The sequence below is a fragment of the Castanea sativa genome, chromosome 10, assembly GCF_040712315.1.
Source record: "Castanea sativa cultivar Marrone di Chiusa Pesio chromosome 10, ASM4071231v1".
NCBI lineage: Eukaryota > Viridiplantae > Streptophyta > Magnoliopsida > Fagales > Fagaceae > Castanea > Castanea sativa.
The window spans coordinates 13278395-13350483 of record NC_134022.1 but is presented as its reverse complement, the minus strand read 5'-3'; the positions used below and the strand labels follow the sequence as shown (position 1 = coordinate 13350483).

Here is a 72089-nt window from a genome sequence, read left to right as displayed (position 1 = left end):
AATTATAATGGATGTTTATCCTCAAATACTTATTAAATTCGATGCCACCATATGGGAACAACAATATATACTCGTACATTATTTTTTTCTATTCTTCATTTATTTATAAATATCTTATAACTTCTCCATTATTTCAAGGAAATAACTGTGATATTCACTTTATGATTCATAAAACTAAGACTTCATAAAATAAAATGATGAAATTAAAAAAGATGTTGAAATTTGAAATACATTTATAAACTAGGAATCTCTATTTGATTGATATTTCATACATGGCACAAGATTTATTTATACAATTCAATGATTTTTTTTTTTCCTGGAAAAAAACTACCTCATTAACGATATTAAACACAAGATAGCATTACAAAAATTGTAATTAAAGAATTACAAGCAAAAGAGATCGTAATAACAAACTTCTATATAATATCCAAAAGTTAAAGCTATAACAAAATGTATTTTCAAATGACGAAAATTTTTGTCACTAAAAGCCCAGTATTTCATCACCTAGGACTTTTAGCGACAAAATCTACTTTTTAGCAACGAAATTCGTTTCGTCACTAATACCCATCGCTAAAAGTATTAGCAACGAAAAATTTCGTCACTAAAGGTCCGATTAGTTTTTTTTTTTTTTTTTTTAACTTTTAGCAACGAAAATATTTCGTCGCTAAATGTTTTCCTCGCTAAAACTATTTTTTAAGAAAATTCGGCTACATTTAGCGACGAAATATTTCGTCGCTAAAACTATTTCCAAAAAAATTCGGCTACATTTAGTGACAAAAAACCTTTTTTTTTTTTTTGCTATATTTAATAACAGAAAAATTCGTCGCTAAAACTACTTTTTTTGTTTTCATTTTTTTTCCTGTATTTGATATTAACCTGTAACTTGTCATTATATTATTAAAATATCACATTTAAATAACACATTTATTTCAACAACACATTTATAAGAAAATGATCCATACATTCCAAAAGTAAAAATAAAACAAGTATTCAATTCAATCCATCCATACAAATTGTTTGCAACACATACTCAAATGCCTTCAAGTAGTGCCAAAAGAAAAATGCCCTAAAAGCCACCAGTAATAAGTCTACACAAATATAAAAACAATACTACATTAAAATCGTAAAGTAAAAATATTAACTATGTTCTAAGAAACATTTCTACCAATGCATTAAGACTAGTCACACGAATTAATTAAAATCACACCTCCTAACATATAAGTTGTAGAAACAAATATACATTTTCAAGTGTAATGTAATACAATTAGTTTCTAATAATGCATTAAAAGTAGTCACACCATGTAATGCTAGTCAATTGCTAAGATAAAATACTAATCAATAAGTCTTTTAACTTGAGGATGAACTACCCCTATAGGTAAGAGTGTCACCATAACCCTTGCTCCTCAAAAAGTTAAGGATATTCTTTTTCACCTCTTCTTGCTTAGCTTTCGCCTCTACTTGCTTAGCTTACAAGTATTGAAAACAATCATAATAATATCCATCACATATAACTCAACAATATACATTCACAATTCCAAAAAATAAGAAACACTCTCCATATGAATTTAAACCACCTTATAAAACCATGCAAGCCATCCGCTTGCTCCAACTCAACAACCCACCACAAACCAATTATCAACATTACAATATAGAATTTTACAAGAATTTAATAATAAGTTAATTACTATGCTCAAGCCAGCACACACCTCTGCCAAAGAAATCCAAAGTGACCACAAACAAACAATATTTAACCTGCCAAAAACATCAAAATAATAATCTAATTTCTTGTATGTCAATCTATAGAGCCATTTCAGGGAATCTTGGAATCTTACATTAATTTCTTATATGTTGGCCGCATCTATAGTCTTTAGTAATTCTATTAGTAGGTCCTTTTTTGAAGTAATTCTATCAGCTTACTAAACAATACCAATACATAGCTATTATCCTAAAGTTATCATATCTATATCTAAGTTACAGTCAGTTTATGAATCTTTGTTTCTTTTTACATCCATGGACAAATCATTTGCACAAATCAAGCAAGCTTTCAATAATTAAAAACTATGTAAACAAGTTAAGCAATGCATGAAGCACTAACCTTAGTGCTGAAAGGACCAACTGGATAGTTAATATCAAGAATTAGATTTCCCTACACAAACCAAAACCAAAGAGAAAACCATTCAAATAATCAGAAAATCTCACTCTCTCGCAGGGAAAAAAAAATGTAATAAAATCATCAAAGATGCTTGCTTTGGAAACATACAATGAACTGCAGAAAGAAGAGATATACCTAAAGGGTCTTGCCAAGGATTTCATCACCAAAGTTTTTTTTTCATTTTTAGTGACGAATTATAAATTTCGTCCCTAAATGTAAGTTTTCAGTGACGAAAAATTTTTCCTCACTAAAATTCGTCGCTAAAAATACATTTTTTTGTAATGATTGCGCTCATGTTGAGTTATATCAGTACAGCATTTCAATCCACTTAGTCCATTTGGTCCATTTTAATTAGTCTAATTTGATCCATTTTAGTCCACTTGGTCCAATTCTATCTATTTAGTCTATTCAGACACTTCAGTCTATTTGGTCAATTATGCTCTCTCTCTCTCTCTCTCCTTTAGGTTAAAGAATTTTTATGTTTTTTAATATCTCTATTTTGGGTTTGGTTGTTTTTAGGTTGTGTTTTTTGAGTTCCCCATCACAGGTCTTCTCTCTTTCTCTTATAGTTTTAGTTTAATTTTTATTTGAGTTAATCCTTAATTTGGAGGTGAGAATTTGAGCTTATATCAAAACACAATCTACATGGTTATATATTTGAATGTGCTTGTCAATTATTTGAGTAATATCAAAACACAACCTACTGCTTATAGGAGCCCCAATCTCAAAACATATATCTTGTATTTCATAGTAACTTAACTTGTTAGGGTCAACTTCTAACAATCTATGTACAATCCCACCCACATATTGCCGGTCTAGGTTCCACATAAAACATCCCCCAACATTAACCACAAAATTAAATGTGAAATCATCCATCTGCAAATAAAATAATGAGATTGTTTACATACTGAAAAACAGATGAAGACAACAAGACCAATAGACATATACGTAAAGTGTATTTTAATCATGGTTTTAAAAATTGGACCGGTTGGTCCAACTGGTTCAATCGGGAACTGGGCACTAATCGGTCCGGTTATAACTAAAACCGAAAATCATCTAAAAATTGAAAATAACCGAGAACTTGTCGGTTCAATTGTAAAAACCGAAAACTGGTATGGTTGAACTAATTATTGTCCGGTTTGCTTAAAACACCAAAATGCAACAATTGAGACTAGATAGTAAAGACCTAAAAAACAAAGCAATCAACTATGACCATCCTTTGCCATTGAAAAAGAAAAAGAATAGAGAAAAAAAAAAAAAATAGTTGAGGAGAGGGATTCTTTAATGGAGGCACAATCTGACTATCTAAGCACACACAAGCATGTCGACCAAGACAACTTAGACAAGTTTAAAAGAAAAGAGAAGAAGCAGATCTAAGTTGAGAGAGAAGAGAGAAATAAACTTTAATAAAAGAAGTGGGGATGACGCAGAGGCATCTGGCGAAAATAACAAGGAGAGAAACAAGTGGGGTAAGTGAGGTATTAAATGGTTAATTATTAGAGCTTTTTCAATGTTGTCTTGTAGACTGTAGTGGGTGTATTAGTGTCGTTTATTTGGGGGTGTGTTTTTTGCTTTTGGGCTTTTGGCAACCTTTGGGCTATTAGCCTATTTCATGAACTTTAATACAGAGGAAAAGAGCTAAGTAAGAGCATCTCCAATAGGTACTCTAAAACCAATTTTGAAGAACAAACACACCAAAAATTCACTCCAACAGTCTCTCTAAAAGGAAAACTTTTCCAAAAAGATTTTTGAAGTTGCTACAGTAGTTCTCTTGATCTAGATAACACTATAGTAACTCCAAATGAATTTTTCTACTTAAAAAATTCATACAACTCAATAAAAAACAATTCTTTCTCTCCTCTCTCACCACAGCTACAAACATTCACAATGACTACAAAAAAAAAACAATCATTTCTCTCAAACATCTCTAAACTCAAGCATAATCAAAATACAAACTCGAAAACACAATCTTAAAATTAATCAAATCATAACAATAAAAGCAAAAAAAAAAAAAAAGGCACAAGCCATCTAACCCATCTGGGCTGCGTTGGAGACAAGCGGCAGCAAAGCGGAAGGTGTGACTTGTCACAGTGAACGCCGATTATCCACCGGCTTGTGTCCTTCGATCAACGGTGGATCAAGCAAGATCTCTCGCTTTTTCTTTCTCTCTCTACATCTTTCTCCGTTTCTTATCACAAAGAGAGCTGGAGAATGTTCTAGAATCAAGTAGAAAAAGAATTTTTTAAAAAAAGTGGAGAGAGAGAGAGAGAGAGAGAGAGAGAGAGAGAGAGAGAGAGGTTCTAGAATCAAGTAGAAAAAGAAAAGGAAGTAGAATAATAATAATAATAATAATCATAATCATAATATTGGTGAGTAAAAAATAATAGAGGTAGGAGTGGGTTTACGTATGTGGTGGAGAAAAAACAAGAGAAAAAAAATGTATGGATGAAAGAAAGGAAAAATAATATAAAGAATAAGAAATGACAATTGAGAAATGCTACCACAATATTATCACAATAAATCTTAGGTAACAGATTGTCATTAGCTTATATTGGTGAGTAAAAAATAATTTCAATGGTGGATTTAAATTAGAACTATTAACAACTTTCCACATAAGATTTTGTTAAAATTTTGATGAAACTATTGCAAAAAAAGCTGTTGAAGTAATATTTCTTATTGAAAAATATAATTGTTGAGAATGAATAGAGGAAGAATAAATAAAGATTAAAAAAGAATAAAAAATGAATTAGGAAATAATATTTAAATGAGATGGAGAAAGGATAGAGAATCTATTGGAAAATGTATTTGAAAAAATAGGTAAGTAAAAGGTGAATATCACTGTTCACTTTACAAATAGTACAAAAATTTAGACAAGCTGTTGGAGATGCTCTAACATGTTACTTGCCAATCGTCAATTTTGATCATAATAATAATAATAATAATAATAATAATAAATGTAGCCAAAGCATAATATATAAAAAAAAAATGCACAATAATAATCCATATAAATTTAATAATAAATAATATTACAATTTTCTTTTTTCTTTTTTCTTTTTTGAAGGAATTACTAATTTATTATGTATTGTTAATTTCCTACTAAATATTTTTTAATACTATATAAGTTGTGGATTTGTTATTTTAATTTTCTAAATATAAGATGTGATAATCAAACTCACATTTTTTTAATAAAAAAATATGTATTTAAAACTAGATATTCTTAGTTTTAAACTTATTACATGTTCTATTATTTATATTTTATAATTATTAATTAATTAATTATGATGTCACCAATTCAACCATCGGTCCAACCACGATCTAACCATTAAACCGGGAACCACTACCTTTTTCGCTTGTTTAACTAGTTCAGTTTTTAAAACCATGATTTTAATAGTATTTGTTTTGTTTTTGGGAGACAACACAAGGATAAGGGACCACATATAGCACATGCAAATGCATTTTCCCAACAAATTCCTAGGGACCGCACAAAACCATAGTACACAAACGACCATAATCATAAACAATACACTTGATTTTGTCAGGTATACACATTTAGAAACAACCATAATAGTATTTTCTAAACTTCCTGATCGATTCTACATATAAATAACCAAATGCACAAATTTAACCATGTAACATTCACAAATTTTGCGGGGAAAAAAAAACCTAAGAACCTGTATGTGGGTTGAGAGAGATGTTCTTCAATAGTCTTGTTTTTCTTTACCAAAACTATAAGCCCTAGCTTCGATATTCACTAAATTTGAAAACTTCAAGCCTAACGACATCAATCAGCGAATATTTGAGAGAGAAGAACATGAATGGTCATTCTCGCAAAAAGATTTTCAAAGAGCATGTTTTGATTCGTGTTATGTTATGTTTTGGAGTTAAAACGTGTTTTTCTAACGATAGAGGATGAGGTGGATTACGGAATACAGGCGGACCTCACCCAAAGTGGGTTAAGTGACACTTTTCAAATCATAGGTAAGCAAAGTAATTTTGGGTCAAACCATAGGTGGATTTAGTGTAATCACCCCTAATTTTTTATTACCATGATAATTTCCTTAGGAGAATGAGAAGTTCAAAATTTTAAAATAAATATTGGGAAACAAACAAACACACATACAAGGGAGAGGAAAAGGGTTCTAAAACTGCAAACTTTTAGTTGTACTACAAAATTAGGAAAATATAATGCATAATAATAATAGTTCTAATGATATGGACTACTGTAAAAAAGAATAATATCAATAAAAACACCAAAAATAATATTATTATATATTTGTAAAAATAGAGAGATAGAAATTAATTTTAAAAATTGTTTATCTACAACAAAATTTTAAAAATAAATTATACAATTATACAGCATTTCAAAATAATTATATATTCTTACCCAAGATAATGACCATTCATTATTGTGAAAATAAGTTTAAGCTTCACTTCCAAAACTTTCACATCTTCCAAAGTACAAGAATTTCATACCCTCTACAAAAACCACATCAGACACAAATTAGCTAAATTTCAAATAACAGAACACCAAAACCATTGCCAACCAACCAATAAATCAAATACTCTATATATATGACATCACCCAATTTACTCCAAAAGGAACCAAAAAACATGGTCCCGCACCACAAGCAAAATCACAGTGAAGAAATCAATCATCTACGAGTTCTTCTAGTACCACAAACATATTCACAATTTTTGTCATAATTCTTTTGCATAACAAGTTATGATTAATTGTCTATCACCTTCATATAAATTTATCATTCTTTCTCCTCCACTTATAATTTGCAACATGAAGAGTTATGGTAAAAGTTGTGCATTTATATATGGTAGTAGATTTTTTTATAATCCACCAACTCATCATTCCACCCGCACAAACATCACCAATTTACTAATGTGATTCTTCTCTACTCTCTCTAAGATTATCACTCATAGAAATCTTCCCCCATGTTGCTATCCACACAACACAAATAAAGCCATCCACTTTTCCTCCCTATAGGAAAGACATTTGCATTAGGGCTCGCAACACACCATAATATGACCAAACATCAAACACCATAGTACCCTCATTCCATGGAATATTTGGGTACAGTTTCCAAGCATTGATGCAACAAACTCTAATACTCGATCATTTAAACTATCTGATAAGCCGAACATCCCAATGTTTCCCCCTCCCTTTTAACACTAAACTCCAAGAATGAAGATATAATAAAAGTGTTTAGGTTAGCTGCCAAAGAGTACAAGATTGAATACAACTCCTTGAGAGGATGATCCCCACACGACACCACTTATAATGTAAAAATCAAACAAATTCTCCATTCCCACTTTGAAACACACATGGCTGACAAATTTATGCTATCCTGCTCTAATTCTCTTCCATAAAACTACACTCATGAGTTCTTCACATTGGCTTTGTTGTCCAACCTCCCCAATCCACCTCATAGATATGGCACAAGCTAATCCAAATAAACTTGCATAACAATTAACATGAATAGATAATGACATGAGGGAATATATATATATATATACACATATATATATATATACATATATATATATATGGGCTTTTTATGTATCTGGAGTGAGATGACAATACTCCATAATCCACCATTTCTGTATCTAATGTTCTACACCTCAACAACTTGAACTCCGACAAGATATTTCAAAATTCAAGAATGCATAAAAGTTGCTACTTTCAACTATACCCTTAGCCTTTTTACTTTTGTAAGATTAAATCCTTCAGCATAAAAAAATGCAAATATCAGAGTATGACAATTAAATTACAGAACACAACATCCTTACACAACTTTTCAAAACTTTCCAATCAATTAACTTCTCAATCAATTAACTTCTTATGTACTTGTTTACATGTTCATGACACCATTCATCTAATCATCCATGTATCTCCTTTTTGTGTGTATGTATTGCAAACCATAACATATACTCACCAAACATACAAAAATGAAATCCTAACAAATAGAAATAACAAAACCAACTAAAAAAATTGCCAATCAACAAGAGCTTACCAGATTTTAGTTCTGATCAACAGCCCTTTAAGCCACTTAGAGAAGGATGCTCAGGACAAAAAATGTACATGTCAACTTTCCCAGGTAAGTTGATAGTTTCTTCACACATATTAAAATGTTGGGTCAAGTTAAGAAGTGTTTAGAGCATTTATTAATAGATTATTTTAAGAAAGTTTTAACATCATTTTCACATGACCATCCATGTATCTACTTTTTTATTTTCCTATAGAAAATTTTAAAAAATACTTTCTAAACTAATGTCCTTAGGACATTCGTCAACTTTTCCCTAAAATGTTAATGAATAATATTAAGGACATGCCCCTTCATTCCCACACCGAAATTCACACCTTGCTTATGTGCTAACTCATAATTAGTTTAAGTTAACACAATATACCATAGTACCTGTGATGGAACTCAAGTGAAAGTAATGAAATCTAATCACAAGTTGACACATAAGCAAGATGTGGGAAGGGGTGTATTAGTAGGCAAATGCTTAGCATTACTCCACTCGCTCTCTCTCTCTCTCTCTCTCTCTCTCTCTCTCGCTCTCTCTCTCTCATTTTATCATGCTTGTGGTTTATGGAAAGCATCAAAAATGGTGAGGAATGTACTATGTTTTCAGAGTTTCAACAAATTTCCTACAAGTTCTTTCTCTTAATATCCTTCTCTTCAAGACCAAGATCCTTGTAATTCAACTAGTTGGTATCTCTTAGTATTTCTAACGGAGACATCCAAAGTTTGAAACCCTCTCCCCTAACTATTGGGAAAAAAAAAGAAAAAAAAAGGACTAATCTAACACCAAAATCTCACAACATCTTGCATATATATATATATATATATATATATATATATATATATATATATATATATATATATATATATTATAAAAATAAAAATAAAAAGACTAATTTGATACCATGAATCTCACAAGATCTTATTTGGAAAGGTTTTCTTAGCATGATATATATATATATATATATATATATATATATATATATATATAAAAGGTTTCATTTGCATACATATATATACACACACATATATTATAAAAAAATAATTAAAAAAAAAAACTAATTTGACACCATGAATCTCACACGATCTTATTTGGAAAGGTTTTCTTAGCATGATATATATAAAGAAAATTACACCATCTTGTACCTTTTTATTGGGTAAATAATTTTAAAATCAAACAATTGGATTACATATTTTCTATATTCTTAACATGCATGCCAAATTTCAAATTAATTGAACATTATTTACTATTTGGTTCATAAACCAATCTTTCATGCATAATATTAAACTACAAAAACTTGCACTTTAAATATTTCATTGATGACCAAATTATTGATATTTAATTGTCTTGAAATTTTGCAAGTAAAGATAATATAAGAAGATAATGTAATCCAGCAGTGAGTTTGTCAAAATTCGCATCCAATAAAGAAAAATATTAAGTGGTGTAATATTTCTTAAAATTACAAAAAGTGTAACTTAACCCAACTCATATATGTAGACAAAATTTGGCTACAAACTTGATTGTAGCTACAACTCTTACTAAAAAATTTAAAACTTGTTGGATTGCATGTTTTTTATGTTTTTAAAACTCATGTCAAATTTAGTACCAATTGAATGTTAATTACTATTCAATTCATAAATTAACTTTTTATGCATAATTTTAGATTACAAAAAAAAAAATTAAACATTGTTGACGCTCATTTTTGAAAGCCGGACAGTAGGAAAAAGCCCAACAATATGGGCAAGAAGAGAGTTAATGGATTGATAGGAAAGAACCATTAACGGCAGAAATAATGGATCATAGGCCCATAAAATGAATAAATGGGTCTTGAGAAAAGCAAATGGGCCTAGAGGAGCCCAAAAGAGGAAGTAGTAAACACATGAGCATTAGGTAATGAAGAAAAGTGAGAATGAGCCATAGCAGGCCCGAAGTAATGAAGTAAGAAAGAAAGGGGTGGATGGAAAGCCCATGAGCCCCAAGGATGAAGGATAAAGTAATTGGGCCAAGGAAGTTCAAAAGAGTTCGCAAAGTGCCCATGGGAATGCAGAATTAGGAAATGAGCCGAGGATGCCCAAGGAAAGCAAATGGGCCAAGGATGCCCAAGGAGAAAGAAATGGGACAAAAGAGCCCATAAGCAATGCAATGGGCTAAGAAAGCCCAAAAGTAGAATGAATGACCTTACGAAGTCATTGAATGAAGGATTAGTAGGCCCAAACAAGCCCAGCGGACACGAGTCAAATAACACCGTGGTAAGAATAGCAAAGTGGTACGACAGGAATTGCAACAAGGCTACGGGTGGAGCAAGGAATGGAAAAAGGGAAAAACCCAAGCAAGGCCCAGACTTTGAAAAGAAGCAGGCCAATAAAGAAGGAAAGTCCATAGGACAGTTGACGCCATAAGAGGTCAAGGATGGGCGGCAAAGTGCACATGCAAGCCCCAAACCATGGCAAACGCATAAGCAGCAGACAAGTTTTGGACGTACACAGGAAGTGGAGCACGTGCAAGACCCAAACACTACCAGCCTGTACCCAGCCAATACAAGAATGGTGGGTCATGGGTCAAAGGTAAGAGAGGGTATGGTCTGGCGGTGGGGAGAAGGGGAAGTCTATTCTGGGGTTCTCGCTTAAGCTCTTTTGGGGGAAATGTCCTACTGAGATGACATATCACTCAAAAGAGGGAGGATAAGTTGGAACCACTAGGTACATGCCATGAGGGATAAGAAGAGAAAACATCCACACCGTGGCAGATTAGAATGTCACGGTGAACAAACAAACAAAATAGTCTTCTTTGTCTGGTAATGGGAAGTGGCACAGCCAACACTAGTAAGTGGTGGTGGTTGGGCAGCTGACAAACCAGTGGTGGTCGACAAGGACACCCAAACCAGACAAAGGTTGTTAAGGGGAAAAATGGTAAAAAACAGTCACGATAGGCTGTATATAAAGGGTCTTTACCATGCACAGTAGAGAGGTCAGTAATAGTAGCAATCACCACAAGAGTGATCACCATCACATCGCATAAGAAAACCCAAAAGAAAGAAAGAAAACAAAAGGAAAAATTGAAATAATGAAACAGAGGAAAAGAAAACAAAGAGTTAAAGAAAGAGTGAGAGGGAGTAGAATGGCAGGCATGCACCAATAGGTTTTCTTTCCTTCTCTCCCTCTCAAAGCCTACCCTCTGCTAAAGAAAAAGAATCTGTTTGGGTACAAGCCATTCAGGTCTGTTCCTTCAAAGTGTGTAATTTTCACAGTAGAATCTTCTTGCGAGGTTACCCACATTGAGGAAATGGTTCCCTCCTTGGCCGTAGTCCCGCAACAAAACTGAATGTGACAAACTAATCATCTTCTGTCTCTGACTTTACTGATATCGTTTTCTCCTCCAGCCTTTATTATTATTATTATACTTACAACTTGTTCTTTTCTCTTATTTTAATGAAAATTGCTTACTTAGTTTGCCTAACAATAGTGTATCTTGCTTATCATTGTTTTTTGTTGCATCCATTCTGCCACAACTTTTTCTGCAGCAACTTCACTTGCCACGGGTATGTGACTAAAGTTTCGGCAAACGAGGCATAGTTTGCGCAAAAGCCAGACCAAAGTGAGTTGCAGTTGAGCCGGTCCCAACTCTCTTATCCAGAATACTTGAGCCCAGTACAACAGGAGGCAGCCCAGCCCAAAGTCACAAAAGACCCACCACAAACATTTAATTGATGACATAGTTATTGAATTTTGATTTTCTAGAAATTTTGTTAGTATGGATAATATAATAACAAAATGTAATTTAATGGTAGATTTATCAAATTCACATCTATATCTATATATATCTAAAAGCTAAAGCATAACATTTATTATTGCTACGCTCCTGTTAAGCCACCTCATCATCCACGTCATCGCCACACCATTATTTTTTCATATTTATTTTTTACGTTTAATTTTTTTGACAATAATAAATATATAAATATATTGACTTTACAAATTCATCATAGGAGGTTTTAACTTTACATATTCATCTACTTTAATTTTAATGTTATAACTAAGTATTGTTTATACATATTCCTCTTAGACGGTTTTATTTTTGCATATAATTTTGCCCATTTATCATCCTTTATTTAAACTGTTCTTATTCTCATCCTCTCACTATAAACTTGTCACTCTCTCCCATTTTATGCATATTTTTTTCCCACACAAAAAGGTTCTCTCTCTCTCTCTCTCTCTCTCAATTTTTTTTTCATTTTGTTTGATTTTTTATGAGGTTTGTACTCCCATTGTCTTGTTATTAACTAGTTCATATGTTTTCCTTGATGTAAGTATTTTTTATCATTTTATTTACAACACTAAATACTTTTAATGTTGTTGACCATATTTAGGGAAAAATCATATTATAATATGTCCATAATTTGAGTTGTTGTCAGGTTTTAGTTTAATTGGAAAGCAGCAGGATAGTCTGGACAATATGATGAAAAACAATTAGTACAATTGAAGAAGATGGTCATTGTGCAATTTCATTTCACTGTTTGTAAATATTTTGTTTAACAAATTAGCACCAAATTGTTATGTCTTTATTAGATGATATTTTTAGATGCTTGAGTAATTGTTTTAAGCATTTATAAATATTTTGTATTACTCATCTTTCTTATCTCATTAGTGTATTCTTTGAGATTTTTAAGTTATTTATTTATCTAGTCAATTTTCACATGTTGGATTAGATGTTAAATTAGATTATGACAATATTAACACAATACTTCTTCTTTTTTCACCCAAAAAAAAAAAAAAAAAAAATCTCTACTTTTTCCCCTTTGTACTATTAGATTTTTTTATTATTATTCATTAAGAAAAAGAGTTACAATCATTATGCATAAAGCTATAACCAACACTTTTGTTTTGAAATAGTGACATATTTATATTGCGCTACTTCAAAACCTTATTAAAAATTTTGAGTCTGATTATAAACTGGATATTTGGCTTGATCACATCACGTTTGAAATGTTTTGAAGAATATTTCGAGCAATAATTCTGTAGGCAAGTTATGTTGTATGCTCATTTTGTGATTGTGTAGAGAGTAGTTGTATGATGTTTTCGGTTTGTAATTTTGAAGTTGTTTAGAATTGTAATTTATAATGTTTTGTTTGTTTTATGGATTAGTGACTGTTTAAGTTATTAGCAATTATTTTTTCATTGTTTATTTAGCCTTTCATATACCCTCTACTATAAAACCGAAATCTTATAGTATTGAATATATATTTCAATTGTAACTGATGTTTAATAAGCTGCCCAAAACCCCAAATTGTTACAGATAAGACAAATATATAAGTACAAAAATATATCTTCATGATTGTGAGTTTGAATGGATGTTTACGTAGCTTCTTTATCCTTTAGTCTCAAGTTATTAGAAATTTTTTTTTCATTGTTTTTTTAGTGAATAGAAGTCTTTCATATACCCTTTACAATAAAGGCCAAATCTTATAGTATTGAATATATATTATCATTGTAACTTGCGTTTGATGTTGTACCCCATAAAGTGTATCATTATTAAGATGCCTTGATTTGAATTGATTTGTGTTGCATAATTCTTATTCACCAACCTAGCTATGTCTTAATTAATATTATAATGTTTTCATTAGCCACCACGTATTCCATGTATCTAAAAGGTCAACAAATGATGAGGGCACCAAATAAATTAATATGGACATTTGAAAAGGTTTGTTTAAAACTAAAAAAATAATTTCCAAATTTTATATACTTTTTAATGATACACAAAATTTAATAATTAAATTTTATTAAAAAATAGTTTTTTTTCTACATTTTGAATTCCAGAGAAAAATTATATTGTTTTCATTTTGGTATGACAAAAATTATATATATTACATTTGTGTTTGTCTCTATAATAACTGAAAATATGATTGTAAGGGCGAGTTTTGGATCCTAAGCCCAAAAAGCCACAAGCTAGGGCCCAAAGAGCCCAACACAATAAATTTGTAGAGAATTGGCTTGTAGGCTGGGCTTCAATGGAAGGATCAATGCGCACAATGGATTAAGGATAGTAGGAAAGTAAAGAAAATTAAGCTGTATGCAAAGAAAATCGATCCTCAGCAAAGTCCAAGGAGAATAGTTCTTGAATATATTCCTTCAGACTTGGTTACAATTTCTGTTCTAAGTTGCTACAGTATCTTCTCCCACCATTTTTCTGATCCCCTTCCTCTGGAGGGTTTCTCACATTATATAGCCCCCTTTAGATCATCCTGACCCTCCAGTTATTGGTCGCCTATGCTACCACTTGAGTGCTTGTCCCATCAATCACCCTCCCAAACCCCTTATGAGTTGCAGTAATCAAGGCAGCATTGTTCAGGAGTTTTCTCCACATAAATGCAGCCAGGAGGTTTGTTAGGAAGTATTAAATGTGGTGGCAGCCACCATCCCTTCAGTCAGGGCTGACCCCTTCCCCAAAGTTCCTTCTCTTCAGTGTGACCTCCTCAAGTAACGTACCACTGAAGTGGCCTTACCATCCGAGGGCGTGATCTCCTCAGCTACAATGTCCTCATCAACCTCAGGTATGACACGTGACATGATCTCTTTATTAAACTTCTGTACCCCACAATAGCTCCTCAAAATTTTGATTTTTCCCTCTTGTTCAAGGAGAGAAAGTGGGGTTTTGATCTTGGATAATTAGCTCCACACGCTTCTTTTTAATTCCACACATGAGAAAGTCTCTTCGCGTGCCCCGTAACTATTCTGATGCTTCGCAGTCCGTAACATCTTCGTTAAATGCTCCAGGTGGCGCTTTTTTCCCCACATCCTACGATGAAATGGAGATTCTACGACTGGCATTCCTCCTCGAATTTTGGGCAGGATAACTCCTTCCCAATTCCGCCTCCTATAAAAGGCGCCTGAGGGATTCATTTCTCCCACTTTAAAAATCTTCGATCTCTCAAGACTTCGCAAATTCTCAAACTTTCAAGACTTCCAAATCTTTAGATCTTCAAGAAGCTCTTGAAATGATCCTTGTCCATATTCTAGTAAGTTTTTTTTTGTTCCTAGGCTATTTTCTCCACGGCCCTCTGTTTCCTATTTCTTTTCCTCACAAAAACTCCTTTCACTTCATATTAGTTTGCTTAGATGGGTAGGTTTGCTCACCTAGTAGATTCTCCCACTGGTATGGAGGGGATTAAGGCTTTGTACCACATCCTCTGAGGCGTTTCCTTGCGGTACTGCCCTCCGGGTGGATGGCATACCCATAGAAGAGAAGGGGAGGTTGTCATTCCCATGATTGCCTTCATAGAAGAAGGGATGAGGTTACCATGGGGAGGGTGACTAGGGACTACTTAATAGCCCATAAGATCTACCCTCACCAATGCACGCCCAACCTATTTAGAGTATTGGGTAATGTAAATGCTCTCAACAAGAAAATGGGGTTAAACCTCACCCGGCACGATGTCGTTTGGATGTATGAGTGCCATCAACTCGCAAACTCGGGGTATCACCTTAAGTCTAGGTCTCCTGTTGTGAGGCTCATCTCGTGTCTTCCCAAATCTAACAAAGGCATGAAAGAAGACTTTCTAATTGTCTCGAGTGAATGCCATGATGGTCTTCACTTCCCAATCCGAGAGAGAGAGCCAAGTGGGGTACCCTAGGTTTAGGTCTTTTAACATGGGCACTAGTTCTGTAGTTTTGCTGCTTTCCAGATTCTTTTAGTGTTTTTGTTTCTTTCTGATGGAAGGTTTCATTATCCTGACTGTGGTTTTGCTTCTTGCCTATTTTTGCAGATAAAAGATACGTATCTCCTAACCTTAGTTTCTTCAACGTTGCGAACCTCAACAAGGTGCTGAAAGCCGAAGTGTTTGTGAGCGAAGACAGGCAATTGAGAGTTGTCCACCTCATCCTCGACTTCAAGCCCTTGTCGGACAATTTTCAAGACGTGGGCCACACGATAAGAGCAGGCAACCCTCGACTAGCTTAGATTGACGTCTCAGTGCCCGAATTTTTAGCCCAAGAAGATATTGTGCCCGTTGAGTTGCCCTCTCGTCACTCTCCCCGCAAAGCGGCAGTCCTGAGAGAAGAGACAGCTTCTTCACAGCTGTCACTCGAGGCAGAGATAGAACAATTTCATCTCGAAGAGGAGAGAGACGAGCAAGAATAGCCTGTGATACAAGTCTCAGACTCAGAGAACGAGCTTGATAGGTATTTCGGCATTCGTACCTCCAGATTTGTAGTTATGCGCGCAGTCATCAGCTTGGAGGAAGAAGAAGAAGAAGAAGAAACATCTTTGACAAGGAAAAGAGGTTTGCGTGATCTCCTTACGGACAGGGCCAAAGGGTCGGCACCCAAGGACGCCTCAGGGTCTCAGCCTCCTTCTACTCTTCCCCCTCCTCCTCCTCCAATTAACATGTTTGCTCCTGCCAACCTAAAGAAAAGGAAGAATGATAAGGAGGCACCTGAGAAGGGGGAGTTGGTCCTCCAAAAGGAGGGGAAGGCCTTCTCGGTCGAGAGCAGGGAGGACCAGACCGTGGCCGAGATGCGCCTTCAAAACCTAGCTTGGGACCCTCAGGTGGAGCTAGATGGGGCTGCCATTCCATTGAACTCCAGCATCAGGGAGTTCTAAAAAGGGCATGCCCACTACCTCGCCGAAGCCCTAGAGCAACCCCTCTTGCTACCGATAGACATGTCTGCGCTGAAGAATGTGAGTCAACCAGACCTCTTTCTGTCCCTGAAGAGAGATTTGGCCTTGGTAAGTTTCTTGGCATGTCTTACTAGCATCATGTTAGGCCACCTTTCTCTTACTCAGTAATGTGTTTCCTCTATAGTTTCTGTGCAAGCCATTCAGGAGGAATTTGTGGCCGAGGAGTGGGTGAAGGATGCCAAGAACGACGCCAAGGTCGAGGCCAACCTCCGCGCTGAGACCAAGAAGGCCTTGGGCGCTGTTGAGTAGAAGAACCAAGAGCTCGCCATAAAGATGATTGCTGAGGAGAGGCTGCAAAAGAGTGCTAAGGCCGGCCTGAAGAATGCCCAGGACCAAGCTAAGGAGCAACGCAAAAAGCTCTATCATACTAAGATATAGCTGGCCACAAAGAAACAGCAGGTCCTAGAGCTGAAGGAAGAACTTAGGAAGGCCAAGGAACCTGCTCAGACAGACAAGGAAGTCGTGGAGGTCTCGTAGCAGGCATCCTACAACCTTGGGGTGAAAGAGATCGAGGTCCGTCTGGCGAGAGAGCTAGCTGAGGTCTGTAGGGACTACTGCCAGGAAGTGTGGACAGAAGCACTCAACCTGGCAGGAGTCCCTGGTACTTCGGAGTGGAGGAAGGCTGAGAACGTCTACTACCCTCTAAACATTCATGAAGTTCCAGCTACACTCCCACCTCCCACTGCCTTGCACCAACCTCCTCTGAGTAGCCCCCTATCACCCAGGCCTCTCTTCCTCCTCCCGAGGTCTCCAAATGGCCTGGCTAAGCTATTGACCAAGGTCAGGGGGTTGAGGTGGCTAAGAGTTAGAAGGCTGGCCAGGGTGGTTCTCGACCAGAGGATAAGGATAAAGGCAAAGGTAAGAAGGTCAGGCCCTTGTCAGAGGCCAAGGGTCCAAAGGCCGCTCTCAAGCTCAAGGATACCACTCCTAAGGCCAAAGATGCTACCCCCAAAGCAAAGGAGGCTGATCCCAAATCCATGAAGGCTAATCCTAAGGCCACTGACCCACTCATTTCCTAACTAGGCAACAAAGAAAACCCTCCTCCAGCCAAGGCGTAGTTTAGGATCGTTTCTTTTACTCTCCTTTTCTTTTTCTTTTTCTTTTTTTTTTTTTTTTTTACATCTAATATTCCTTGGTCATGGCAGTTTGCCATGTTTAAAATGCATCTCCTTTATTAATTAATGAAAAGACGTAGATTTTTGTTCTATAGCAAGTGAACTTTGTCTTTCTTTTTCCCTTTCCTTTACAATACTTGCATCTAAGTAGCTATGATGGATGTAATACTTTTTGCTGAGGGGTTAGGTTAATAAGGTTTCTAAGGGTGGAAACCCATGTCTTGACAAAAGGCTAACACTAATGCATTATTATTAATTCAAATAGACCAACCCCATGTAAACAGTGAGGAGAATAACTATGTTTTGGCACTAAAAACTGCATAATCAACAAGAAGGTTTAAGTCCCCAGAAATAATCAAAACATTTAGTAGAAAAAATGGGACGTTTGGGGTCTCTTATTTTAGGAGTTCCCTATGAGTGTACCTTCAGAGCCTTTTGACCAAAGCTCCAGGTGAGTCCTCGTCTCCTGTTATTGATGCAAATGCCAAGGTCCCATCCTTGGTGAAATTACAAAGTGTTATTTTTCTCAAGGCCTATGGTTCGAGGAGCCAAGAAAATAACCAAGGTTTTGTGTAATACTTAAGCAAATAGCCAAGAATATTAATTTACCCAAGGTATGTGTGATCTGAGGAGCCAAGCATGACCAAGGTTCTATTTAATATTCAAATAAGTGATGGAGAGTATTAATTTACCCAAGGCATGTGGTCCAAGGGACCAGGCATAACCAAGGTTCTGTTTAACACTTAAGCAAATAGCCAAGAATATTAATTTACCCAAGGTATGTGGTCCGAGGAGCCAAGCATGACCAAAGTTCTGTTTAATATTCAAACAAGTGACCAGGAAGACACATAACTTTGACAGAAACATGGCTGAATTGTCTTTCATTAATAATAATACTTTCGTAAGTTATTTACATTCCAGGTCATGGTACAACATGCTCGTCTAGATCTTCTAAGTAGTATGCTCCTATACTAGTTACCGAGGTAATACGGTATGGCCCTTCCCAATTAGGCCCTAACTTTCCCCTAGTTGGGTTTTTTGCCGTACCTAAAACCTTTCTCAATACCAGGTCCCCAAGGACTAATGGTCTTAACTTCACACTAAAGTCATACCCCTGTTTGAGCTTCTTCTGATAATATGCTAATTGAACCATGGCCCTTTCTCTTCATTCTTCAATTAAATCCAGGCCTTTTTCTAATAGGTTGTCATTGTTGTTCGGAGAATAAGCTCGTCCTCAGCGTTAGGAACCTAGTCTCTAGGGGGATTATAGCCTCTGCCCCATAAGTCATTGAAAATAGAGTTTCCCATGTGGACTTATGAGGGGTAGTCTGGTACGTCCAAAGAACGTACGACAGCTCTTCTACCCATTTACCCTTTGCATCATCCAACCTGTTCTTGAGTCCATTTACTATAACTTTATTGAACAGTCTTTGCCTATTTGTTCCCCTGTGGGTAAGCCAGAGTTGAGTATCTGTTCTTGATCCCCAATTCACAATAGTACCTTCTGAAGGTTTTGCTGTCAAACTGAAGTCTGTTGTCCAAGATAAGGGTATAAGGAATCCCAAATCGAGTAACAATATTCTTCCACACAAACCTCTTGGCATCCATGTCCCTGATATTCGCCAACATATCCGTTTCAACCCACTTAATGAAGTAGTCAAAGCCGACCAAAAGCCACCTTCTATTCCCCGTTGCATTAGGGAAGGGCCCTACGATGTCCAAGCCCTATTGAGTGAAAGGCCAATGACTAAACAGAGGGTTAAGCACACCTCCTAACTAATGGATGTTCGGAGCAAATCTCTAGCATTGGTCACACTTTTTCATGTATTCTTGTGCCCCCATTTTGCATGTTTGGCCACCTATATCCTTGAGTGAGAACCCTGTGAGACAAGGACCTGCCTCCCATATGGCTCCCACATCATGTAGCTCCTCTAGGAGTGGCTTTACCACGTCAGAGTGGACGCATAGCAAGTATGGTTTAGAGAAAGAGCGCTTGTACAACTTCTGATTCTCGGACAACCAAAAATGAAGAGCTTTCCTCCACACCTTATCGGCCTCCACCTTCCCCTCGAGCAAGACGTCATCTCTGAGGAATAGCACAATAGAATCCATTCAACTAGGTCCAGTCCTAACTTGATGGATCTAAGCCTTCTCCCTCTTCGAATCAATGGGTTTACACAAATCCTCAACTAGGATAATCCAAGGTAAGCTCTGCACTGAGGAGGTTGCGAGCATGGTGAGGGAGTGTGCATAAGTGTTTCTGCTTCTAGGGATTTGCTGTAAGGTGAAAGATTTGAACTGTGACTATGGGTGCCTGGCTTGGCTCAAATATACTTACATTCTCGAATCTCGGCCTTCCAACTCTCCATTTACTTAACCAACAACCAGTCTTGAATCCAAGAACACCTCCACCGTTGTTCCTCCCATTTTCTAAACCATATTCATTCCCACCAGCAAGGCCTCATACTCAGCCTAATAGTTTGTGGCCGAGAAACCCAATCTCAAGGATTTCTCAATAATGATCTTCTCAGGAGATATCACAACTAGCCCCACTTCAGATCCCTTTTGATTGGCTGCGCCATCAACATATACTCTCCAGGTTAGAGGTTCTTGCTAGGACACCACCCCAACTAATTTTCCATTAATATTCTGCTCTTCTCCTTCCCTTTCCAGTGGGGATTTAGCAAACTCGGCCACCAAGTCCGCGAGGACCTGTCCCTTAACAGAGGTACGAGGCATATACTTGTTATCAAAAGCCCCTAGGATTGTCCCCCATTTGGCAACCTGTCCTGTGTAACCAGCTCTCCGAAGTAGGGATTGAAGAGGAAATTGGGTTAAAACTACAACCGTGTGAGCTTAGAAGTAATGGGGGAGCTTGCACGTCGCATGCACACTGCCAAAATGGCCTTCTCCAAGGGTAAATAACGTACCTTTGCCTCATATAGTGATTTGCTCACATAATAAAATGGTTTCTGTACCCCATCGTCAACCCGTATCAACACCAAACTCACCGAGTGTCAAGCTACAGCAATGTAGGCAAATAAGACCTCCTCCTCCTCGGGTTTGGACATAATAGGTGGCCAAGAGAGGTATTCATTCAATTGCTGGAAGGCCGAGGAACATTCCTCCATCCATTCAAACCCCTTCCACTTATGCAACAACTAGAAGAAGGGTCTACACCTGTCCTCTAACTAAGAAATGAATTGGTTCAAGGAGGCAGTCATTCTTGTCAACTTCTGGACCTCTTTGGGATTCCAAGGGGGCTGCAGGTTACTAATTGCTTTAATCTAATTAGGGTCAACTTCAATTCCACGGTGGGTGACCATATAACACAGAAACTTGCCAGAGCCCATGCCGAAAGAATACTAAGCAGCATTGAGGCACAATTTGTGTTTCCTCAGTACCTCAAAAATATTCCCGAGGTCGTCTATATGCTCGAACTCTACCTTACTCTTTACCACCATACCATCTATATACACCTCAATATTTTTGCCCAACTAAGGCTCAAACATCCTAGTTATCATCCTCTAGTAGGTAGATCCTGCATCTTTCAATCCAAAGGGCATCACTTTGTAGTGATAATTCCTAGTGGGTGTAAGAAATGCAGTCTTTTCCTGATCGTCCAAAGCTAACGGTATCTGATGATAGCTCTGAAAGGCGTCCAAAAAGCTCATCTGGGGATGGCCTACAATTGCATCCACCAATTGATCTATCCGAGGCAAGGGGAAAGGGTCTTTTGGGCAAGCTTTATTTAAATCCGTAAAGTCTACACATACTCGCCACTTCCCAGATTTCTTTTGCACCATCACTGTGTTGGCCAGCCACTTAGGGTAAAACACCTCCTTTATGGCCCCAGCCTACTTGAGCTTAAGTACTTCCCCCTTAACAGCTCTAGAATGTTCCCTAGATAAGAGCTGAGGTGGTTGCTTCTTAGGGATGGTAAAGGGATTGACGTTCAAACGATGGCAAATGAAATCCGAATCCACCCTAGAGTCTTCGTAAGCGCTTCATGCAAACACGTCAATATTTTTTCTGAGAAAATCTATCAACTCTTGCTTTTCCCATGGAGGCAACTGAACCCCAATCTGAAAGAACTTCTCCTCGTCATCACTAATGACAACTCTTTCCAACTTTGATTGCTATGAGTCCCGCCCAACAGAGGCTGAGGACTCACTCTCGATCTGATGTCTAATTGCGGCCACCATGCCTTGCCTGGCCATAAATTGGCTCCCCACCAACTCCTAAACCCGATCCCCAGACGGATACTTCACCTTCAGGTGTGGCTCCCATGGCGTGAAGCCAAGGTCTTGCTACAATAGCAATGTAAGGGGAGTAGGCATCTACCACAATGAAGTTCACCTCTACGACCTCTGTCCCTGTCTAAACGGGTAGTCGAACTTGGTCTTTTGGAAAGAAGATCTTCCCATTAAACCCTATTAGAGGGGAATCGTAGCAGGTCAGATCCTCGAACCTCAGCTTCAGTCCCTTATACAAGTCAGGGTACACGATTTCGGCACCATTGCCCTGATCTACCAGCACCCTTTTAACGTCTTACCCTCCAATCCTAAGGTTAACCACCAGGGCATCATCGTGTGGGTATAAAGTCCCAATCTTATCCTCCTCAGAAAAGCTCAAGGTTGGTTGGCCCTCTGACCTAGCCCTCTTCAAATTAGGGGGCGAGTCCCCCGTAAATGGCCGAGCTACAAACATCACCATGGATGGCTGAGCACTAGTCCTCCCTAGGGCAGCCAGGATGATATTAATTGTACCCAAAGGTGGTCTTGCAGAAGTATTTCCTTGAGCTTCTGACCCTATCTGGCCACCCTGACCACTAGGTTGGTATTCTTGTTTCAACTTTTCGCTTCGGACCAGTTGCTCTAGGTGATTCCACAAAGTCCTGCTATCTTCTATGGTGTGTCCTCGCTTCAAGTGGTATTGGCAATGAAGGCATTGGTTGCACTTCACGAGATCTCCTCCCATCTTGTTTGGCCAATGAAAGTATGGCTCATTCTTAATTTTCTCCAAGATTTGATGTATTGGCTCTCGGAACACCGTGTTGACCACTTGGGCAGCTGTTGATGCGGATTGCCCCACGAAATCTCTCTGAGGACAGTTATTGTTGTATCAGTCTGAACTAAATCCCTTTTGTCCTAAGGGATCACCTTAGCTTTCCCTTTTCCTTGTTGTTAATCTTCCTTGATTTACTTGTATTTGTCAATACGGTCCATGAGCTGACTCACACTCTTGACAGGTTTCCCAATCAAAGATTTCCTCAAACCATGCTCAGCAGGTAGGCCGACCTTGAACGTCCTTATAGCCACATCTTCAAAATTCTCATCAATCTCGTTAAACATTTTCCAATATCTGTTGAAATATGTCTTCAGGGTTTCCCCTTCTAGCATAGTCATGGACAACAGGGAGTCCAAAGGCCGAGGAACCCTACTACAAGTGACAAACCAAGATCCAAAGGCCCTCATAAGCTCCTTAAAGGAGTTAATAGAGTCTTCCTTCAGGCCATCGAACCATCTCACCGCTACGGGTCCTAAACTCAATGGGAATACCTTGCACATCATGGTTTCATTCTTCGAGTGAACGGCCATTCTCTGGTTGAAGTGGCTAACATGCTCCACAGGGTCCGTTTTGCCATTGTACATGGTGAACGTCAGTTGAGTGAACCACCGAGGAAGCCTCCCTACCTCAATCCTACGAGTGAAGGGTGACTTGGAGATCAGGGTCAGGGCTCTGCTCATTGCATCGTTGCTTATGCCCTCGCGAGACAGACTCTTCCCTCTCCGCCTATCACAGCACTCTTCGTCGTAGGAAAAAGACTCACTAGGAGGAGTCCTCAATCTGGGCCGGTAGTTATTATCGTCATTATCATCAGAAGAATGGCCAGAACTAGAGGGAGTTCCTCTACGTCGCTCTCGGCGTAACTTCCTACGCAGACGATCTATCTCCAGCTGTAGGTTCCTAATATTTTCCTCATGAGAGATGTGACTCCTGCCTCAAAACTGAATGTTACTTGTGCATGTTGTACGCACGCTAACCTTCCGATCCCTTTTTCGCTCAAGGTTGAGAAAATGGTCCTAACGTTGGGAGCCAACAGACTCCTCCAGGTCCGGCCCCAAACCTACCATGGCTAGATGTTGATCTTACTAAAGCTCAAGCCTCCCCACAGATGGTGCCAATTGTAAGGGCAAGTTTTGGATCCTAGGCAAAAGCAACAGGACTAGGGCCCAAAGAGCCCAGCACAATGAATTTGTAGAGAATGGGCTTATAGGCTGGGCTTCAATGGAATGATCAACACGCGCAATGGATCAAGGATAGTAGAAAAGTAAAGAAAATTAAGATGTATGCGAAGAAAATCACTCATCGGCAAAGTCCGAGGAGAATAGTTCTTGAATATATTCCTTCAAACTTGGTTACAATTTCTGTTCTAAGTTACTAAAGTATCTTCTCCCACCATTTTTCCGATCCCCTTCCTTTGAAGGGTCTCTCACATTATATAACCCCCTTTAGATGATCCTAGCCCTCCAGTTGTTGGTCGCCCAAGCTACCACTTGAGTGCTTGTCCCATTAGACACCTTCCCAAATCCCTTGTGAGTTGCGACAATCAAGGCAACACTGTTCAAGGGTCTTCTCTACATAAATGTGGCCAGAAAGTTTGGTGGGAAGTATTAAATGTGGCGGCAGCCACCATCCCTTCAACTAGGGTTGGCCCCTTCCCCAAAGTTCCTCTTCTTCAGTGTAACCTCCTTTGGTAACGTGCCACTAAAGTGGCCTCATTGTCCGAGGGCGTGATCTCCTCGGAGCTACAGTGGTTTCATCGGCCTCAAATATGACACGTGGCATGATCTCTTTATTAAATTTCTATAGCCCACAATAATTATGAAATAATTTATTAAATTAGCCCAAACTACAAAAAATAAATTTAATGAAACCACCTAAAAATATTATCATACGCAACGCGCAGGGTCCACGACTAGTTTAATATAAAAGTATTGTGTGGAGTTTGAGTCATTGGCTATATATATATATATAAGAGCATTAATATTGGTAGTGCTAAAAAGCTATATTGCTATTTTTAGTACCACTAAATACAAAAATAAGGCTACATTAATGGAGCCAAAGCTAAATAATTTGGCTTCATAGCTACAGTGCAAAGCTACTTTTGACTGTGCACTGTAGCTCAAAAGTATAATGAAATAATAATATTTTATTTGCTTGTTCAATTAAATAATTTTTCTTTGTTGCTTTCTTTTTTTCTCTTTTGTACGTCTACTAGTTCATTCTTCAACCTCTCTCCTTTTGTTTTTCCTCTCTTACTCCAGCCAATCCAAATCTTTTGTAGAAGCTCACCCTCTCCCTCTTTTTTTTTCCTTCTCTTCCTTCACTCACCGCCAACCCATCAAATTTGCCCAGGGTAGAACAATTAGATTTGCCCAGCCACTGACCCATCGAAGCTCTGTGCTCGGTCAAGGCGGACGTGAAAACGGCGCCATGATTGGTGATGATGGGAATTCTGGTTCATAGATTTTGGATTGCTGGGTTCGTGGGTTTTCGATTTTTTTTTTTTTTGCTGGTGTTTTGGTTCTTCTTCGCATGGGTTTTATTGGTGTTTGATTTTTTTTTTTTTTTTTTTTTGTGGGTTTGGTTGTGACTATGGGTTGTGGTTGAAATAGCGGTTTGGTGGCTGTGTTGGTGGTGATATGGTAGCTATGGTTGTGGTTGACATGGGCTGTGTTGGTGGTAGAGTGGTGGCTAGTTGAAAGGTCTTTGTGGTGGATATTTTTTATTTTATTTTAATTTCTTTATATTATTTTAATTAAATAACTAAAAATATAGATCTATTGATATCGGGTGTATTATAAAGTGAAGAGGTAAAATAGATAAAATGACTTTTGTAAGTACTAAATAGCCAAATTTCTACCTCCACCAATGTGAATGCTCTAAACACACACATGGCCCATGCATTCTCATCACGCATTAAACAGCACCAAGTACCTACTCTCTCTCTCTCTCTCTCTCTCTCTCTCTCTCTCTTTGTACCAACTCTCTCTTTTTTTCTCGATCACCTTTACAAAAGCCGATCCCTTTACTCCTTTTGAAACCAACATGTTAAACAGTGCACTAAACATAATTAAAGGTTGCCTAAAAAGAGCCCAAGTTATCATCCTGATATCTGAAACAAACCCGCCATTCCATTTTGCTCAGCAATAATGTCCACTACCACAAAACTTGAAGAGAACCCAAACATGAAAACCTTTCAACCATCTTCATCTCCGACACCTCCAACTCAAAAGTGGTCAGCCAGCTTTGCAAAGATTGTGCTTTTGGAGCTAAAAGTGCAAAGGGGAATTGTTATTCCATTGGTAGCAATGAATTTAACATGGTTTGCAAAAATAGCAATCACAACAGCCTTTCTTGGCCGCCTTGGGGAGCTTAACTTGGCAGGTGGCGCACTTGGGATCACGTTTGCTAATGTCACAGGTTTGTCTGTCTTGAACGGCCTCTGTGGAGCCATGGAACCCATATGTGGTCAAGCTTACGGAGCCAAAAAATTTAAACTCCTTCACAAGACCCTCCTCATGGCAATTTTATTATTACTACTTGCAACACTACCTATAACTTTCTTGTGGCTCAATGTTGATAAAATTCTTATCCATTTTGGTCAACAAAAGGATATATCAATTGTGGCAAAGACCTATCTTTTCCATCTCCTCCCTGATTTGGTAATCACTTCATTTCTATGTCCACTCAAAGCCTACTTGAGCTCACAGAGCATCACAATTCCCATATTGTTTAGCTCGGGTCTGGGTCTAGCTTTTCACATTCCCATCAACATGTTACTTTCAAAAGCTAAGGGTCTTGAGGGAGTTTCAATGGCAACCTGGGTCACTGATCTCCTTGTAGTGATTCTACTTGCCTTGTATGTATTTATGATGGAAAATAGGGAAAGAGGATGGAAGGAAGGTGGGTGGTGTGAACAAAGGATTAGTGATTGGCTCAGGCTGCTCAAGCTCAGCGGGCCTTGTTGCCTTACCGCCTGCCTTGAATGGTGGTGTTATGAGATTTTAGTCTTGCTCACAGGGAGGCTACCGAATGCTAAGCAGGTTGTTGGAGTGTTAGCAATTGTGCTAAACTTCGATTACCTGCTTTTCTCTGTGATGTTATCATTAGCCACATGTGCATCCACCCGTGTGTCAAATGAGCTTGGTGCAAACCATGCCGGTCCTGCTTACCAGTCAGCATATGTGTCTCTGGCAGTAAGCTTCATCTCTGGTTTCATAGGTGCCATGGTGACAGTAGCAGCCAGAGGCATATGGGGGCCTCTGTTTAGCCATGATAAGGGGACTATAAGAGGTGTAAAGAAGATGATGTTGCTAATGGCTTTAATGGATGTAGTAAATTTTCCATTGGTAGTATGTGGAGGAATTGTCCGGGGAACTGCTAGGCCAACGTTGGGTATTTATGCCAATCTTGGTGGATTCTACCTTCTATCTTTACCCTTGGGTGCAGTTTTAGCCTTCAAGGCGGCACTTGGACTTGGCGGGATGTTGGTAGGTTTCTTGGTGGGGATGGTAGCCTGCTTGGTTTTACTGTTGGTCTTTGTCATAAGGATTGACTGGGATGAAGAAGTTGTCAAGGCACAAAAACTAGCATGTGATGTGGACATTGTTAAGGAAGATGAAAGTCACTCCAGTTCCAGTGAAGACAAGTATGAGAGCAATTGAATAAGTTGTAAACATTTGTTTGTACTGTGTTATAAACGCCTTTAGCATAACAATTGAATAACTAGAAAATAATCAATTGAATGGTAACAATAACTAGAAAATATTCAATTGAATGGGTTCAATTCAAAACATATAACCGCACATATCAATGCTGCAAATCAATATTGCAAACTCTTATACTCGGGCATTATGCAGCTAGGAAGCACAGACGTGGATTCAAGTTCGGGTGTAGGTGTAGTGCATTGCAGGGACTCGGCAATTTTTTAAAAAGTAAGGCGAGGGTACGGCAAGATATGTTTATTAATAAATTATTAAATATATTTTTTACTTATATTTTCTATATATTGCTAAGCATATATTTTGCATATAATATAACAAATACCAATTTAAGAACAATAGTAGATAATGATATGAATACTGAATACATAACAATTCTATGATGTTCAAAAATTAGAATACAAGATCGAAAGTTTGAAACAAAAATAGTGTTTCTCTGACTAAGAGATGGAGAGATTGAGACCGAGGTTTGAGATTTTATGAAGAGCTGGGAGAGTGAGCATGGGCCATGAGGCAAAGGAGAGATGGAGGGTGTTTGAGGGAGAGTCGTGGGTTAGAGAGAGAGAGAGGAGACGGAGAGAGTGAGAGAGTCAAAGAGTGTTTGAAATGAGTTTAGGATTTTTTTTTTTTTTTTCTTTAAACTAGGATGTTAAAACAATGTGTTTTGTCAAAAAAATTTACGTTTAAAAAAAAACACTTATTTTGGCGCATATTGGACCAATTCAGGGCCTGTTTTGGACCGAATCAGACCATATCAAGCCGAATTGAGGAGAAAAAAAAGGATCACAAATGGGCGTGCAGCCAAGTCCACGGCCGCACAACGCATCCATGCATATCAAACTCAGGTGCGCCAACCCAATCGGCGCACCATGCTTTCCAGCTGTGGAAACCAAAGTCTATTGTTGTCCTTGTGAAGAATCCCAGACAATCATCCTCAGAGACTTGCCTAGAGTGTTTCAGATTCTCATTTCATTGCTCCCTCAAGGAAGCCCATTTTGTAATGAAACTGCTGGCAAGCGAGAAAAGTTAAAGAATTGTCATGACACTAATTTAAATGGCAAACTCCATCACATGCCCTGAATAATGTATCACACAACTCAGCGTTTTCAATTTGGGACATTGGAAAAATTAAGCATTCAATTAAAATTCTATCCATATGGAGAACAACTTTTATAGGCAAGCTCAACAGGGATGCAATCTGAGAAAGTCCTAATGGAAGTGTCCATAACAGAACTAGCAACTTCAAAGGAAAGACCACACAACAGTAATATATCTCCAAAAAGATAGAATTACAAGTATGGTAACAAACCTCAAATGAATGTATTAATCATCTACAAATCCAGGTTCTGAACTCAAAGACTCTAACTCTTTGGCTTTCTCATCATTAAAGCCAAGGGTAGCCATTATCTTATAACCTGGTGATTCCACTTCAGACCATATGCCGAGAAGCATATGAGATGTCGTAATTTCCCCACCATCACCTGCAAGTCACAAAGTTAATCATGCAGTATGGGAAACAAATTATGATGTGAACAAATATGTATCCTCAGACGCAGTAATGCTTCAACCAGAAAATGTAGGGTACGGCAGAGCTGTCTCCAATTCAAAGAAGTTTATTGAATAGACAGAGTATTAAAGCAGTGTGAAATTTCAATTTTGATTGATTAGTATTTGAAAGAATTATTCAAAAATCCAAACTCAAAATTTAATAATATATGAAGTAAATAGCTTCTGATCAAACAATGGCAAAGTGTTGTACATTGCATTTAAATATTAAATTACATCAATATAGACAGAAAGGAAGCCATCTCACAAGCAACAGAAAAACGTTTCAGTAGTCTTTGTTAAAGGGCCCCTAAAATGACACTTATTTTGCAATGTGTCTCCTATAATGGTTCTTTCCATGTAATGGAAAATTATCCTTAGATACTTGATAATATTTTTTGAGAAGTAATACTTGTTAAATTCAATGGAACCATATGGAAAAACAATACATACTCATACTTTGTTTTTATTCTTAATTCATTCATAGATACCTTATGAAAATTATTAAGTGGCAAAAAACGGTTGTCCAAGAGACTAAATGTAAGGCCTATGATAACTTATATAACAAGTTGGGACAAAGGAGGGAGAGAAGCATATTCATAAACTTGCTTGGACAAGGAAATGAGAACAAGAGACTTGAAAGGTTTTTGGTGCGTTAAAGATGAAGGTCAAATAGAGTTAGTAAAAGAAGAGCAAATCAAAGAGAGCTGGAAAAGTTGTTTTGATAAACTTTTTAATGGAAATGATATGAGAGATTGAAGCAACTTGGGTAACTCATTAGAGGATAGAAACCATATATTTTTTTCAAAGAATTAGGATGACTAAGGTAAAAAATGCATTAAGGATGATTTTTTTTTTTTTTGATAAGTAAGATGTTTATTGATATCAAAAATGAAACACCCTAGTACACAGGGAGTGTACAAGGGTTAAACAGTCAAGAGCACAAATTACAAGAATCTAAGAAATCAAAAAAAGATACAGATGATTGGTTCTGCAGAGCAGTCAACCAATCTCTAAGGGTTCTAAAGAAAAATAGCTTCAAGTCTGAAATTGATCTCTCCTTATCTTCAAAGCACCTGCTATTTCTCTCTCTCCAAAGACACCACAATAAGCAATGTGGAACGGTCATCCATATATGCCCATTTCGATGGCAACCAAGTTTGCCTTGCCAACATGCTAATAGCCCCACTACAGATTGCGGCATCACCCAGCTAACTCCAAACAATCCAAACACCATTGCCCACATATCCATTGCAACCGGACAATGGAGAAAAAGATGATCAACCGATTCACCATTGCACTTGCACATGTAACACCAATCCAATATCCAAATCTTCCTTTTACGTAAATTGTCAATCGTTAAGCACTTCCCCAAAGCAGCAGTCCAAACAAAGAAAGCAACACGAGAAGGAATTTTCTGTTTCCAAATACTCTTCCAAGGAAAGCAGCAATCATTGGAGCCCACTAAGAGACTGTAATAATTCTTAACCATAAAACCCTTCTTTCTATCAAGTTTCCAGCACATCTTATCCTCACCAAATCCTTTCACCGAAGCACCATAAATGGTATCCATAAAACCAGCCAATGCCTCTAATTCCCGAGCATGCACACCCCTAAAGAAACTTACATCCCAAAAGAGAACTCCATTATCAAACTTCATAAGCTCAGCCACACTAGCCTCCTTGTCTCTGCAAAATCTATACAATTCCGGATAACTGACTACAAGGGAAGTCTCACCACACCAATGGTCTTGCCAGAATTTCACTCTTGACCCATCCCCAACATCATATAGGATGTGGCGAGAAAAAGAAGGCCATCCCTGACGAATATTTTTCCACAAACCCACACCATATGGGAAAAGCCAAGGGATTGGACCATTGAAGTCTGGAATACTTGGGTGATGTGGGTGTATGCTGGTTGATAAACCTTTTCAATAAGATCTTAAGTGTTAACAAAATGTCTAGTGAGAGGAGGAGAAGTACTTTAATACCTATTTATAAGAACAAGTGAGATATTCAAAAACATAAAAATTACCGTGGAATTAAACTTATGAGTCACAATATGAAAATTTGGGAAAGAGTGATTGAACATAGGTTAAGACATGAAACAACAATATCAGAGAATCGATTTTCTTTTATGCCAGAATGATATACCACGGAAGCTCACCGAATGAATTCAAAAGGAGTATTGTGTGGCAATATAGTGTCAACCAGCTATGCTTTTTGATATCAAATGTTGGGCTATTCTTCTATTGTAAATGGAGAATCATAAAGATGGAGAGAATGAAGAGAATGTGAATCATAGAATACGAGTAGGGTGGATGAAGTAAAGAAGTGCATCAGAAATATTGTTGTGCAATGGTAGAACACCTATTAAGTAAAAGGAAATTTTGTAAGACTGCTATACAACTAGCTATGCTCTATGGTATCAAATGTTGGGCTATTAAAAAGCAAAATATTCATAAAATGAGTGTAGCTAAAATGAGAATGTTAAGATGAATAAGTATAAATACATGAAATGAGGAAATTTTCTTAAAGATAAGGGTAGCCCCTATTAATGAAAAGATAAAGAATCATCACTCTTGAGATACTTTGGTTATATTCAAAAAAGAGCGAGTAATGCACTAGTAAGAAAGAATGAGTTTTTTTTTTTTTACTTATTGAAAAAAGAAAGAATGAGTTTATCCGAGTTGAGAGAAGGAAAATAAGGTAGAGGAAGACCAAAGACCACATTAGTAGAAGTAACAAATAAGGACATGTCAATTAAGAAAGTAATATAGAGTATGGCTTCAGATAGAATATAATGGAGGAAAAGAATACATGTGGCTTAACCCAAACTAATCTATTGAGGATCCATAGCCAAGCCCATAATTTTGGAACTAAGGCTTTGTCGTTGTTGTTGTAGACATTTTAAAAAGATGCTGAAATCATAAATACAATTCTAAACTGGGAGTCTCCCCTCTATCAATAATTTTATAATTGTTGGGTATAGGCCATAGGTTTTCTTTTATTATGGGTCTTTATTTATGGGTTTTGGTTTAATTTAAACAGGGTTTTGTATACTAGTCAAAGTAGAAGCCCTGGTCCTAGCAGGAGAAGTCAAGAATAGGATCTATGTAAGTGTTCTACTATACTCAAACAAGCGAGTTGATTAATAAAAATTTTGAGTGTTTTGAGTAGTGAGATATATTGGCCTTTGTGTAATGTTTCCCTCTTTCTCTTCTATTTCTTTTCTTCTTCTGTTTCTTATGGTAATATTCACAGGTACTGTTCATACAGCCCCTAAACACCATAAAAATCTCTTCTTCCTTCTTCCTTACAACCCCAAACCAAGCCCTTTATTTTACCTACCAAAACCCTAATGGTCAGTTTGGAATGGGGTGGGGGAATAGAGTAGACTTGGCTAGAAATTACGCTAATTTTTGGCCAACTCTACTCTAGTCCCCATCCATCCAAACTAGCCCTAAATCCCCACACACTTTCTTCTACCAAATACCCATCACATAACTCATCAAACCACCTTTTAATTCCTAATACAACCCATAACCCAACATCTCTAAATCCTAATTTTACAAACCCTCCTAAACCTTAACCCACCACAACCACACAGAAAAATTCCCACTATTTTCCCTACATAAACTTGGTATCAGAGCTTAAGTCTTTACCAAAATCCTATCCTAAGATTTTTGCTAAAATCCCCTCGATTTTCCCTACATAACCTCGGTGTCAGAGCTTAAGTCTTACCAAAATCCTATCCTGAGTTTTTTGCTAAAATCTTCTTCTGCCAAGCACTCTACAAAATTTCTCATCCAAGATAATGGTGACTAACCCAAAATTAGAGTCTCGGTTTAGTCTTTTTCTCAAACCTACCAAAAAAAACACTCTGAACCAGTTATGTGAGAATGTGATTTCATGGGAGTAAAACTTGAAGAATTATTTGCCATGAAAGGAATCTAAAACAAGCTCTCAGCAGTTGTTCTTGGAAAATTTTCTGCTGAAACCACCATTGATCAAGAGCCCCAATACTCTAAATCAGCTCCAAGTGCAACCCATGTATTTTCCACAAGTTTAACACCCTTTTCTCCCATAAATTCTTATGGACAAAGCACTAGTCAGATGCCACCACACACAAAAAATCCAACATTGTTCTCACACATCAAGGTGCTGGTTTTATGGAAGGGAATCAACCTTATGGGGAAGGCAATCCAGAGGTGTTCTTTGATTGGTTGCATAGTATAGAAAGCTTTTACAGATGGTATAGCTTAAGCAAAGAGCGAAAACTCTTTTTCACAGAGGCTAAACTCAAAGGGACAGTTCAAATATGATGGGAAAAGTATCAAAAAACTCACTATGTAGTCATTCGATATTGGGAGGATGTGTGAAGTGCTATGACTCGTTACTTTATAGTTTATACAACCTAATTTCAGGCAACAAGCTCACTTGTAATTTACACAGTGCAAGATTGTATTCCATTGAAGAGTCATCAAGTTCTGTAACTTCACTATAAGATTGGGATTCCCATGGAATGTGATGATTTCTATGTATCACCAAGGCTTGAATCCTAATATTTATTCAGGTTTGGCTGCAAGTAGGCTGTATCCTATGGCTGATGCAATGCAAGTTGCATGCCAAATGGAAGAGGAGACTAAAAGAAAGCCTTAATGAGAGCTCTAGTGGCAAGCAATATTAGAAGTGAGAGAACAATTGTGGATGCTAATTGGGAGAAGTTTGTTGATAGGTCTCGAGGTAATTCTTATCCCCCAAACAAGAACGCACATTATAGTACTTCTTCATCACAAGGAACTAGTAGTTCTAATTCTAGAATAAAGTGTCATGGTTTAGGTCATATGTCTTTTCAATGTCCTTCAAAACCAATTGCTATGCTGGAAAAGGATATTCCTAAAACAAGTCAAAAGGCAATGAGCCAATAAAGGGACCCAAACAACCTGAACTTGAAGAAAAGATTGTGAACCTCTCAATGCTAACTTGTAGTTGGACATTCATGAGCTAGATCTAGATGATGAGGGTATAATAATAGGCGTCATTCATCCACCTCTTACAACAATTAAACAAGACATTCAAGAGAATGAAGACCTCTATCATAGGGGAAAGATTTTTCAAACTCGAGTCAACCGCAAACAAATATGTTCTTTGGTAATTGACACCAGGAGTTGTACTAATGCAATATCTAAGGAAGCAGTGAAGAAATTGGGCTTAAAAGTAAAGTCCCATCTGGATCCATATCATGTGGTATGGATCACTAACACAAAGTTGAAGGTAGATAAATAATGCCTAGCCACATTTGATATTGGCAAGCTTAAGGAGATTGTTATGTGTGAAGTGCTGCCTCTTAAACAGTGTCACATACTTTTGGGTTGGCCATGGATCCCTAGTGACACCATAATGGGCATGCCAATACTTACTCTTTTGTTGATGGCAACAAGAATTGCACTCTCACATGTGCTAACGACATGACAATCTTGAAGTTGAAGAACAGTTCCTTTCTTATTTGAAAAAGTGTTCCTTCTAATGGCATTCTTGGTTTAGGTCCTAATTCGACGGAGTTGAGTTCTTTTCAGAGGGGACAAGGAAGAGTTGATGGTGCAAGCATGGCAAAAAGAATATCCTCTTTGGAAGACTAAGGCTAAGGCAAAGCCCAAGAATAAGTGTCCATGGTAAATAATTAGCTTTTTTATGTTTTATTTGTTTATTCTAGAGTCAATGGTATTTTAGTAATTTTACAATTTTTGGGTATGGGGCCTATGGGCCATGGGTTTTCTTTTATTTATAAGTCTTATTTAGTTTAGGGAAAGGGTTGGGTGGATCCGTTGAAATATGGACACATGGCAATTATTTGACAAGTTTCCAAATCCGAACTAGTCCATTGCACACGAGCACTAGACCCAAGTCAATTCCTTTAGTTTATGAGTCTTTACACCTCAATTGTGGTTTAATTCAAAATAGGGTTTGGTTTATTGGTCAAAGTAGAAGCCCTAGTCATACTAGGAGAAGTTAAGAAAAGGGTCTATATAAGTATTTTATTGTACTCAATCAAGTGAGATTGATTAATAAAATCGTTTAGTGTTTTGAGCATTGAAGCATGCTGGTTATTGAGTGATGTTTTCTCTCTCTCTTATCTCTCAATATTCTTCTTCTCTTTAATCACGGATACTGTTGATACAACCCCTAAACACTGTAAAAATATCTATTTTTCTTCTTCCTTACAACCCCAAATCATGCCCTTTCTTTTACCTATCAAAAGTCAAAACCCTAAATCCCCACTACTTTCTTCTATCAAATAGTCATCAAATAACTCATCAAACCACCTAATACAACCCATAACCCAACAACTCTAATTCTATTTCTACGTCATAGCTTTATTTAACGGGACATTGTTCGACTGGTCACAAGCTTGGGGATTTAAGTATAGTGATTTCATTCCGTTGTTTCTAGATTCTCTTCTTATTTGCACAAATTTGGTTTTTTTCTTCTGTTTTTTTGTATGCGTGTTTATTTTTTGCTACTTATTCTCCTTGCATGAAGTAACCTTGTTTAATAAAATTTTTCCCAAGAATGAAACTCTAGCATATAGAAAGGATAACACCAACTACAAGAACAGCCAATCAACAGGAGCTTACCAGATTTTAGTTTCTGATCAACAGCCCAGTCAAGGGCCCTTTGAGCCGCTTCAGTTAGAGGAGGATGCTCAGGACTAAAAAAAAACCTTTCACCTTTCCCACGTAACTTGATAGTTTCTTCACGCACCTTAGATAGAGTAATCCCAATTGCTCGCAAAAAGTTTGAAGCAAGACTAGTTCCTGCACCATTATGGAAAAGATTTATAGAGCATTATAACTGCAGGTCTGTTGTATATACATATATAAAATAAAAAAGAGGAGACAATTAAGTAGCAGTGGCAAGTCATGGTGTATTATAATGGCTTCCTTAGTAGCAATGCTATTGGCCAAAGTGGTGGATCAAAGCAGTGACAAGAGAGTATTGAAGGCTGGTGATGATAAAGACACAACATGAATAAACTCATGAGAAGATTACTTTTGCCATATCCAGGAATAATAAACATTATTATCCATCTTCTTTTTTGTTTAATTTCATCAAATTGTAATAGGGTGCAACATGTTCGTTCATCTATTACCACCAAGATCACACCTGAATAGTGTCATCACAATATTACCACCATCAACAATTTAACCAGCCAAAATCATAACAAGATCATGTACTACAGGCAAATTTTAAAATTGACTGCAATTTCACTCATCATAAGGCCTTCAAATTTCAAGTATAACCAGAAATTTGTTTACTTTTTGCAATACAATAACTGCTGTCTCCTAAGTCCTAAGGTGTTCCTTATTGATTTGAGCTTATACATTGCTGCTAAAATTGGACTCTATAATAACAGTTGGAAGCATCAAATTTTATAAACAAATCAAAAAGGGAGAAAAAGAAAGAAAGCAAAGAAGAAAAGAGGTTGATAGTGATAATGATACCCTCAATAAGAATCCCCATGAGAAGGGATTCAGTCCCAGTAGTTGGGTACTTGAGCTTCCTGGCTTCCAACTCTCCCATAGCAAATGCCTTTATTGCACTCCTTGACCATCTGCTCCATTCTCAATTCACCCACTACAATTTCTCAATACCCACCACCCCCCCAACAAAACCTAAAAAAATCTTAACTTTCAAAGAAAAGTTCAGCTAAACTCACTTGGGAATTTTCACAGTGGAGGAAGAATCTCTCTCTGGCTTTCTGCAAAATCAAAAACGAACTATCTGAAATTTCCAATTCCAAAATGGGATATTTTATATGCATATTTTTCAGAGAATTGGAAATTACGCAGTGGGGAGGCTAAACGACACCGTTGCGGTGATGGGTCGGCGCTTTGACAAGTTGGGTGGTTGTCTGAGATTTGAGGAGTGGAGCGAGAGTTGGTTGGTGCCTAGCCATGCGCATGGGTGAAGTACGCTTTGTGGTGGTCTGAGAGTCCGACCCAGGTGCGGTGGATACGGGTCGGGTCGTCTTCTAAGGTTGGAGTCTGAAATCGAGAATAACAAGGGGGGTGTTCTTGTTGTTGATGGAAGCTTGGAGATTGTGTGAGCTGCCATTTTTGGTGAGAAAGAAAGTAGTAGGAGTAGTATTGTAATACTCGGGCATATAAAACGTATGGATAGAAGAGAACGACGCCGTATTGCTGGCTTTTCTTTGAATAATTTTGAAGGTAACTTATCGCTGACTTCACCGTACAACAAAGTTAACTTTTTTTTTACAAATCAAAACACTAACTTATTTATTTTAATTTTTAACATTATATTTTATAATATACTCAATATGGTTTTATTTTAATATTCTACCCATTAAAATAACATAAACAACACCATAAAATAATATATCCAGCACAATAAAATAGAAATTACAACCATCAATACATTAAAATACCACTTTTTTAACACCACAAATTAAAAAACTTTTTTTTTTGTTTTAAGTTTTAAGCTATAGTGCTCCCTGGAAGGGAAAAAAAAAAAAAAAAAAGTTTTAAGCTACAGTGAATGCTATCTATTGCAATTAGCAACTCACTGTATTTGATACTCAATTTATTTTGAGTTTAGCTTCTTTGCTATGCAAGGCATTTTGAGAGTATTAATTGCTAAATTGATTTTTTAGTCAATTTAGCAATCTTATTGAGGATGCTCATTTTTTTTCTTTTTTGACAACGAGGAAGCTCAAAATGAAGAATAACTTATCATCTTAAAAAATTATGAAATTAAAAAAAAAATCATTTTAGGATTCCAATTATCTCAATTGACTATAAATTCAAAATTATCACATTTATCAACCAAAAAAAAAAAAAACTCATTTTGTTTTGTCTAGATGCATTGGTGTTGTTAAGTCATAAATAAAGTTTGGACTGAGCTAAAATGATTATAATTAGGTGAAATTAATGTAGATTCAACTTGTATGCTTGACTATTAACTTCATCAATTTTGTATCTCAGTTTTTAAAATCAAGTTGATTTCATCCTCATGTCTGTTCTCCTTTAAAATCTTAACAAGATCCTCATTGAAAGTATTTATGAAGTTCCATGATTTCCATCCAACATGTGCTCCATTTGCTAAGTTAGATAAATGCTATTTAAGAATTTTAACAGAAATGAGATCCAAAAATGAAATAAATATAAGTTTGAAAGTTAATGATGGAATTAACACAATTAATAGTTAAAGTTACCGGAATTCAAATTTTCTAAATAATTGAGAATCAAATTAATAACCAAACCTAATTATAAATTTATCTAATATGTCCACATTGGAAACCCTCTTTTTTATTTAGCAAAAAAAAAAAAAATCTATTTAATGTGCATGTTTGGGACTAGAGAGTAGAGAAGAGTACGAAACAAAATGTACAAGTGGGCCGAAATCAAATGGGCCTAAGAAGTTAAACCTGGCTCAGCCTGCAGTCATCGTTAGAGTGAGTATGTATGAGGACTCATTGATGAGGACTCGTTACTGCCAGGCCCAATAGAGTGAGTATGTATGAATTTGTCACGTCAATATCCATCTTTAGTGGGCCGGCAGTCAAACCCTTTTAATCAAATAATGATATCGGCTTGTTTAGTTCATTGGAGGTTTAATGGACTGATAGACTGTCAGGATGTAGCAAGTTCTCTTCAATATTTCATCCTTTAATGCCACAAAGGACATAAATTCATGGAAAACCACAAATGATTGTTTAGGGCTAGAAGAAAAAAAAAGTTAACAAGGAACCCAACTATCAATACACATCTTATGAATTTTTATGTAACGAAAGACGGAGCCAAGATTATTGTTTTGGATGGAAGGCACTTATCATTACACCACCAATGCTTAACTTCTAAAATTAAAAGCATTAAAAAAAAATTTTGACCATCCAAAAATAAGAAATATACTAAAATTCAAAACTAAATTAATATATGAGAACTAATTAGTACATATCAAGTATTAAAAAAATGTAAACAAAAAAAGTTACAAAATGATTATTTATTACTACATTTCTACTCAATTATTTTGATATATCAAATTAGAATTCAATTTTTTTTTTTTTTAAAAGCACAATAATCATCTATGATTTATTCTATATTAAATGTTACAACTATTTATCTTCCAATGTACAAATCAAAGTTTCTGTTAAAAGAACATCTTTTGTTTTTTTTTTTTTTTTTTTTTTTTTGTGAAACCCAACTTTGGCAATATTTATGACTAAAAATACTTGTTTCATAATTACAATAAAATTGAAAAGGTATATAGAAGAGTACCTATTCTATAAAGAAAATAGCGTTAATCTTGAAAGTTGAAATTATATTTATTATCATTATAACAAGCAAAAAACTAAAAATTAAGACAAAAACTAACAAGCACTCAAATAATCCTTTAGGTGAATATGTAACACATCACCCAAAACTTAAAGTCTCAAACTTTTAACTTTAGGTCAATAACATCAAACAAGCAAACTGTAATAGTTAATAAGTCAAGTGATTATCTTATATATAAAATTCTTTGACTACTTTTTCAATTTGAAATAATTAATTTTCTAACTTAATTGATACTTCCTAATACTTTTAACGGTTTGAAACATCCAAAATTTGAATCTTCCACTCCTAATTATTGATGTATAAAAAAAAATTTTTTAAAAAAAACCAAATATAAATAGGTCGGCTAATGATGGTATATGACTAGCCCAGCTAGTTGAATTTGCTGTATCCTACTAAGGTTAAGGTACAGTACTGACAGGAATACAACTACTCTGCCTATGCCCATTAATATGGGCGTGTATAAATTGGGGAGGTCCGATTCCACTTATTCTCTCGCCAGGCATGGCCCATTTAATAGAGTATTAAGGCATTTACAAAGGTAATCTTAATCCTCAGAGCATGAAAAAAAAAATGTAGAATTTAAATAATTTTGTCCAAAAATAACTTATGTGTATTGTGAGGTGCCGAGGACCCAGAAGCCCGAGGACCCGAGGAAGGGAAGGCTGACACGTAGCAAGTAAGATGATATAAAAGAATAGGGAAATTCACCTGACGATTCCCGAAGATGAGATGGCATGGACACTGGTGACGTAAGGGACGTATTGCACATATCTGAAGGTAGCAGTGTAACCTAGGAGATTGCATTGAATGATTGGCACCAACCTTTTTGGCCGCATTAATGAGAAGATACCAGCTTTGTCCGCTGCATTAATGAAGATATGACCTGAACAGTGTATAACGCAGAGTTGGAGTTTTGTTCTGTTACCGACAGACAGGTGTCGGGAGGAAAAACTTGATAGATGGCAAGGTGTAAGGTTGAGATGATAGGAGCGAATTATATAAATAGGGGCTGAAAGAGATGAAGGGGGGACTTTTGTTATTGGACCCTCTCTAACAAATATATTGTATAAGGATCTTTGATCAAGAAACTTGCAGTAGGCGTTTTAACGAGTTTGTGAATTTTAGGTCCTTATAATTGGCGCCGTCTGTGGGAACAACAACGTAGTATAGGAATAGATGGCTGAAGCGTACCAAGAGGGGGAGGAATCAATAAGTTCACGAAGCAGGGACGTAGCTGTAAGTCTCCAGCGTGACAAAGGGAAGGGACATACCTCAGGAGTGGTGAAAGCACATGATGGCGGTCAGGGGGCTGAGCAGCAATCACTGACTGAGGGACATATGTCTCGCGACGATGTATTACAACAAATGCAATCTGAGATAGCTTACTTACGCAAGAGCAATGATAGTAGGAAGCGGAGGCGCAAGAGTAATGCTAGCTCTTCCAGTGACAGTTCGGAAGCAAACCTCAGAGGAAGTGATCCCCCAGTATTTGAGCCTACTCGAAGTGTTACCCGTGTCAGTGTGTCTTCGGACGTTAGGGCAAAGCAGCAGAAGGAGACAAGGATGCCTGATACTGATGGGATATATCACGATGACGGGAATGATGCAATGGGTAAAGCCATGAGGCAAATTTCCAAATCCTCTTTTGTGGCCAAGATAAATAGGGCAAAGCTACCTCATAGGTTTTCACAACCCATCTTTACTATGTATAACGAGAGGACTGACCCTGTAGAGTATGTTAGTCATTTTAGTCAGAAGATGGCCGTTTATTCGAATAATGAGGCATTGATGTGTAGAGTTTTTCCCTCCAGTTTGGGGGCCGTGGCTATGAGGTGGTTTGATGCTTTGGTAGAAGGTTCTCTGAGGTCTTTTGAGGAATTGACTAGGGCATTTGGAGCAAAGTTCATAACTTGAACTAGGATTCCAAAACCCTTGGATTCTCTACTGTCTATGTCAATGAGGGAAGGCGAAACACTCAAAACCTACTCCGACCGATATTGGGAAACGTATAATGGGATTGATGGGGATGTGGAGAGTGTAGCTGTGAGAACTTTCAAGGTGGGTCTTCCCACGGAGCATGGGTTAAGGAAGTCTTTGACAATGAAGGCCGCGATAGATATGCGTCAGCTCATGGACCGGATAGATAAGTATAAACGGGTGGAAGAAGATCAAATGCAAAGCAAAGGAAAAATGAAAGGGTATCTGGAGAGAAAGGATCTTCGGGTAGGGGGGTTTCAAGGTAGTCGGCCCAAACGAGACTTTCCAAGCCATCCGAGGACCGCCGAGTCTCCTCTAATTAACTCATTATTTAAGGAACCCGTGCATCACATACTGGAGAAAATTCGGCATGAGCCATATTTTAGGCCACCCAACAAGATGAGTGGAGATGCATCCACGAGAAATCAAAACCTCCACTGCCATTACCATCAGGATAAGGGACACACCACGGAGGATTGTCGGACATTGCGCGATCATCTGAATCACTTGATTAAGGCTGGAAAGATCAATCATTTATTGGTTAATCCGGACGGGAAAGGGGGCCAGCAAGGCACTCGGAAATATTGGGGTCAGGCCCCTCAGCCATCGCTAGGCACTATTAACGTCATCTTGGCTCAGCCGAGAGGAGAGTTTGGGACACTTTCTCGGGTCATGACTATTCAAAACAGTTGTGGGAATGACGTCATGGACGAAAGTAATCAAGCCGATAAAAGGATGAAGTTCTCGGGGACGCCGGTATTGGGGTTTTCCGATAAGGACAAAGAGGGCACATATCAACCCTATGATGACGCTTTGGTGGTGACGGTTCGTATTGGGGGATATGATGTAAGGCGAGTCTTGGTGGATGATGGAAGTGGTGCAGAAATCATGTATCCTGATCTGTTTAATGGTTTGAAGTTGAAAGATGAAGATTTGGAAAAGTATGATCATCCGTTGGTCGATTTTGATGGGAAGCAGGTAATCCCACGAGGAATGATTAAGTTACCTGTACAGGTGGAAGGTTCCGAAGTACAGGTGAACTTCATAGTTGTTATGGCATACTCCCCGTACACGGCCATTTTGGCTAGACCATGGCTGCATGCAATGGAGGCAGTTTCATCTACTTTGCATGTGATGGTGAAGTACCCTATACGAGGGAACGTGGGAGTATTACGTGGCAGTCAAATGGTAGCCAGGCAATGTCTAACGTCTGCCACCATTCGAACGTGCCGAGGAGCGTTGGAAGGGGAAGTTCTTGAGACATCATAGCAATTAAAGGAGGTTGATCGGGAAGTCGGCCTGGATGAGGATGAGGGCTCTGCCGAGCAGCTAGACAGGGTAATTATTGGGGTAGATAAAGAAAAATATTTCCAAGTCGGGTCCAAGTTGCCGATACAGGAAAGGGAGGAGTTGGTTCAATTCTTGCGGGATAATATTGATGTTTTTGCATGGACGACTTATGACGTACCAGGAATTAATCCAGAAGTTATCTACCACCATTTGAATATTAACCCCCATGCAACGCCTAGACAGCAGCCTCCTCGGCGAGCATCTCAAGAGCATGCAGAGGCAGTTAAAGAGGAGATTGGTAAGCTAAAGCAAGCTGGTGCGATCAAAGAGATCTTCTATCCTGAGTGGCTGGCCAATACTGTCGTGGTAAAAAAGAAGAATGGGAAATGGAGAGTCTGTGTTGACTTTACAGATCTGAATAAGGCATGTCCCAAGGATCCCTTCCCTATACCCAGAATTGATCAATTGGTGGATGCAACTGTGGGGCACCCCAGAATGAGCTTCTTGGATGCATTTCAAGGGTATCATCAGATCCCTCTATCATTGAATGATCAGGAGAAAACGGCTTTTCGTGCCCCTAATGGTAACTACCATTACCGAGTGATGCCCTTTGGTCTAAAGAATGCAGGATCCACTTATCAACGGATGGTTACCAGAATGTTTGATGCGCAGTTGGGGCGTAATATGGAAGCTTATATCAATGACATGATAATTAAAAGTAAGAGGACAGAAGACCATTTGACAGATTTGCAGGAGACCTTCTCGGTGTTAAGAAAGTATAAGTTACGCTTGAATGCATCAAAGTGTTCCTTTGGAGTGGGCTTGGGAAAGTTTTTAGGGTACATGATTACCCATCGGGGAATTGAAGTTAATCCCGATCAGATTAAGGCTGTCTTAGGCTTGCATTCTCCTCGTAATCCGAAAGAAGTGCAGAAATTGGCTGGTATGATTGCAGCATTGAACAGGTTCATATCTTGGTCCGCAGACAGGTGCCGCCCATTTTATCGCCTTTTGCACAAGTGGAAAGATTTTCGGTGGACTGATGAATGCAACTTGGCTTTCGAGGACTTAAAGCAATACTTATCTAGACCACCAATATTATCAAGACCCGAGAAGGAAGAAGTGTTATATGCTTACCTAGGCGTCACAAATCATTCCGTAAGTCTTGTCTTAATACGAAATGATGATGGGGTCCAGAAACCAATATATTATATCAGCAAGTCTTTACAGGAAGTAGAACAGCGATATCTACTGTTGGAAAAAGCGCTTCTAGCCGTGGTGCATGCAACAAGGAAATTGCCCCATTACTTCCAAGCTCACACCGTAGTAGTACTCACTCAATTGCCTCTGCAAGCTATCATGAGGAATTCGGATTTCACGGGTCATGTAGCAAAGTGGGGAACCAAACTGGGAGCTTATGATATCAAGTATATGCCTCGGACAGCTATCAAAGGGCAAATCCTTGCCGACTTCGTGGCCGAGTTCACAGAAGGTCAGATTAACCATGAGGATACCATAATGACAGTAATGTCCATTGGGATGGAAAACGTCACTCCTTGGGAGGTCTACACAGATGGGGCATCAAATCAAAAAGGAGCCGAAGTTGGAGTTGTGCTAATATCTCCCGAAAAGCTAGTCATTGAGAAGTCATTAAGGTTGGGATTCTCGGCCACTAATAATGAGGCCGAGTACGAGGCTCTCTTGGTGGGCGCCCAAATGGTTAAACACTTGGGAGGAAAGGTAGTAAGGTTGTTTTGCGATTCCCGATTAGTGGTAGGACAAGTAAATGGAGAATTTGAGGCAAAAGATGAACGAATGAAAAGCTATCTTAAACGAGTCCAAGGGGTGTTGGGTTTGTTTGAGAGTTTCAAGATACAACAAGTCCCAAGAGGACATAACGCTCATGCTGATTCATTAGCAATGTTAGCCACTTCACTGGGTTCGAAGTTACCGCGTATGGTCATGGTGGAGGATTTACTGACCTCTAGCTTGACCAGCATCTCAGCAGTACGGGTTCACAGCGTTCATGTAGGCCCAAGCTGGATGGACCCAATTATAGCTTTCTTGCAGCACGGAATATTACCTGAAGATGGAACGATGGCCGAGAAGGTACGAAGAAGCGCTCCCCGTTACTGGCTATCAGAGGAGTAAAAACTTTATAGGCGTTCCTATACAGGGCCGTACCTGCTTTGCGTACATCCTGAAGCCGTGGAACCTTTGCTGGAAGAATTGCATGAAGGTGTGTGTGGGAGCCATACTGGAGGAAGATCATTAGCTCATAGAGCCATGACTCAAGGGTATTGGTGGCCAAGCATGCAGAGAACCTCTCAAGATTATGCCAAGAAATGTGATCAATGTCAAAGATTCGCACCAAACATACATCAACCAGGAGGTAACTTAAATCCGTTGTCCAGCCCATGGCCCTTCGCTAAGTGGGGTTTAGATATCGTCGGACCTTTTTCTCGGGCAACGAGTAATAGGAGATGGCTCATTGTCGGCACGGATTACTTCACGAAATAGGTAGAGGCCGAGCCATTAGCCAACATTACGGATGTGGATGCGAAGAAGTTCATCTGGAAAAATATTATAACTCGCTTCGAAGTCCCTCATACCTTGATTTCTGATAATGGGCTTCAATTTGATAGCAAGGCTTTCCGGCGGTACTGCGCAGAAATGGGAATAAGAAATGGATATTCAACACCGTCCTATCCTCAAGGAAATGGTCAGGCCGAAGCAACAAATAAAGTCATCTTGGCAGGTTTGAAGAAACGATTGGATGATGCTAAAGGAGGCTGGGTAGAAGAATTACCTCATGTATTATGGGCTTATCGCACTACACCCTGAAGATCGACAGGCGAGACTCCCTTTTCAATGACGTATGGAATGGAAGCTATAATACCATTAGAATCGGGTTTTCCCACCTTGAAGTCCGACCAGTATGACGAGGCAAGCAATCACGAGAGGATGTATGATTGTTTGAATACTACTGAGGAAAGGAGAGAAATAGCCAATGTGAAGATGGGCAGCTATCAGCATAAGCTTAAGCAGACATACGATAAGGGAGTTAGGTCCAGGCCCTTGGTACCAGGAGACTTGGTACTGAGAAAAGTAGTGGGGGTAGCAAAAAATCCTGCTTGGGGAAAGTTGGGTCCTAATTGGGAGGGGCCGTATAAAATTACCTCAATAACAGGTATAGGGGCTTATCGTTTAGAAGATCTAGATGGAAGGGTGATTCCTCGCCCTTGGAATGTAAATAATTTACGACATTATTATTATTGAGAAAAGAACCTCTTTTTGTGCTAAAAGATGTGTATGTGTGATTTCCATTCGTATCAATTCAGCATCAATCAAAACACAAGTGTTAAACTGACCTTAGTTCTTGTTCGGCTCCTCGGGCCACAAGTCTAAGAGAAATTAATCACTTGCAAAAACACAAGTGTTAAATTGACCTTAGTTCTTGTTCGGCTCCTCGGGTCACAAGTCTAAGAGAAGTTAACCACTTGCACAAATATAAGTGCAAAATTGATTTTTGTTCTTCTTCGGTTCCGCAGACCATAATTCAATAGTCATAAATCCAACAAGATCAAGGCTAAGGACTCTCAAGCAGCAAAGCATTAGCATAAACAAACCATTAAGCCTTGTCGCTCGTTAGCATATTGAACTTCATGCCTTCTTTTTCAAACGTCAAAAAGGGTTAGGTGGTGAAATTATGGTGCCCAGGTTAAGCTTTCTGTGTTTCTTAAAGTCACAAGTATAATGAACAACTTTGAAGTCATATTATGATTGTTAATTTAAGCAAGCCTTTATCTGGATGCGTACAAGGTGACAGTTAGATGGAAGCGCATTGCAATAAGAGTTGTGCATGACACAAAAGGAGAAAGGCTAATGTTAATTTCTTAAAAAGTATTTGTTACAAAAATGGGGCAATCATATAACCCCTTACATCCGCAAATAAAAAAAGAGAAGAGGATAATAACAAAAGAATGACTAAGCAACAGGCTGCTTGTCTTTTCTTTTTTCTGATTCTTTATCTTTTTTCTTCTTTTTTGGCTCTTCAGCCACATCACCCTCAGTTACTTCTTCCACGGGCTGGGCTGTGGGAGAGGGGTCTTTTGTGGCTACTGCATCAGAAGGATTAGGAGTAGAGATGTGCACTGCAGGATCACTTATCGCCGTTGGGGGAGCGGGAGCTAAGCGCAATGCTGGGGGATAGTAAATGTTATCGGGAGCTCGGAGTACAGCGTCAGCATCTACCCCAGCAGCGTCTAAAGCACAGCCCCACACCTCCGAGCAGAACGCTCTGGCGACCCCTCTAAGTTGGGCAGTTAAGCTGTCAGAGGCTTTCTTCATTCCAGCATCGTACGCCGCTTGCTCAGCAGCGACCTGTTCCTGCTCCTTGGTAGCCAGCAATCCTTGCACTTGTTTGAGCTCGACAACAGTGAGGGCGAGTCTGCTTTGAGCCTGTTTTTGGGCCTCAAGAGCAAGATTTGCTTGCGACTCATAACTTTTCAGGGCCGACTCAGCATTCTTGTGAGCTTTTTCTACCTCGAACAGGCGAGTGAGGGTCTCTTTTAAATTTAACTCGGCCTCTTTTTGTGCCTTCACTGCCGCCTCGGCATTATAATCAGCTTTTCGGGCAAGATCCAATGAGTGATCTACCCACTCCTCAGCCATAAATGAAGCCTGGACCGCCTATGATATATTCGAATTAATAGAGTTAGTCATAATAAAGAGTTAAACTCATAAATGGAATTTGCAAAGACTTAGAGAATACCTTGGCTAAATCCTGTTTTAAAGACAGGAAAACTTCTCTCTTGCGGAAGGACCGCAACTCGGCCATATCTTCGGGAAGGCATAGAGCCTTCTCCAAACACTCGGCCACCAGGCTCGAGCTTCCCTTCTTTGGGTCCCTCAAGTTAGCATCATCCAAAATCGGGCTACCCGAGCTGAGGGTGAAGTTGGGTCGCTAGGCTGACGCCTTCTTTGTAGACTCACTACTGGGGTCCTTCGACGAACCAGTAGGAGCAGCTTTTTTAGAAAGGGCTTTCCCAGCCCTGGTATCTTTAGTGGAAAGGTCAACACTTTCCCCTTCTTCGATTTCTATCACGTTTTTGCTACTTTGGCCTCTCTTTCATTTTTTTTCCGCCACCTCCGAGGAAGGTGCACGGGTAGCGGCCGGAGTAACTGGACGAGGTGGGACCGGAATCGCCGGAGAAGAGTCGCCTGCATGCGCCTGCAGTAAAGCCAACAGGTCGGGCTCTTTCTCTTGAAAACCCATTGTACTGGTTGATGGATTGGAGCTAGAAGGAGCGTCTGGACGGTAGAACACTTCAAAATCCTGCTCGGTCACCTCGGGAGGATTTGGCTCGGGCGTGGCAACTCTCTCCTCAGCGGCAAGATTAGCAGCTTGGTCCAAAGGAGGATAAAGCAATTGCGCGGCAAGAGGAGCAGGAAGTTGTGCGTCTTGAGTTCCTGCAGGTGGAGGTGCGGGCAGTAGGAATCCCGGGGCCGCAACGTCAATTTGAGCAAGGCGTAGATCCCTTGCTCTTATTACGTTCTTCGGGCTTTGGAAACGTTTGGTGGATGGGGTGTATCCGAGGATGATGTGGGCTGCTCGGAGTTGTCCGTCCCGGTGTATAAATATCTCTGATCGAAGAATCCTGTTCAGATCGGCACGGTTCACAGCAGACAAGTTCAGAGCGGTATGATAATCGTTTGTAATAAGGAACGAAATCGTTAAGAATAAATACGTTAGAGTAGTACAAAGCACATAAAAGGAATTTGGTTAAATCCTAAGTACTAAGTTAGTCCTCGGGAACCCTACCTGGCACCCCTTCTTGGGTAGGGCAGTGTAAACCGTCATGCCAATTGCCCGAGATGACAAGGTAATCTTCATCCATCCCTTTGCTTGAATCAGGTAGACAAGAAATCAACCTAACGGAGGGGATCCTACACTTCATATAGTATTTAGTTCTGTCCCCTTTTTGACAGTTATATACCCAATTTACATCCTGCCAGGTTAGATTGGTCCCCATTTTTCGGTTAAGGGCGTTTATACATCCTAAAATTCTAAGGATGTTTGGGGAACATTGCGAGGGGGTAAGCCTATAGTTTATTAGAAAGTCCCTAGTTACTCTACCCATAGGAATTTCCATACCCCCCTCGATAAAGGCAATCATCGGAATCAAAACGGATTCAGGAGGCCGAGACACGAGTGGAATCTCTTCTTCCTCACAGTACGTAATATCTACATCATCGGGAATCCTATATCAGTTTTTAAAGGCGGCTTTCGCCTCATCTGTGTTTACTAGCTTAGCGTACCTACCCATTAATCCCCGCGGCAAGAAGAGAAAAGCAAGCAAATAGAGAGAAACGAAAGGAAAATGAACACACCTCTGAAGATCGCTTAAAGATGGTCCTCGGGAGCTCACTCTTCTTTCAATCCTTCAGAATGCCAAAATGAGCTTCATCCAGCCAAAAGGTTTGCTTTTATAGGGGTGGGGTAAAAAAAAATAAGAGCGGTAACTTTCCCGCTCATAATTGAAAGCGGGATCTGAACCGTACATTACCCATCCAGCCGTAGAACGTGAGCGGGAAAAGAAACGCCAGATTCCATAAATGCTCCATTGTGGGATACGAGGCGCCAGACGCGGGTCATGGGGCAGTGAAAAGACGTCTGTACGTGTGAAAACAAGGGGACAGGTAAGAAGCGTGTATGCAAAGTTAAAACTTGGTTATTAATTTATGATTAATAGCTCAAGTGTTGAAGGGGCTGTTGTGAGGTGCCGAGGACCCAGAAGCCCGAGGACCCGAGGAAGGGAAGGCTGACACGTAGCAAGTAAGATGATATAAAAGAATAGGGAAATTCACCTGACGATTCCCGAAGATGAGATGGCATGGACACTGGTGACGTAAGGGACGTATTGCACATATCTGAAGGTGGCAGTGTAACCTAGGAGATTGCATTGAATGATTGGCACCAACCTTTCTGGCCGCATTAATGAGAAGATACCAGCTTTGTCCGCTGCATTAATGAAGATATGACCTGAACAGTGTATAACGCAGAGTTGGAGTTTTGTTACTGCAGAACGGCAGTGTCGGGAGGAAAAACTTGATAGATGGCAAGGTGTAAGGTTGAGATGATAGGAGCGAATTATATAAATAGGGGCTGAAAGAGATGAAGGGGGGACTTTTGTTGTTGGACCCTCTCTACCAAATATATTGTATAAGGATCTTTGATCAAGAAACTTGCAGTAGGCGTTTTAACGAGTTTGTGAATTTTAGGTCCTTACATGTATAATTATATAAATTTATAAATTTATTATAATAACCGTATAAATTTATACTTATATTATTCATTTTGTATTAAGTTGTTTATTATTTTTTTACATATCTCGAGGACAAAGGAGGAGAATGGATGGTGGTGTTTGTGTACGAAGAAAGAAAAATAATTAAATAAATTTAAAAAAATTGATATTTGAATGAAATGTAATATAAAATAAATAATTTGATGTGGAATATTTTAAAAAGTAAGCATATAAAATAGAACAAGTATATTCTTATAATAAAATGGACCACAAATTTTGGACTAAACCGAAGAAATTGGCATATTCCTACAAACGTTTGTCACATGTACCTTAACTGACCATGCATTCTTTAACGGGAAAACTTAAAAGAGAAGGAAAGAGGGTTGTTGTGCACTTCTTTCTAATGGACATTTTATATGAATCTTTACGTAACATGAGGGACATTTCTATTGCGTCTTCTCCTACCAAATTCTAAAACCTCCAGCAAAGTTGGTCCAAGTCCGCTAACTACCTTAAATAATTATAGGTGCACTCACATGGTAGATGGCAATATTGTGTGTCCCTACTAGCTAGATTCACTCAAAAAATTAAACAGACTTGTAGGTAGCTGAAGCGAGGACCCTCTTCTCCATTTCCCCCCAAATTAAAGTCCAAATTAATGTCATAATATGTTTATGAAAATTATAAAAGCTACCAACGAGCCATCAGGACCTCAATCTTTTACAGTAGCTTTATAAACCCAACTGGGTTAAATTACCAGTTCTCACCAATTATCCCAGAAAATTGTCCAACAAAGTGAGGGCCAAACTTTATTACAACATCATGTGGTGTCATGCACCTGGGCAACAAGTGAGGGAACAAGTCAAAATTTAGAGGAACACGCAAACTGTAGTAGTCACAGGCAGAGGTCAACATTGGATATGAATTCGCTAACATGATTGTGATTTGTGTACCTCTCTCTCTCTCTCTAGTCTCTACAATAAAACTTAGAATATTGTATTTGTAGGCTCCAAATTCCAGAACTTCTAATAAGCTTTACAGCTTTAAGCTTTTTAGTATAATAGAAGGAAAAGTGTTTTATTTTCTACAAATAGGTGGTAGTCCACTGCTCATTTACACTGGTCTTGCATGTTGTGCTAGATAACTGTCCGTGATAAGCTGCAGAAGATCGAGAAAGCCAACAGGGAATGGTCAAATTATACATATATATATGGTGGAAGATATTTGTACAACAACTAAAACAGTCAAAACTAGAAAAAAAGAAAAAAGGATATGTAGATGGGACATGCAAATCTTGGCATGTGCAGCAGCTATCGGATCTCGTGTACGGGCCCCAATACAGCTTTGCATGTTCAGTTGTGCAGTACGTGAGGAGATCATGATGTCGACGTCGCTTCCCGGCCTGCTTGGCTTGTTTGACTTTCTTTTTGATGAACTTCTTCTCCTCCTTTTCTTTTGGTAGTTCAACTTCAATGTTGATGGGGGGCTAAGAGAATTTTTGGATAGTAACCTATTAGTCTAATATTACTATCTATTACTTATTAGCACCGCACTGATTTATTTATTATGAGTGTGTTCTTCATTTGTTGGAAAAGTTGATTGGGAATACAGTATTATGCATGCAAAGAATTCTAGTCCCACTGCATCCCGCACAATGATTTTAACTTTTTCACTCAATTATCTAGATTTCAGCGAGTAGAGATGTGTAATATCCAGATTATATATAAATTGATTGGATTTGACATAAAGTATTTTTACCAACGACATAAACTTTCATATGCGCCGAACCATGTGTTACAGAGAGAGAGGGTGCATAATCCTGGCGCAGGAGATATATTTCTATTCTAAGGGTAGGGGTGTGCATTCAACCCATCAACCCGTCAAAATTTACTCAATTCAATTCAATTTGTTAAATTTGGTTGGTTTTTAGGCCTTGATGGATTGGGTTGGGTTTGGATCATAAAATTTCAAACCCATCAAATCCAACTTGACCCACCCATATATTTAATATATATATATATATATATATATATTTATTTATTTATTTAAAATATACTATATAATTAATAAATTTTTTAAAATAACTAACTTTTCTTATTCTATATAAAAGCCAATTATTTCACACAAATCCTAGTAAATTACTATTGTTGTTTAGTCATTAGTGTTGTTTGCCTTTAAGGAGTTACATTAATACTAATCTTTGAGTTTTTTTTTAATATATTTATATTTATATTTTTTTCTACTCAATTTAATAATAATAATAATAAAATTTTCCAACCCATGGGTTCAACCCGACCCTTGTGGGTTGGGTTGGGTTAGGATGGACTTATGTGATGGGTTGGGTTGAATTTTTTTTGACCCACTATGGTGGGTTGGGTCAAAAAATTCCCTCAACTCGACCCAACCCGACCCATGCACACCCCTACTAAGGGGCATGTTTAGTATATTCTAGGACGTGTTAATCATTTTGAGAAATAACACAAATCGTTGTAGTTAACGGCTTATAACTTGTAACATGTAAATTGCTATGAAATATATAACAAGTTTAATGTAGAGGTTGAACTATTTTCTTACCTAATTGTTTAATAACTCTCTACACATTGTTTTTCTTTTCCATTAAACATTCACATCAAATATTCTAAAATAGCTAAAATATTATTTTACATCCAAAACCCTAAAAAAAAAAAAAAAAAACCCCACTATATTAATGGTGTCAAAATATTTAAAATCTAGTTACACTAAAGTGCCATGAATGAAATTTTTTACTAAAACTAGATGGTAAACATATAAAATATTATTTAAATGAAAGTTTCAGAAAGAGAGAAAAAGAAATATAAATAATATATATATGAAGTGATAAAAGATAAAGTATTTAATATTGGGTGTATTATAAAATGATGCGTTAAAATGGATAAAACAATTTTTTTTAAATTGCTAAAAGCTAAATTTGTTAAAACCTTTTGATATGAATGCTTGAAGTATATAGCAGCTCATCCGTCAACATAAAAACCGACAATCGTAGTCTAAATGATCTCAGCCATTACGTAAAACATGTCTTGGGTCATGGATAAAATAAAAATCTGATTCTAGATTCTATTGCCAAGAAAAGGGGTAGCTTTAATAATTCAATTAGTTGCAACTGTCCGCCAGCATGACACTTCGAGTTTGAAAATTACAGCAAGTTGAAAGAGTAAAACATCATTATAGGTCACATATTGAATTGACCCAATTTTGTCAATGGCAGTCTGATTAATGAATTAATTCAATTACTGTTTGGAAATTACAATTGACTTCAAGGACTCAACAGGGATTAAAGGGTAGCTTTCATTGTGTTCCAAAACTTTAAATTCCTTTAAGTAGACAAATCACTTTTCTGTTTGCTCCAAGTGCCGGCAAAATCAGAAGCTCTAAAGGAATGTTTAGCCAATCCATTGGAGCGAAAACGGAGAAAATTAAGCTCTAAATCTTATTACCCTTATGTTCATCTTCTTTTTTATCATCAAGCCTTAATATTCATCTTTTTAAGATGAAATAACTATACAAGTCATTGGCATGTCTCAACCTAAAAACTATGATAACTCCTATCAACACCATTCCCCCCTTTTCTCTCTCTCTCTCTCTCTGTCTCTCTCTAAAAGTCTAAAATGAGTAACACAATAAGAAGTAACTTTTTCCATACTCTTGAAACTTCTTGCTTGTAACCAAGCCAGATTTATGATAATATGATAAATTACTAATTGCTACAAAAAAACTTAAACTATTAGATTTTCAATATTTTAAATTGGGGGTGGAGTGGAGTGGAAACACAGTAGTCATGGATGAACTAACAAACCATTGCAATTGTTTGTCAATTTCGGACAAAGAAGGGCCAACCTTCGATCTTGAGGAGGAGATGGCTACGCCAAAATTCATCACTGCTAGCAAATTCTTCACAAGACGAGCTCTAAATATGGAAGCTATTGCTTCGACTTTTCAGCCTTTGTAGATATCAAAAAATGATTTTAAAGTTAAGAATATGGGGAACCACATAGTCCACTTCATTTTTGATAACAAACTTGAAGTTGATACCATTCTTGCGAATGAGCCTTGGAGCTTTGACAAACACCTCATGGTGTTGCAACGATATGACAAGGACATGCCAGTTGAAGAATTAACATTCAATTGTACATCCTTTTGGGTGCAGGTACACAACATTCCTGTGAGATTCATGAATCAAAAGGTCGCAAAAGGAATTTGTAGCAATGTTGGTACGATCATTAAGAAGTCTAAAACAGAGGTGGAGGGTGGTAGTTTTATGAGGGTCCGGGTTAGGATGGACATTACTATTCCACTAAGCCGAGGAAGGATGGTGTCACTAGGGCAAGGAAAGGAACTATGGGTCTCGTTTAAGTACGAGTGCCTACCAAACATCTGCTATTGGTGCGGCTATCTTAACCATGACAATAAGGACTGTGAAGCTTGGTTAGAAAGTGAAGGGTCCCTCAAAGTTGAAGACTAGCAGTTTGGACCTTGGCTATGTGCAGCTTCTGCTAGTCGAGCACGAAAAAACATAGTCACTATTCCAAGTTTGTTTAAGAAGATGAAAGGAAGTACTTCCACTCCAAAGGCTCCGATCCCTCTAAGGTGAGCTCAGGCAGACACCACGATGGTTCAGCCACCACAAAGAGTATCGTCTGACGTGGAAAAGAATCAAATCGAATCTTCAATGACACAATTAATGGGATCAGTTACAGCCGGAACAAGTAATTGCTCCCCTGACTTTATGCAACAACCTAATCATGCAGAGCCGTTGGTGAATGGAAATAATGATTTGAAGAATGACATATCAGTTAATGAGGCACGAAATGACACGCCTCCCCATTCAATCCGACTTTAATACCTCCTCAAAAGGTATCCAATCCTATTATTACTCCTACTGAATCGTTTCACCAAGATTCTTTCCTTTCTAAGCTTGCCGAGATTGATGAGGGTTTATCAAAATTAAATGTCGTGTCAACTCTTAATTCTAAGGTTACAAGGAAAGTGCATTCAATCCATGTAATTAATGAGAAACTTAAGGAAACGGCTATGGTTTGCCAAGGTCAGGGGTCCGAAAATCGTGCAACACTATGGGCAGAAGCAATTGGGAAACAGGAAAAAAATTCTCGCATCAATAAGGGACATGGAAACGAGTGATCAATCCAGATGTATCAAGAAACACCAACAGAACTACAAGCAAGGAAGACTCGGTGCTATCAACAAAAAGAATTCATGAGGAGCTCTCTTATCCCAATGGTTTACCAAGCAAAAAACGTATGGTTTTCATTGAGATTAACCCTACTACACTAGCAAAGGCTGATGATTAGCCCCACCCATCACAATGAGTCTCTTAGTTTGGAACTGTTGTGTGCTTGGAAACCCATGTATAGTGAAGGAGCTTGGAGATTACATCCAGGCAAAAGGTCCTACTGTTGTGTTTTTAGCCGAGACATGGACAGATGATGTAAGGCTCGATCAAGTGTTACGTAATTTCAATTTCAAAAATAAGTGGTCAATTGAAACTGGCAATAGAGGCGGTGGTTTGGTTCTGTTGTGGAAGGAGGAGATTCAAATCACAGTGGAAGACTCGTCGAAATTTTGTATTGATGTACTTGTGGAAAAGAATACCCCATAGGAGTGGCGATTCACAAGTTTCTATGGTGAACTGGTTATAACTAGAAGACATGAGGCATGGTCCAAGCTTGAACCCTTAATGATAAACCACACATTCCTTGGATGTGTGTGGGGGATTTCAACAAAATCACTAGACAAGAAGAAAAGGTGGGAGGAGCAATCTGTGCACACAGTCAAATGCAAGCTTTCTGGGATGTTATTAAAGAATGCGGATTTATGGATTTGGGTTTCATTGGGCCAAATTTCACATGGAGCAAACATTATACCGATGGACACTCAATATGGGAGAGACTTGATCGCAGACTAGCTACTAACCAATGGTTCATGAAGTATCCTGGCACTCAAGTCCACCATCTACCTTGCCTTTCCTCAGATCATAGCCCTTCTCTTATCAACCCAACAGGTATTCAAATTCCATCATACAAGAAACCATTTCTTGAGGAAGCTAAACTCATCAAGAAAATACCTTTGTCGAGACATCCAACAGAGGACAAGTTGTTTTGGCCATGGACCCAAAGTGGGCAATATTCTTGCAAATCTGGATACCGATTTTTGAAGATGGAGGAAAAAGAGGAAGGGAATGAGGTAGCACATACTGAAGATAAAAAATTCTAGCGATGCATTTGGAATTATGAGTTCCAAATAAAATCAAAAACTTCATGTGGCGAGCCTGTCATGATTCCATTCCTACAAAAACAAACCTGAAGCAGAGACATATAACGATCAACTCGTTGTGTGAAAGGTGTTTAAGTGATGAGAAAACACATTTACATGCATTGTGGTTATGCAAAGAACTCAGCTCGATATGGTCTTCATTGGAATGGAGGTCTCGATAAAACTCAAGCGTCACAAACTTCAAGGAGCTGCTCTCATAGATACTCAATAATCAAGGTAACCCGGAGCTATTAGCAATGATAATATGGGGAATTCAGCACCAGCGAAATAAAGTTCGCAATCACAAACCTTGCCACACCTCAGACCAGCTCGCTTCTCAGGCGAAAGATAAGTTGGTTGAATTCCTAGCTGTACTCCCACCTACACCTCTAGCGGTACCGAGACCGAAGGCGAGATGGAAGCCACTAGACACAAGTTTCTTCAAAATAAACTTTGATGGAGAAATCTTTAGAAATGAAAATAAAAGTGGCATAGGTGTTGTTGTTTGAGACCACACAAGTTCCATCATAGTGTCACTATCTCAACATATATCCCCATCACTCCAACCAGCTGAAATTGAGGCAATTGCAGTTGCACAGGCTCTGGAATTTGGACAGGAAATAGGCATAAGTGAAGCGGTTCTTAAAGGCGACTCAGTGCCGATTATGGATTCCTTGAAGGCAAGGAGAAATACAATTGCTTCAGTGGAAGCCCTAATTTAGGATGCCATTGTTTTTTGTAGTTTATTCTCAAAATTGCTATACTCTCATTGCAGAAGAAACGGCAATAAATTAGCACATAGTCTAGCTAAATACTCGATAAATGTTCTTGATTATGTAGCATGGATGGAGGAAGTTCCCCATCCTTTACTATCTGTAGCCCAACATGATTTAGCCAATTTGGCCAACCAAGTTCAATAAAGTTTCAAAGTTCTTTCTCAAAAAAAAAAAAAAAACTCTTGATCTCTTACTCCGATTCTATGATAAATTACTAATTGTTTTAGAAGTTAAAGTTGAGCAAAAATGGTAAACTTAATCACTTGACAATAATTTTAACAAGCTCGACAAAAGAATTTTTTTTGTTATGTTTGTTTATTTAACAAATGAGCCAACTTCAAGCTCAAATTTTGACTCAACTATTAAATGAGTCAAACCTAGACATAATAATATATTCATGAATATACTCATCACTCTAAGGCCCAATTTAAATATATATATATATATATATATATATATATATATATATATATATATAACTTGATATTGGATCACATTAGTTTGTAAATAAGTTCCTAATATATAAACTATTAAATTTTAAATTATTGGTAATCGAAATAAATTCCTAAGAGCCTTGTTAACTTAAGTGGCACGGAGACACCCAAGATTTAAACCCCGCCCCCCCCAAATTGCTACTTTCCAATCGTCAAAAACAAAGGACTACAATTAATATTCGATATATTTGACACCCCATTACTTGCCCTCAAACTTTGACAAGGTTGAACCGTTGAAGGTAAAGTTTTAACAGAACCAGAGAGAATCATACTTAGATAAGGGCTACCAAAAATATCAACAAGTTGACCTTTAGTAGAAATGTATCGAGTAAATAAAAGTGAAAGAGAAAGTCTCACAAACTAAGTGATAATCCAACTTAACATGTTTAGAGCGAGCATGAAAAACGGGATGGATAAACATGTAGAAAGCACTCATATTGTCACACCAAAAAAAAAAGTGTTGGTAGAGAGGAGAGATGAACACTAAGATCACTGAGTAGAAAGAACAGTCAAGTGAGCTTTGTTACGGTAGAGGCCATGGACATATACTCTGTCTACTGCTACACTAAATAGAGTGGCAGTGGATCGCTTCTTAGCACTCCAAGAAATGAGTTTGGAACTAAGAAAAGTACATGACTTAGTGGATGTCTTAGTAATTAGGTAGCCAACCTAATCAACATTTGTAAAAAGCTACATTATCCTAAATCATGGAGATACATTGTCATGCTTACAAACAATTGGATCCAATGCAATTGCCAATTATTATATTGTGAAATTACTATGTTGGTGTGAGATGTAATAGTAAAAAGGGTAAAAAAGTATTAAAAAGTTTTTTAAATGTTAAAAAATTTATTGATCCAAAAGCTAAGAATAAATGCGAATCTTTTAACTTTCAATCTCAATCACAAATCTTTATCTCCACGCTGGACGTGGTTTTCTTTGAACAAGCCTTGTTACTACGGAAAAATTCGGTGCAATAGTCCGAATGTGAACGCATATATCACAGTATCATATTCCTATGATAATGAAGACACTTGTTTTAATGCTAATCAAATGAATTACCTAGTATCAGATTACTGTACTCATGGAGATGCATATTCTTATTGCTAATCAAATCTCCTGTCCTATCCTTGCTTCCTACTTTTTAGGTCCTGATTTTACTGGTGTTGTACGGACATATTTGATATATTGGAGGGCTTCATCTACCTCCGGTACATTTTTAATTAAATATGTCATTTTATTTTAAATATACAATGACAATTGACAGTAAATTTTAAAACAAAAAGTAATTTATTTATAAAAAGTATTGAAAATAAGTCAAACTTTATATTTGACATCTCATTACAGAGTTTCTTTGTAAGAGCATTCTCATCAAAAATTTTAAAAATTTTAGCATTTAGCACTTAAAAAACTAACTTTATAGCATTTAACACACCACTTTACAATACACATAACATCAAAACTTCTATTTTTTTTTATCACTTCATTAAAATATTATTTATTTATCATTTTTTATTCTTTTTTGAGAGAGAGAGAGCAGAGAGTGAGTTCTGAGAGGAGAGAGAGAAGGAGAATAAAAAATAAAAAAAAATGAGTAGCAACTTGCTACAGTAGGAGAAATTACAAAGTTTCTTTGTAAGACCATTCTCATAAAAATTTTAAAAAATTTTAGCATTTAGCACCTAAAAGACCAACTTTATAGCATTTAACACATCACTTTACAATATACATAATATCAAAACTTCTATTTTTTTTACCACTTCATTAAAATATTATTTATTTATCATTTTTTTTTTTTGAGAGAGAGAGCAGATAGTGAGTTCTGAGGGGAGAGAGAGAGAGAAGGGGAATAAAAAAAAATAAAAAAATGAGTAGTAACTTGCTACAGTAGGAGAAATTATACAGTTATCTGGTGGACCACGTCACTTGTCCATCATTCTACTAAAAAACTCTCACTTGTTTAAAATTGCTGAATCAGTAATCAATTTTTGTTTAAAAAAAATTCTAACTCAACAATTTTAATCAAATGTGAATCTTTTAGTGAAATGGTGAATCACGTCTCTTGTTAGGAGTCTTATAATTTCTTTTAGTGGAATGATGGGAGTCTTATAATTTCTCCTACAGTAAGGTGTTAGTAATAACATCTTACTGTAGCAAAGTGCTAAAAAATTTAAAATTTAGCATCATTGATGTAGGAATTTTTTAAATAATTTTGTTGCTAAAAATAGCTTTTAGGATTTATCCCACCTTGTGAGAATCTCTAATAATTCAGTAAAAGTTTCCGACATTTAGACAAATTCACATTTCAGTAAAATTTTAAAATATTTTATGTTTGGTGCGTCGGCAGATCCCAGGATGGAGAAATTTGAGATTGGGAAATTGCATGAATTGGGAAAATCATTTTCCCTCTAGGCGTTTGAAAAGTGACCAAGTTAGATAGATGATGTCCACTCACAAGTCACAGCAGAGCAGAGAGCGGACGGTAGAGGGAACCGAAAGGCCCATAATGGATAGCGGAAAGTCCCCATCTTATTATAATTTTCACTTCCATCTGAAGAAAACTGTTCCGTGCGTGGGTTCAGTTTTTTGGTAATCCTTTTCCCTCAACTACCTTTTTTTCCAGCTGTCCAACTTTATCTACTACTCCTAGCAATCTGTCCGATGGTTATGTGGAACCAAAATGTGATCCAAAATTGTTATTTGTCACAAATCTTTCAGTTTTTATGTCACTTTGCACACAAATATTATGTATCTGTTCATGAGATTATATAACTTTCACCTCCTATCAGTGTTGCAATCGATTTTTTTGTGTCTCACGTGTTAACAGCAGCATAAATGCAATTTATTATAGACAAAACAATTTATATGTATTCAAGTCGTAAATCTCTTGCTATTTAATAAAATATTTTAGGGTTCAAACCCTATTGCCTGCGGCAAAAACCATATGGTAAAATACTGTTTGGTTTATTATTAATTATTTTTTAGAAATATTATTAGCTTGTCTATAATATTTTAAAGAATTGCATTTTTCTCGTTTTTAACAAATAAACAAACTAAATGCACGCCAAATAGAATGGTGTAAGAGATGTGTCATGACATCCTCAAGTATAAAACAAAAACCAAATTCTCTACGATGCTGTTTTTCTTTGAGGTAATGAAAAGAAATTTATTGATTGGGATAGGCAAGAAATGCTTCCTAATAGAAATAAATAAATTATTCGAACTTTGAAGATTGTCTTGAATACCGATTACAGAAGTTTGGGAGTCACATTTAGAAAATCCAATTCTATTTGTAAGAGAGTCAAATCCAATGATTGGATAAACAAATCTATCAGACAAACCCATAATGAATTACGATCCAAGCTTCCATTGCTTGACAAGTGTGTTCTAATAAACCATTTTGACAGTTTGCCTTTGTAGTTTTGGTTAATGCATGCCTATTGTATTCTCGTTCGACTCCATTTGATTTTTTCTTTTTCTTTTTTCTCTTTTTTTTTTTAATAATAAGATTATTTAATAAATAGTACTGATTTGATGTTATTTGATTAAAAATTAAATAAAAATCAAATTTTCATTCAGATGGAGAGTTATGTTTAGACCTCTGTAACCGTTTAACTACCAATTCTAACGGATTAATTCAATTAATCACTATGTAGTTAATTAATCAATATTCAAGCATAATAATAAATAGGCATAAATGCACTTTTAGTCCCTATATTTTGGTTTTTTTTCCATCTTAGTCCTACATTTTAATTTTACCACTTGTAGTCCCTAAATCAATTAACGCGTTCTATTTTAGTCCTTTTCGTTAGCCCACTAACGAAAATTGCTTAGGTGGCAAACTGAGTGCATTGTTGGCACATTAAATGCTGACGTGGTCAATTAAAAAATAATAAAAAATTTTAATTAGCATTTTAAAAAATGCCATGTCAGCTTCTAAATAATAAAAAAATTATTAATCAATTTTAACAAAATTAAAAAAGAAAAAAGAAAATTAAAAACAATAAAATACATTAATAGTTCTAATTCATTTTGAACAAAAACACATAAGAACACAATCACAAATTTAAACTTCAACACAAGAACATAAAGCACAAACCCAAGACCAAACACAAAAAACAAATACTCAACACAGAACATAAAGAACAAACTCAGATCACAAACACAAATAACATAATTACACAGTCCACCTAAACCCAGACTACATCTTCACCATTTCCTTCCTCAAATCCCAAGCTCACTCCCTTAACCTTCAAACACAAACTCTCCATTTCACTCTTTATCTCTTCCCTCTCAGTCCTCCCTACTTAAGATCTCTCTCATCTTTGCTCAAGATCTCTCGCCTCCTCACCTCGCCGCCAACCTCCACAGCCATCGCCGCCGACCTCCACATCTCTCTCCATCGACCTCCAACTCCAAGTCTCTCATTTCTTCTCTCTCTGTCACTCCATGCTCAAGATCTCTCGCCACCAACCTCCACAACCCTCGCCGCCGACCTTCAAACCTCTTAATCGGGTCGTGGCTGTAAGATTTGGGATGGGTTTCGATGTGTGGGTTTTGGGTCATTGATTGATCGGTTGGGTTGGGATTTTGGGCCAGTGGTGGTGTTGTGGTTGTGGCAATGGTTGGTTGAGTTTTGGGCCGGCAATGTTTGTGGCTGTAGTGGGCCGACGGTGTTTGTTAAAGATTTTGAGTTTTTTCTCTCTCTTTTTTTTCGCTCTTTTGTTGAGGTTTTTGGATTTGGAATTTGTTGGAGATCCAGTGATTGTGATTGTAGTTTGTGGCGGTTGATTTGTCATTGGTGGTGATTTGTCGTTGTTGTTGGTGGTTAGTTTATGGCAGTTTTGAGTTAATAAATTATTTATGCCGTGAAATGGAGAGTTTGTGTTTGGAGGTTGAGGGAGTGAGCTTGGGATTTGAGGAAGGAAATAGCGAAGGTGTAGTCTGGGTTTGGGTGGGCTGTGTAATTGTGTTCTTTGTGTTTGTGATCTGAGTTTGTGCTTTATGTTCTATGTTGAGTTTGTGTTTTTTGTGTTTGGTTATGGGTTTGTGCTTTATATTCTTGTGTTGATGTTTAAATTTGTGATTGTGTTCTTGTTTAAAATGAATTAGATCCGAATTGATGTATTTTATTGTTTTTAATTTTTTTTTTCTTTTTTAATTTCGTTAAAATTGATTAATAATTTTTTTTATATTTAGAAGCTGACATGACATTTTTTATTATTTTTTAATTGGTCACGTTAGCATTTAATGTGCCAGCAATGCACTCAGTTTGCCACCTAAGCAATTTCCGTTAGTGGGCTAACGGAAAGGACCAAAATGGAACGCGTAAATTGATTTAGAGACTAAAAGTAGTAAAATTAAAATGTAGGGACTAAAAGTGCATTTACGCCTAATAAATATGGATACACGCTTTAGAATAGTAAAGAACAAACATACCCACACAAAGACAAATATCCGTTCACGATTTGAAAAACAAAATTGTAAAAAAAAATTAAAAATGTCAAACCATACTTACATGACTTCCGCACATGTAGGCGGCCTAAGTATCGGAGCTCTCCAAGTTCCAACTAACAACTACATTACTTACCTTGTGCCTTCGAAGTTACTCATTACCAAAAATCCATCCACCGACCGCAAACTGATCTCTCGATCCCTCCATAGTTTCTTGAAATTTGATGTTGTCTCTATGGTTTCAATAGCAAGTTCAACATAGGTATTGTACTTTATGTGTTTGGAATAACAACATCTCAAAGATGTTCAATGGCAGACAATAAAAGAATAAGAAAACCTCTCTAAGTATTTTTCACTGTTTTGTGTGGTCGTCTTCCTCTTTGGGTAACTAGGTTTTTATTTTTATTTAAATAGTTTAATGGTTTTGGGGTTGAATGATTACAGAAACAGTTGTGGAAAAAAATATTTTAGAATTTCCACAATGGGTTTTCACTCAACCGAATAGAATTTCTGTCACCATGACATGTACACCTATACCATTATAATGGCTAACAATTTACAAATAAATTTGTCATACAATTTGTTTAAGGATTTTTAGTGTACACTAAAAATCCTTAAACAAATTTTGATGTAGGAAAAAACATGGGATCAAATCTTATCCTAAATTTTTTATTTTTATGTACTTTTCAAAATTTTATGATTTAAAATTTTTTTTTCTTGATTTTAGATATTCTTGGCTTTTTTTTAATTCAAATTAGAGTTTTATTATAGTATTGTATTAATTAGGATATGTTTAGAAATGTTTTGCCTTGGAAAAAACTTTTTTGGAACATTTAAGAAAACCACCACCACTCCCCCTTGGTGTGGTGGTCACTCTATAAGTATAAATGCTTGTGAGGTGTGGGGGGTAAGGGCCGGGGTTCAAGTCTCCAGGAGGGAGTTTCACACACATATACACTTAGATTAGGCTAGAGTAGAAATTATATCTTGTATAAAAAAAAAAACCAAAATTAAAACCTATTATCATAAATAAATAAAAAATAAACATAGTAGATTACATAGTTTTTGCCTTTGAATTCAAGGAATCTCGTATAGATTTAGGGGTTACATTTAACTAAAATAAGATCTAGTTGTATCATGTTTCGCTTAACAAATGAATTATTTTATTATTAGATCTCTTTATGTGAAATACCTTATTTTGAGAGCTTCTAGTTGCTACAAATTGTATTTTGAGTTCTTTCATGGCCACAACAAAACTCACAATATTTTTACGATAAACTGAGGTGTCAGTCCACCACAAAAAGAAAAAGGAATAAAAATTAGAAAAAGATTGCACATGACTCATCACAACTCAGAACAAATTTATTGTAAATATGTTGTAAAATTTTGTTATACTAGTGCCAATCACATATAAGAATTCGCTTTAAAAAATACCATATAATATAGGAACTCTGCATCCCAAACATTTGGAGATCCAACTCTTTTGCAAAATCAAATTAAATCTTCTCCCACTTGTGGCGGCACCACCTTATGGCCAAGGTGGTCCTAGAACCACCCTGACCTTTAAAAAAAAATTATATATAATAATTTAAAATTTTATATTTATTTACCTTTAAAAAAATTTTAGGACCATCCTGAATTTTTTTATGTCAATAAAATTAAATTTTAGTCCATAATTTGAGTAACTTAACAATATATTGGGGTTATTCAAGCAAAAAGGAAAAACTCAAAAAAAAAAATTTTGAACTAAAATCTGAAAAAAAAAAAAAAATTATAATAAAACTACAAGCTAGGCAGTGGCTTGATTTCTTCGACTAAGCATAATACCTAATATAACACAATTTTCAACATTTTATTATTTTTTATTACAGTATTTTTTTTTTTCACCAGACATATATCACTTACTTCTCATTTTTAATTATTTTTTCTTGTTTATTCTTAACCACACACGTCTTCTGTCTCCTCGATTTTTACACTTCGTACTTTTAAATTTTATCACATCTTCATCAATACTTTTACATCTACGTTTTGCTTTCCTCCTTGTTCGTAACTTTTGTGTCTTCTACCAGTACCAATGCGGCAATGCCTCTTCTTAAGTTTTGAGTCTCAAATTTCTTAATACAAATTTTTTTTTTAGTTGTACAAGTACCTTTGTTCATTTCATTTCTTTTCATTTTGTTCCTTTTGGTTTACAAAATGCAAATTTGTTTTGGTTTTAAGAACAATTTTTTTTTTTAAAGCACAAACTTCATGCTAGTCAAATCTTGAATTTCAATTGGTATTTACCGAAACACTTCAAATAAACCGGAATGACTCGAAATTTTTTCCAAAGTGAAATAGGGTGGATTATTGTTCCAATTTGTTTACCAACATGGTATTTTCTGCCCGTTACAGCCAGAACAGAATGGAATTAATAACATTTAATCAAACCTAATTACATAAATGTTAAAAAGAAATAAGATTGTGTAATTTATACTTATTAAAAAATGCCTTGAAAAAAATTCCTAGATCTGCCATTCTCTCCCGCGGCAATACTTTTTTTTTCAACATTCATAATTTTTCCTCTCTTCGAAGTTTTAATTATTATAGACTCTCCTTTACAATTAGGAACTATTAATTGTGGTCTTGCTTAAATTTGCCATTAGAGATGTCTCATTTACATAAAATCTAATATGTTTGATTTTTGGTTGAAATCTTAATGCAGTACCAAATAAACTTTTGAAGCCTCACAATTTTATACGTTACTATTCTAATATATATTATTTTTATTGAATTTATATTTTATTCGATGTATAAACTATTCATGTCAGTTAACTCAAATTGGTAAAATCTTTTGTTATCAAATAAGAGATTTGTGAGTTGAACCTTGTCAACACAAAAAACTGATTGAAAATTTTGTCTAATAAAAAAAAACAATAAATTATGAAGCAAATACTATCAATTGAAATTCTATTGTATATCTAAAAAGAAATTGTCAAGAGGGTTTATGTACAAAGGCCTTAGAATGGTCGCACCACTAACCATAGTGTGGCTACTATGTTTAAAGAATGATTTCATTGATGTCACAATGTCACAAGGAATATCGACATAGGGCAACATCGTGAGGAAGAATGTGAGCGATATATGTGATATTTGATATATGGTTGGCGGCAATCATTGGCTAGTTTGAGCAATATATGGTTGGCAGTGGTCTATTTGATATATGTGATGGCTATTGATGAGAGGCATGATATAAAAAAACTCAGCCTAAAGATGATATAGATGCATGACCAGAAAGAAAGCCAACTTTATAGTGTAGATTGTGCACTTAAGGACTGGAAGGTAACCTATTGATGGCAGTGATATTAGTCTCTTTTGTTGTGTGTGATTAATTTTGTCTTTGAACGATTGTTTTGAGGAAGGCATCGGTTTTATAGTGGTAATACCCCAACTATGGTGATATTGGAGTTCATAATTATGACTAGTAAAGAAGTTCTATTGTGAACATTGAGTCACATTCATCATTCTCTTGATTCTCGCTACATCTTTTAATCTTCGTCTATTTATTTTAACATAATATCAAAATCACATGTAACTTTGACCTTCCCATGTCTCAAGTGTAATCCTTGTCTTTAGAACTTTATAGTGTTCCTCTATCATCGTCACAAGAAACAATAAGTTTCTGACAAGTTTCTTGTGTGGATCCCCACTGAATAAGATTGGACTTGAGCCTACAAATTTTTTAGAAATACGAAATTTATTATGTATCTAAATATATTTATTCATAAATATGTTTATACATATGTATAGGATTACAAACTACTACTAATAATAATAATAATTGATGGGGAACTAAAAAAATTGAATCATCTCCAATTCGTCCACAAGAGTCGTCCAAAGCCAATGGCCAGTCCAGCACAAGAAGTTCGTCCATAAGCCAAAGGTCGTCCGTGAACATAAGGATCATCCATCAAGAAAGCGTCTAGACGATCTCCCAACAATTGGGAAATTTCCAGAAATGGATTTATCTACATAAACTTGAAATTCGGACCACGTGGTACTATTTTGAAACATGAACAAGATCCTTATTTATCGCTATAACTTCTTATAAGTACTTAACTTCTAATGGCAGTTGTAGAATATAAGATTGAACATTCTAACTTTTATAGCAGTTGTAGAAATTAAGTCTGAACCTTCCAACTTCCACAAATATTGGGGAAGTTACTAAACAAGTAACCACTCCAAAGTTCACTATATAAGGACTCATCTGCATCAAATCGAAGTAAGTTTTCATTACTTCAAAAAAGTTGAAATTCTTGAATTCTAAAGAAAAAACTAACTTAAGTATCAGAGCATTCAGCAATAATAATAATAATAATAATACTCTGAATCTTTAGACAACTTTTTTCTTTTAAATCCACAAGATGAAGAAATTCAAGAATAGGTATTTGTCGAAATTTGGAATTATTCTGCAACTTTTGTCATCAAAATTATTATTAATGATGTGAATCATTTAACAAGTTTTTTTCTTTTAAATCCATTTAGACAAAGAAATTCAAGAATAGGTATTTGTCGAAATTTGGAATTATTCTCCAACTTTTGTCATCAAAATATGGTCCCATCACATATTGATTAGTAACTCATGGGATATGTTTAGGATGGCAATTTTGCAAAAATGAAAAACATTGTGGTTCATTAACTTCATTTTCCACATATATTTCAATGATGTGTATGTTCTGCCATTTGCATCACAAATACATAAGTTGTAGGAACATTCAATTCATAATTAGGCACGCAATCCTATTAGATTTTGAGATTAAATTCAATCAATTATTTAAAAAGGGAAGAAACTTAAAGTCAAATACTAAATAATTAAAGTCGAAAAAAAATATTTTAAAGGTTGACTTTAAATATCAAATACTTATTAATTAACATTTTTTTATTCAGTGATTAAATTTTCATTTTAGGTCAATGAGTTATGTGTGCATTAAATAATAATCGAATGCATATATTTGTGTACAATTTGTGCACGTAGTTCATTTTCAACTTTTTATTCGTATTGTTTAAATTCAGTAATATAATATCTATTCATATATTATATTCAATTATTCATAGCTTTTGGTCAATATTTATTAAAAAAAAAAACTAGTACTGTATTGTCGATCTTAATTTATTATCATGCATTTCTCACCCTCAAAAAAAAAAAAAAAATTTGTCACGTATATTTTATTGTTTAGCTTGTTATGAACAACAAATATATATAAAGAGATGTAACATGCTATTAAGGGTCCGTTTGATTAGTCGTTTTGAGAGTTAAAAATAATGTTTTTAAAACTCAAAACTCTATTTTAATACCACAGCTTATTATAATTTTTTTGCAAATACTCATTTTAAATCCAAAATACAGTTTTTCAATAGTTTATACAAACACACCCAAACGAAGCACACATGCATCCTATCTCCCAAGATAACTCAACTAAGATTGAAGTCAAATTCTCTTTAGTATTAATATTTTAAGATTTCTCTCCAAAAAAAAAAAAAAAACTTTTAAGATTTGCTTTAAATTCAAACCCTAAACAATAAAGTTAACAAATTACTTTATTAAGGCCGTACTAACAAAAATAATTATTTAGGGTTTGACTTTAAATGTCAAATACTAAATAATTAACCTTTTATTTTAGGCCGGCTATGTGTGCATCTTGCTTATTCGCATGCATAATTCTGTGCCCAAAATGGGCACAAAATTTGCTCAAAGTTCATGTTCAAAATTTTACTTGTCTTCTCAAATGTCTTTTTCCAACGTTGAACTCGAAAATGTAGAATGTTTTTTATATTTTTTCCCGAGAAATAAATGAAGATGGATTTTCTTGATAAAAAATTAAGGGGTGAGGATGAAATGTCAAATAGAAATTTGAAGAGGACTTTGCTGTATTCCACGTATATTTGAAAACTTCGCAGTATTAAAACGTGGGTTTTGGGCACATAGAATAGACTTTGTGCAGTATTAATTAGAGTATTATACAGTCGGTGCCCAAACTAGGTTCCTTTGGAAAACACTTGGTTTTGGGCACATAGAATAGAAGTGTGTCCTCCTATACCAGGTTGTTTGAAAGAGACAAGTACTTATTATTAGATTTTCAGCATTTTTCACTAACATGGAAATCTTAAGAATTTAAAACATTGGCCAGTGAGTGCATTGACTCAATTCCGTTCTTAAAATACTTCCCAAAAATCAAAGTAGTTAGAAACTAAACTTGCAAGTAAAGCCTGGGTCCCTGAGACTTTGCTTTCTATATACGTTTTTATTGGCCTCAATGCTAGTCCTCCTGCACTGCAACACATTGTGCTTGCTCTTTAGTGGAAACATATCAGCCGTTTGATAGTGATCAGACGGTGGGTCTCGTCGCTGTCCAATTGACTCAGACGAAGAACCTGGACCGTATTGAGTTTATAGACGGCATCGATCATCATTCAGAATCTTCTGTATCACAGTGTAGAATATACTTAGAGTAGAGACTAGAGAGAAATGAATGGCAAGCATAATCAACAATTTATTATGGATTTTGCTAATGTGTGCCTTAAAGGCACACAATAATTTTCATTTTGGAAAAAAAAATTTTAAAAATTAAAAAAATATTGACAATTTTTTGAATTCTGAAAAAAATATTTCAAAAAATTAAGAGCACACATTAACCGAACTCATTTATTATATCCATCATTATTATTATTATTATTTCGGTGGTCAATGCATAATGTTATGTGTCATCAAAGATTTCCCAGATTGTATCCCATGTGACCGTTTGTGTTATAGTTTTGGTAAAGTCGACCATTTTCAGGCCAGGTGTGACAAAATTTTTATTTTTTTTAAAAAAAGGGACCTGTTTTTATTATTTTGTCTTGCAATTCCCAAAAGGAAAACAAAATCAAATTTCGAAATACTTTTTGACTCAATGTAGCAGCCTATTTTGAGAAAAGATTGAAATAGAAGGAAACAAAATCTGAAATCACTCAGAAATTGGCTGTGATCAATATTTTGTACTATATAATATATATGATTTTGTTTAACAAAATAAGAAACCCCCTTGAGCTGAGCCACACACGGTCTAGTCACATGCAGCTACTTTTGACCAGCCCAAGCGTGGTTTTGAAGTGCAAAAGTCTTCGTTTGGGGTACTTTATCCGACGGCCAAGATCCTATGACCAAGCAAAAATTTTCGGGATTCAAAAATTGCTTTCATGCTTTGCAAGCCCACACCCACACATTACATAAAAAGGGGAATTGGAGTAATTTAGCAAGCCTGATTTGTAGTGGAAAACCCATTTCTAACACAACAAAGGAAACAAACAAATCAACGTAATTATAGCAAGAAAAAGAGATAAAATATTTGGTTTAAATAAATGGGAATTACAAACAAAACATGTTCAATCACATTCCACGAAAACATGCCTCCAGTGTCTCACGGAGAGATATGCGGCGCCGCTGTATTCAATCCCTACCACTACCACCTTTACTTAAATCCCCGCCCAAAGTGTGAATCTGGTTTTCGAATTTGGCGCCAAAGTCTTAACGGTCAATAAAGCAAAACCATGGAGAGAGACCCAAGAAAAAGGCGGGCTTTCCCAAAAAAAAAAAAAAAAACAGAAAAGAATTTTTAAAATAAAACTACCTATTTTAACTTTGGGACCCAGTAACCGACGTCTGAGCTGTCATCCACGTGTCAGAGACCCTTTACACACCGAGGCCTATCGTCTCTCCTCGTTCATTACAATTTACAACCTCCTTCACTGTTAAAAAAAAAGCTACTGCTGTGCTTTCCTTTCTCTCTCTGTCTCGAATATTTCGCTCCCACAACAACGTACTATCCACGTCAAACACGTGGTCCACCCAACCCAGCTTTTCCCACAATATCGATGTGGATCTATTTCCGTGATGATATGGACCCACCACCACCGTCTGATTTGGCGGGAGACAGGTGATCTTCCCGCCACACCCCCCCAAAATTGAATGAGAGAAAACTAACAAAACGGGCATATATTACTATTTAAGTTTGTGTTTCTATAAAAAGCAACGGTGTATTCAAAGTTTTGCAATTTCAAACCGCTTAGATTTTTTTGTCGTTTAACGGACGCTCCCCCTCGTTCTCAGACATTATAACCACTCCCGTTTTAGTTTTTAATGTAAAAATACTAAAATGTCGTGGAGGACTTAATGCACTTCCTGCCACGTGGCACAATGCTGTTTAACATAGAGTTTTTTTTTAAAAAAAAAATTTAGTTCCTGTTGGAAACGGGATTTGGTTTGGGATGTGCCACGTAGTACATAGTCGGTGGTGGGGGAGAGAGACAAGGAGCGAACCAACGAACGTGTTTTCTGACGGGAATGCACGTGATACGTCAGAACACTTGGGACCCACGTTGTTAGTTAAATTGACAGCATGGGGTTGACATTAATATTACTCCATTGTCCAACACGTGTCGGGAAGTTTGGTGATTTATTTATTTTTTTAAAATCAAAAAATTCAAAACCCTCACCGTTAGGAGGGAAGGGAAAGACATAATAAGTCCGAAAGCGTGCCTCCACGACTACGTTATGAGTCCATGCGCTTTAATTGTGCTGCCCAGCCAATTATACGGGACCACGTCATGTTACCACTCTGTCTTAGTTTGGGTGAAAGCTATCATGAGGGTACCCTCGCTGCATTCGCCCTTACTTTGCATCAAGGAGGAGTTACTCGTATAGCTCGGTTGTTGGCAGGTTATTATGAAACCAAGACAGCAATTAGTTTTTAGTAGAGGTAAAAATTAAATTCTAAATCTTTTATACAACCATCAAAGATTTTACT

At 36.9% G+C, this 72089-nt stretch overlaps 3 protein-coding genes across 3 annotated transcripts; 2 read left to right on the top strand and 1 right to left on the bottom strand.

Annotated features, from left to right (window-relative positions):
• The first annotated feature begins 26094 nt into the window (after positions 1-26094).
• Positions 26095-27741, top strand: LOC142614182 (protein DETOXIFICATION 56-like). Its single transcript, XM_075786731.1, has one exon. The coding sequence runs from the start codon at positions 26193-26195 to the stop codon at positions 27705-27707; it is 1515 nt and encodes a 504-aa protein (XP_075642846.1). The 5' UTR covers positions 26095-26192; the 3' UTR covers positions 27708-27741.
• A 1126-nt stretch (positions 27742-28867) lies between these two features.
• LOC142613654 (ATP-dependent Clp protease ATP-binding subunit CLPT2, chloroplastic-like) lies at positions 28868-37484 on the bottom strand. Its single transcript, XM_075786094.1, has 5 exons — positions 37158-37484; positions 37029-37070; positions 36814-36923; positions 35947-36126; positions 28868-29245 (listed from the first exon to the last, which is right to left on the bottom strand). The coding sequence occupies exons 1-5, from the start codon at positions 37424-37426 to the stop codon at positions 29088-29090; spliced, it is 759 nt and encodes a 252-aa protein (XP_075642209.1). The 5' UTR covers positions 37427-37484; the 3' UTR covers positions 28868-29087.
• A 16768-nt stretch (positions 37485-54252) lies between these two features.
• Positions 54253-54735, top strand: LOC142612063 (uncharacterized). Its single transcript, XM_075784194.1, has one exon. It carries the CDS (start codon positions 54253-54255, stop codon positions 54733-54735), a length of 483 nt encoding a protein of 160 aa, XP_075640309.1.
• Positions 54736-72089: the final 17354 nt, after the last annotated feature.

Excerpts from the sequence above, each read along its gene's own strand:
- LOC142614182 (XM_075786731.1), top strand. The coding sequence starts at position 26,193 with ATGTCCACTACCACAAAACTTGAAGAGAACCCAAACATGAAAACCTTT.
- LOC142613654 (XM_075786094.1), bottom strand. The coding sequence starts at position 37,426 with ATGGCAGCTCACACAATCTCCAAGCTTCCATCAACAACAAGAACACCC. Across the intron at positions 37,071-37,157 it reads TCGTTTAGCCTCCCCACTGC|AAAGCCAGAGAGAGATTCTT; the intron begins GTAATTTCCAAT and ends TTGATTTTGCAG. Across the intron at positions 36,924-37,028 it reads TCCACTGTGAAAATTCCCAA|ATGGTCAAGGAGTGCAATAA; the intron begins GTGAGTTTAGCT and ends AGAATGGAGCAG.
- LOC142612063 (XM_075784194.1), top strand. The coding sequence starts at position 54,253 with ATGGGGAACCACATAGTCCACTTCATTTTTGATAACAAACTTGAAGTT.